The 72,089-nt window shown below is 47.1% G+C and overlaps 1 protein-coding gene across 1 annotated transcript; it reads right to left on the bottom strand.

Moving 5' to 3' along the window:
- Positions 1 to 37,381: 37,381 nt before the first annotated feature.
- LOC136632501 (nicotinamide N-methyltransferase-like) lies at positions 37,382 to 63,006 on the bottom strand. Its single transcript, XM_066607429.1, has 3 exons — positions 62,797 to 63,006; positions 57,891 to 58,095; positions 37,382 to 38,769 (listed from the first exon to the last, which is right to left on the bottom strand). Exons 1-3 carry the CDS (start codon positions 62,942 to 62,944, stop codon positions 38,340 to 38,342), a joined length of 783 nt encoding a protein of 260 aa, XP_066463526.1. The 5' UTR covers positions 62,945 to 63,006; the 3' UTR covers positions 37,382 to 38,339.
- Positions 63,007 to 72,089: the final 9,083 nt, after the last annotated feature.

Here is a 72,089-nt window from a genome sequence, read left to right as displayed (position 1 = left end):
CCGTATTTAATCTGACGTTACCTCAGCTGTGCTGGGCAATGCAATGGGATTTATTTATATACCGGCGGTGGCTTCCTGGGACCCACCCATGCTGTTGGCCCCACACGGAGTTGTAACTGCATGTGTCTACTTATAAAGAACCCCAGTCTGACTGGAGCATGCAGTGTGGGCCGAAGCCCACCTGCATTTAATCTGACGTTACCTCAGCTGTGCTGGGCACTGCAATGGGATTTATCTATGTACCGCCGGTGGGTTCCAGGGAGCCACCCATGCTGCCGGTCCACAGGGACTTCCCATAGGGGATTTGTACCTGCCTGTGTCTATGAATTAAAAACCCTGGTCAGGTTGGGGCATGCAGTGTGGGCCGAAGCCCACCTGCATTTAATCTGACGTTACCTCAGCTGTGCTGGGCACTGCAATGGGATTTATTTATGTACCGTCGGTGGGTTCCAGGGAGCCACCCATGCTGTCGGTCCACAGGGACTTCACATAGGGGATTTGTACCTGCCTGTGTCTATGAATTAAAAACCCCGGTCAGGTTGGGGCATGCAATGTGGGCTGAAGCCCACCTGCATTTAATCTGACGTTAGCTCTGCTGTCCAGGGCACTGCAATGGGATATATTTATGTACCGTCGGTGGGTTCCAGGGAGCCACCCATGCTGTGGGTGCACACGGAATTCCCATTGCGGAGTTGTACCTGCCTGTGACTATTTATAAAAAACCCCGGTCAGACTGGGGCATGCAGTGTGGACCGAAGCCCATCTGTATTTAATCTGACGTTAGCTCTACTATCCGTGGCACTGCATTGGGACAAACTACAGGAGTAATACAGCGCTAATGAGGCGTGCACAGCTACGCTAGCATAGGAGTCCGCTGTAGGCCCGCGACTGCTGAGGGTTTATGCAGAGGCCTATGTCCTGGGCGCAGTGAACGTCCGCTTCTGGCCTAGGATTGCTGAAGCTGTGGGCCAAGGCCTATGTCGTGGGCGCAGTGCAAGTCTGCCATGTTTGGCCACTCAGATCAATTTTTTGTTCATGTCTTGGGCTTCCTAGGACCCACCTATGCTGTTGGTGTAAACTTAGCTCACATCGCGGTGTTTGACCTGATTGGCACAAAGGCACTGTCTGACTTGCGTATGGGGTCAGAGCACAGATGGCTTTCCCCTTGCAGTGTAGATTGAGCTATGCGACACCTTGACAGAATGAATACTGTGTGGCACATGGATTCCCCATTGCTATGCCCACGTTTGCAGCTCCTGACGGAAGTGGCACAGGATTGGATGTCTCATTGCTTCTGTACAGCATTGTGGGTGATCGTCCCGCCCCTTTTAAAGAGGGTCGCTGCCTGGCCCTGCCAACCCTCTGCAGTGTGTGCCTCTGGTTCCTCCTCATGGCAGACGCACTTATAAATAGACATGAGAGTGGTGTGGCTATGAGGCCAGCGTGTGGCATGAGGGCAGCTGAAGGCTGCACAGGGACACTTTGGTGTGCGCTGTGGACACTGGGTCGTGCGGGGGGGTTGGGCAGCATGTAACCCAGGAGAAGTGGCAGCGGAGTGCCATGCAGGCAGTGATTGTGCTTTGTTGGAGGTAGTGTGGTGCTTAGCTAAGGTATGTCTTGCTAATGAGGGTTTTTCAGAAGTAAAAATTGTTGGGAGGGGGGGCACTCTTGCCGCTATTGTGGCTTAATAGTGGGACCTGGGAACTTGAGATGCAGCCCAACATGTAGCCCCTCGCCTGCCCTATCCATTTCTATATCGTTCCCATCACTTTCTTGAATTTCCCAGATTTTCACAAATGAAAACCTTAGCGAGCATCGGCGATATACAAAATGCTCGAGTCGCCCATTGACTTCAATGGGGTTCGTTACTTGAAACAAACCCTTGAGCATCACGGAAAGTTCGACTCGAGCAACGAGCACCCGAGCATTTTGGTGCTCGCTCATCTCTACTCACTTCCCAATGTAATAGAAACTTGAAATTTGGCACGAGCATTGATTATGTCATAAATAGGAAAAGTTAATAGGTCCCAACTCGATTATTCAATTCTAAGCACAAAAGAATTAGCGTCCAAATTTTACGTACGGAATCTAATTCTCTCACTTCCCAAGGTAATAGAAACTTGAAATTTGGCACGAGTATTGATTCTGTCATAAATAGGAAAAGCTAATGGATCCCAACTCGATTATTCAACTCTAAGCGCCAAAGAATTATCATCCAAATTTTACGTACAGAATCTAATTCTCTCACTTCCCGATGTAATTTGGCACGAGCATTAATTCTGTCATAAATAGGAAAAGGTAATGAGTCCCAACTTGATTATTCAATTCTAAGTGCAAAAGAATTAGCAACCAAATTTTACGTACGGAATCTAATTCTCTCACTACCTGATGTCATCTATATATATATATATATATATATATATATATATATATATATATATATATATATAAAAATGAATGTATGTCTGTCTGTCTGTCCGTTAAGGATTAGTACAGCATTCATCCAATCGCCATGAAACTTTGGGAAATTGTTGAGTACACTCCTGGGAAGATTACTGGCATAGTACAACTATCTTACGATAGGTGGCGCGTGCGAACATCGTCGACAGGTATGCCCCCCAGACAAAGATCATTTGATTTCCATCTTAAGCACGAAAGCAAAAGGCATTACGAGCAAGCATATTCAACTACAAAATGATGCATCCGTCAAACGTTTCGCAAGACAATTGCTGCATATTGAGAATGCTGAGGTAAAATGAATGCTGCACTGTGATTGGTTGCTATTTCTTATACTACTGAGGTTACATGAAAGCTGTGCTGTGATTGGTTGCTATATATTATACCGCTGAGGTAAAATGAATGCTGCACTATGATTGGTTGCTATTTTTTATATTGCTGAGGCAGAATAAAAGTTGTGCTGTGGTTGGTTGTTATTTCTCTTACTGCTGAGGTAACATGAAAGCTGCGCTGTCATTGGTTGTTATATATTATACTGCTGAGGTAACATGAAAGCTGTGCTGCGATTGGTTGTTATATATTATACCACTGAGGTAACATGAAAGCTGCGCTGTGATTGGTTGTTATTTATATATATGAAAACGAATGTATGTATGTCCGTCTGTCTTCGCAGCAATGCGCGACGGGTAAGCTAGTTTACTATAAATAACTAGAAGTTATTTATAGCAAACATTCCAGAGAACTCCTCTAAGAATAGTTGCTCCCAATTAGTAGATTTTTTGTTTAATAACTATATTTTAAAATGTATTGGACAAAAGATGCATACTAACTAAACTTATGAAGTTGGGTATGCAAAATGTAGAAATGGGTAGTTCTGTAGTTATTTAAAGTATAGTAGTTGCAAATTATTAAACAGCATGTATGCAAGTACTTGCATAAAAATGGAGTAATTACCCAGAGCCAGCATGGGTTTGTAACAAACAAATTCACCGGGGCAGAGGGTACTTTAATAGCAACGTCTTACTCACAGAAAAAGACCCTACAAATATATTTTATTAATATTTCATTAAAATGTCCTCAGCTAAAGGACCATATACACAGAGCAACAACAAAACATATACAAAGAAAAGAGCCTAAATCATCTATTGTGGAATAAGGAATTCCCTTTTTATTTGATTTGAAGGGTCTCCTTTTGATATATACACACTGTGAAGCTTAATAGAACGTATCAATCCTGCAAAATATGGTCTTGGTGATACAAAAGAGATCCATACTAGAGAGGGTATAGCCTTCTGCAGTAAGGCTTCAAAATAGTACAAGGATAACGTGTTGTAACATTATTTGATGTTCAGGACCAGATGGACTCATCTAAATCTAATAAGTCCAGTCTGCATATCACTGTCCTATTGTTATACAATAGAGATGAGCGAACGTACTCGTCCGAGCTTGATATTCGTGCGAATATTACGGTGTTCGGGATGCTCGTTACTCGTAACGAGTACCACGCGGTGTTCCGGTTACTTTCAGTTTCCTCTCTGAGACGTTAGCGCGCTTTTCTGGCCAATTGAAAGACAGGGAAGGCATTACAACTTCCCCCTGTGACGTTCAAGCCCTATACCACTCCCCTGCTGTGAGTGGCTGGGGCGATCAGATGTCACCCGAGTATAAAAGTCAGCCCCTCCCGCGGCTCGGCTCAGATGCCGTGTGAGTTAGTGAGGGAAAGTGCTGGTCTATTGGAGTTGCTGTAGGGAGAGTGTTTGTAGTGAGTGTAGGCTTCAAGAACCCCAACAGTCCTTCTCAGGGCCACATCTACGTGTGTGCAGGCTGCTGTTAGCAGTGGAATTTTTTTTTTTTTTTCCTCAAAATCGGCAGTGCAGAGCATTGCACCCGGTATTAGGGACAGAAGTGGTGCTTAGGCAGGGAGAGTGTTAGGAGTGAGTGTAGCCTTCAAGAACCTCAACGGTCCTTTCTAGAGCCAAATTTAACCGTGTGCAGTACTGTGCTGGCTGCTGTTAGCAGTGTTGCATATTTTTTTTTTTTTCAAAAAATCGTCTGTGCAGAGCATTGCACCCTCCATTGATACTACAGGGACAGAATTGTGTAGGCAGGGCCACAACACAGTTATTGTTCATTGAATATCCGCAGTGGGGCCCTCCCTTTGCAAATTAGTGAAAAAATTATATTTGGCCTGCCTGTGTCAGTCCTAAGGTCTCCGTGTACGTGTGTGCTGCGTGGAGAACGTACAAAAATCAAACGCAACCAGCTACGGTTTACTGCAGGCTTGCGCCATTGTCTTTCCTGACTGGCAAATACCTGCTCTGCCAGAGTTAATAACTCTGCTACACTAAAGTTGTGTGACACTTTTTCAGGGCCACACCACAGTTATTAAACGTATTGTTCATTGAATATCCGCAGTGGGGCCCTCCCTTTGCAAATTAGCGAAAAAATTATATTTGGCCTGCCTGTGTCAGTCCTAAGGTCTCCGTGTACGTGTGTGCTGCGTGGAGAACGTACAAAAATCAAACGCAACCAGCTACGGTTTACTGCAGGCTTGCGCCATTGTCTTTCCTGACTGGCAAATACCTGCTCTGCCAGAGTTAATAACTCTGCTACACTAAAGTTGTGTGACACTTTTTCAGGGCCACACCACAGTTATTAAACGTATTGTTCATTGAATATCCGCAGTGGGGCCCTCCCTTTGCAAATTAGCGAAAAAATTATATTTGGCCTGCCTGTGTCAGTCCTAAGGTCTCCGTGTATGTGTGTGCTGCGTGGAGAACGTACAAAAATCAAACGCAACCAGCTACGGTTTACTGCAGGCTTGCGCCATTGTCTTTCCTGACTGGCAAATACCTGCTTTGCCAGAGTTAATAACTCTGCTACACTACAGTTGTGTGACACTTTTTCAGGGCCACACCACAGTTATTAAACGTATTGTTCATTGAATATCCGCAGTGGGGCCCTCCGTTTGCAAATTAGCGAAAAAAATTATATTTGGCCTGCAGGCTTGCGCCAATTTATTTCCTGCCTGGGAAATCAAATCACTGGTAATACAGCATGCTGAGGGGTAGGGGTAGGCCTAGAGGACGTGGACGCGCCCGAGGACGCAGAGGGCCAAGTGAGGGTGTGGGCACAGGCCGAGCTCCTGATCCAAGTGTGTCGCAGCTGACTGCTGCGCGATTAGGAGAGAGGCACGTTTCTGGCGTCCCCACATTCATCGCCCAATTAATGGGTCCACGCGGGAGACCTTTATTAGAAAATGAGCAGTGTGAGCAGGTCCTGTCCTGGATGGCAGAAAGTGCTTCGAGCAAGCTATCATCCACCCAGAGTTCTGCGCCGTCCAGTGCTGCAAATCCGAATCCTCTGTCTGCTGCTCCTCCTTCCTCCCAGCCTCCTCACTCCACTACAATGACACATGCTCAGGAGCGGGAAGACTCCCAGGAACTTTTCTCGGGCCCCTGCTCAGATTGGACAGCAGTGGTTCCTCTACCACCAGAGGAGTTTATCGTCACTGATGCCCAACCATTGGAAAGTTCCCGGGGTCCGGGGGATGAGGCTGGGGACTTCCGGCAACTGTCTCAAGACCTTTCAGTGGGTGAGGAGGACGATGACGATGAGACACAGTTGTCTTGCAGTGAGGTAGTAGTAAGGGCAGTAAGTCCGAGGGAGCAGCGCACAGAGGATTCGGAGGAAGAGCAGCAGGACGATGAGGTGACTGACCCCACCTGGTGTGCAACGCCTACACAGGACAGGTCTTCAGAGGGGGAGGCACAGGCAGCAGCCGGGCAGGTTGCAAGAGGCAGTGCGGTGGCCAGGGGTAGAGGCAGGGCCAGACCGAATAATCCACCAAGTGTTTTTCCAAAGCGCCCCCTCGCGCCATGCCACCCTGCAGAGGCCGAGGTGCTCTAAGGTCTGGCAGTTTTTCACAGAGACGCCTGACGACCGACAAACAGTGGTGTGCAACCTTTGTCGCGCCAAGATCAGCCGGGGAGCCACCACCAACAGCCTCACCACCACCAGCATGCGCAGACATATGATGGCCAAGCACCCCACAAGGTGGGACGAAGGCCGTTCACCGCCTCCGGTTTGCACTGCTGCCTCTCCCCCTGTGCCTCAACCTGCCACTGAGATCCAACCTCCCTCTCAGGACACAGGCACGACCGTCTCATGGCCTGCACCCACACCCTCACCTCCGCTGTCCTCGGCCCAATCCAGCAATGTCTCGCACCGCACCGTCCAGCCGTCGCTAGCGCAAGTCTTTGAGCGGAAGCGCAAGTACGCCGCCACGCACCCGCACGCTCAATCGTTAACCGTCCACATAGCCAAATTTATCAGCCTTGAGATGCTGCCGTATAGGGTTGTGGAAACGGAGTCCTTCAAAGCTATGATGGCGGCGGCGGCCCCGCGCTACTCAGTTCCCAGTCGCCACTACTTTTCCCGATGTGCCGTCCCAGCCCTGCACGACCACGTCTCCCGCAACATTGTACGCGCCCTCACCAATGCGGTTAGTGGCAAGGTCCACTTAACTACGGACACGTGGACAAGCACAGGCGGGCAGGGCCACTACATCTCCCTGACGGCACATTGGGTGAATTTAGTGGAGGCTGGGACAGAGTCAGAGCCTGGGACCGCTCACGTCCTACCCACCCCCAGAATTGCGGGCCCCAGCTCGGTGGTGGTATGTTCGGCGGTGTATGCTTCTTCCACTAAAGCACCCTCCTCCTCCTCCTCCTCCTCAACCTCTGTCTTGCAATCTAGATGTGTCAGCAGCAGCAGGACGTCGCCAGCAGTCGGTGTCGCGCGGCGTGGCAGCACAGCGGTGGGCAAGCGTCAGCAGGCCGTGCTGAAACTACTCAGCTTAGGAGATAGGAGGCACACGGCCCACGAACTGCTGCAGGGTCTGACAGAGCAGACCGACCGTTGGCTTGCGCCGCTGAGCCTCCAACCGGGCATGGTCGTGTGTGACAACGGCCGTAACCTGGTGGCGGCTCTGCAGCTCGGCAGCCTCACGCACGTGCCATGCCTGGCCCACGTCTTTAATTTGGAGGTTCAGCGCTTTCTGAAAAGCTACCCACGCTTGTCAGACCTGCTCGTAAAGGTGCGCCGGCTCTGCGCACATTTCCGCAAGTCCCACACGGACGCTGCCACCCTGCGCACCCTGCAACATCGCTTTAATCTGCCAGTGCACCGACTGCTGTGCGTCGTGCCCACACGGTGGAACTCTACGCTCCACATGTTGGCTAGGCTCTATGAGCAGCGTAGAGCAATAGTGGAATACCAACTCCAACATGGGCGGCGCAGTGGGAGTCAGCCCCCTCAATTCTTTTCAGAAGAGTGGGCCTGGTTGGCAGACATCTGCCAGGTCCTTCGAAACTTTGAGCAGTCTACCCAGGTGGTGAGCGGCAATGCTGCAATCATTAGCGTCACCATTCCTCTGCTATGCATCTTGAGAACTTCCCTGCAAACCATAAAGGCAGCCGCTTTGCGCTCGGAAACCGAGCCGGGGGAAGACAGTATGTCGCTGGATAGTCAGAGCACCCTCCTGTCTATATCTCAGCGCGTTCAGGAGGAGGAGGAGGAGCATGAGGAGGATGAGGAGGAGGGGGAAGAGACAGCTTGGCCCACTGCTGACCGTACCCATGCTGCTTGCCTGTCATCATTTCAGCGTGTATGGCCTGAGGAGGAGGAGGAGGAGGAGGATCCTGAAAGTGATCTTCCTAGTGCGGACAGCCATGTGTTGCGTACAGGTACCCTGGCACACATGGCTGACTTCATGTTAGGATGCCTTTCTCATGACCCTCGCATTCAACGCATTCTGGCCACTACAGATTACTGGGTGTACACACTGCTCGACCCACGCTATAAGGAGAACCTTCCCAGTCTCATTCCCGAAGAGGAAAGGGGTTCGAGAGTGTTGCTATACCACAGGACCCTGGCGGACAAGCTGATGGTAAAATTCCCATACGACAGCGCTAGTGGCAGAAGGCGCAGTTCCGAGGGCCAGGTAGCAGGGGAGGTGCGTAGATCGAGCAGCATGTACAGCCCAGGCAGTGCAACAGTCTTTAAGGGCCTGGCCAGCTTTATGGCTCCCCAGCAAGACTGAGTCACCGCTCCCCAGTCACGGCTGAGTCGGCGGGAGCACTGTAAAAGGATGGTGAGGGAGTACGTAGCCGATCGCACGACCATCCTCGGTGACGCCTCTGCCCCCTACAACTACTGGGTGTCGAAGCTGGACACGTGGCCTGAACTCGCGCTGTATGCCCTGGAGGTGCTTGCTTGTCCTGCGGCTAGCGTCTTGTCGGAGAGGGTGTTTAGTGCGGCTGGGGGAATCATCACAGATAAGCGTACCCGCCTGTCAACCGACAGTACCGACAGGCTAACACTCATCAAGATGAACAAAGCCTGGATTTCCCCAGACTTCTCTTCTCCACCAGCGGACAGCAGCGATACGTAAGCAATACGTAGGCTGCACCCGCGGATGGAAGCTACGTTCTCTCTCACCATCCAAAACGGGGACATTTCTGCTTCATCAATCTGTGTCTAATATTCCTCCTCCTCCTCCTGCTCCTCCTCCTGAAACCTCACGTAATCACGCTGAACGGGCAATTTTTCTTAGGGCCACAAGGCTCACTCATCTAATTTTTCTAAACAATTTTTATATGTTTCAATGCTCTTAAAAGCGTTGAAACTTTAACTAGAACCAATTTTTCGTTAAACTGGGCTGCCTCCAGGCCTAGTTACCACTTAAGCCACATTAACCAAAGCGATTAATGGGTTTCACCTGCCATCTTGGTTGGGCATGGCCAATTTTTACTGAGGTACATTAGTACTGTTGGTACACCAATTTTTTGGAGCCCTCACCTACAGTGTAATCATAGCAATTTGTATGTTCTTCGCCTGCACTCATGGTACAGAAGTGTGTGTGGGGTTGGCCTACACTTTAGCTACATAAATGTAACTTGGGCCTTGGCTATACTGCAGCTACTGAACTGGAACTAAGACTGCGCTCCCGCTATACTGCTGCTTCGGAATTGTTACTGGGGCCTGTCTTGAGTGCTACTATTGCTGACATGGAACGAAGACTGCGCTCCCGCTGTAATGCTGCTAGTGATATGTTAGTGGGGCCTGTCTTGAGTGCTACTATTGCTGACATGGAACGAAGACTGCGCTCCCGCTATACTGCTGCTTCGGAATTGTTACTGGGGGCTGTCTTGAGTGCTACTATTGCTGACATGGAACGAAGACTGCGCTCCCGCTATAATGCTGCTAGTGATATGTTAGTGGGGCCTGTCTTGAGTGCTACTATTGCTGACATGGAACGAAGACTGCGCTCCCGCTATACTGCTGCTTCGGAATTGTTACTGGAGCCTGTCTTGAGTGCTACTATTGCTGACATGGAACGAAGACTGCGCTCCCGCTATAATGCTGCTAGTGATATGTTAGTGGGGCCTGTCTTGAGTGCTACTATTGCTGACATGGAACGAAGACTGCGCTCCCGCTATACTGCTGCTTCGGAATTGTTACTGGGGCCTGTCTTGAGTGCTACTATTGCTGACATGGAACGAAGACTGCGCTCCCGCTATAATGCTGCTAGTGATATGTTAGTGGGGCCTGTCCTAATGCTACGGCTGAAATGTTACGAATTATGGGTTCTGCCTATACCGCTGCTAATGGTATGTCTCTGGGGTGTGGAAACAGAGGCTTCCCAAAGACATGATGGCGGCGAGGCCATTTCCCACCAACGCGGTTACTGTTAAGGTGCATATAACCACGGACACGTGGAGAGGACACGTAGTGCCTCAAAAACATCCCCCTCCTCCTCCAACAGGGAAAACATTCTTGGCAAATGCCTTTGCATTGGTTCGTCTGGTGGCAGTCCAAGAATTTCACCTTTACCGACACTACAAGAGAGCCCCCCCACCATCCCCCCGCCACGGCCCACTTAATCCTGGCCACATTCCGAAAACCAACAAAATAAAACCGCGCTACTAGGTCCGCAGTCACCACCACATTACCACCAACGGGGTTACTGTTAAGGTGCATATAACCACGGACACGTGGAGAGGACACGTAGTGCCTCAAAAACATCCCCCTCCTCCTCCAACAGGGAAAACATTCTTGGCAAATGCCTTTGCATTGGTTCGTCTGGTGGCAGTCCAAGAATTTCACCTTTACCGACACTACAAGAGAGCCCCCCCACCATCCCCCCGCCACGGCCCACTTAATCCTGGCCACATTCCGAAAACCAACAAAATAAAACCGCGCTACTAGGTCCGCAGTCACCACCACATTACCACCAACGCGGTTACTGTTAAGGTGCATATTACCAGTCTGACTGGGGCATGCAGACACCTTGACAGAATGAATAGTGTGTGGCACAAAGGTTCCCCATTGCTATGCCCACGTGTGCAGCTCCTGATGGCGGTGGCACAGGATTGGATTTCTCATTGCTTCTGTACAGCATTGTGGGCTATCGCCCCGCCCCTTTTAAAGAGGGTCGCTGCCTAGCCGTGCCAACCCCTCTGCAGTGTGTGCCTGCGGTTCCTCCTCATGGCAGACGCACTTCTAAATAGACATGAGGGTGGTGTGGCATGAGGGCAGCTGAAGGCTGCGCAGGGACACTTTGGTGTGCGCTGTGGGGGGGAGGGGGGGGGCGGTTGGTCAGCATGTAACCCAGGAGAAGTGGCAGCGGAGTGTCATCCAGGCAGTGATTGTGCTTTGTTGTAGCTAGTGTGGTGCTTAGCAAAGGTATGCCATGCTAATGAGGGCTTTTCAGAAGTAAAAGTTTTTGGGAGGGGGGGGGGGGCCCACTCTTGCCGCTATTGTGGCTTAATAGTGGGACCTGTGAACTTGAGATGCAGCCCAACACGTAGCCCCTTGCCTGCCCTATCCGTTGCTGTGTCGTTCCCATCACCTTCTTGAATTGCCCAGATTTTCACACATGAAAACCTTAGCGAGCATCGGCGAAATACAAAAATGCTTGGGTCGCCCATTGACTTCAATGTGGTTCGTTACTCGAAACGAACCCTCGAGCATCGCGGTAATTTCGTCCCGAGTAACGAGCACCCGAGCATTTTGGTGCTCGCTCATCTCTATTATACAACAATTGATTTATATAATTCAAATTTGTATGGATTAATTCAAATTTATATGGTTCAGTGCATTTCCGTTGGACCTCGCAACTCCTCAGGATTCATGTGGTCAGTTTTTATATATGAAGTTAGAGGGGAAAACTAACTCCACCTCTAGATCTTTATTACATTGCCCAGTCTGATTCAGTGCTGAACTTTGATTATTAGATAGCCCAAACTCATTTAACACTGAGTTGTGGGCACATCAGACCAACAGCTGATCCTGTATAGTCTAATCATGAAGGAACTGGTGATGACTGCTACCAGGTTACTCAGTTTCTGACTTAATATAACTGCGCTAGATTATATAGTAAAAGGTTTTGGGATGGCCAGAGATATATAGGAAAGAGCAATTGGCTCATACATCCAGCAACATTTAACCAACCCAAACCAGACAAACAACAGGGATAAAGTGAGTGAATGCTCAGGTAGCAGTCATCACCAGAGCGACATTGCATTTGCAGGTGTGAATGTAGACAAAATATCAGATGTAAAGAGTTTAGTTCATTATTTAGTCAACGGAGAAATCCACTCTTGTAAAATGTAGCTTGGCAGGCTGAGACTTGAGTGTTTTTAAACTGTGTTCACACTGCCTACACAGGCTCCAGAAGTTCCAGCGTATTTTATAGAAAGAATATTGATGTATACAAAAGCTTCTTCTGGTCATAACAATGGAAACCACAGTGGCTGGGCTGGATCCAGGTTTATAGGGGCCCTCAAGCAATAAAGACTCAGTGAACTCTTTGCGGTGCATCATGAAACACATCAGTAAAACTGCAAGTGTCTTCCACTATTTTTTCATGCATAATTTGATATAAGGTTAAAATAGAATGTTGAATTTATTATTTGGGTTGTTTCAAGTTTGGTTACACCATTTATATGCATATAATTGAAATAATGCTTTGATTTGCTTGATATAATAAAGCATTACTGGCAACCCAGCGTGTGATATACAATATTTTGTCATGTGAAACTACAGCTTCCAATGTAACGTGAGTAATGTTAAGGAAATGATGAAAGTTATAGTTTCACAAGCTAAAATACTGTGGACCTTATATGTGATCACAAAACGGATGTGACACTGCCAGAGACAGAATACACAATGACACTGAGTGACTCACAAGTGATGTCTTCTGGCCTCATTCCTATTCTTCTCTATCTACTCCAGACCTAAATGACTTTTCCAACTGGACCTAGATAAACTGGATGCTTATGTAGAAAAATGGCAAATTAAGTTCACCATCAATAAATGTAAGGTTATGCACATTGGCAGGAGAAACATATGTCACTATTATACACTAAATGGAGTACTACTAGGGAGATGGGAAAAGACCTGGGGTTACTAGTTGACTGCAGACTCAATTGGAGCAACCAATGCCAGTCAGCTGCTGCAAAGGCAAATAAAGTTTTGGGGTGCATTAAAAGAGGCATAAGGGTGAGTGATGAGAACATTATTCTTCCACTATATAAGGCACTTGTCAGGCCTCATATGGAATACTGGGTGCAGTTCTGAACACCAGTACTCAGGAAAGACAATGCAATGCTTGAGGAAGTTCTAAGAAAGGCAACAAAATTAATAAACAGAATGAGAAGACTGGAATACCCAGAGAGGTTATCAGAACTGGGATTATTCACCCTAAAAAGAGACGGTTAAGGGGCAACCAAAAAATTATGTATAAGTTTATTAGGGATCTCTCACATTATCTGTTTATACCCAGGACTATGATGGTAACAAGAGGGCATCCTCTATGGTTAGAGGAAAGAAGGTTTAACCCTTTCCAATCCACTGTCTGACCTCCGAAGACATTACGATTTAAGGCTGTACAGCTCCGATGTTGGAAGACGTCCGTCAGGGTTCTCTTACTGTATATTGCGAGCCTCTCTGCTGTTGGAGCCTATCCAACGTGTCACCTCATGTAGTACTAGCTTTAGCCAGCATATAGCGCCATTGTATAATGGCAGAAAAAGAGTAAGCCCCCTAGAAAAGAACAGAATACAAATTGGATTGGAAAGGGTTATCCACCGACACAAAAGAGGGTTCTTTACTGTAAGAGCAGTGAGACTGTGGAACTCTTTACCTGAGGACGTGTTAATGGCATAATCAATAGAGGATTTTAAAAGTGGACTAGACATCATTTTTAGAGTACTACAATATTACAGGATATAGACATTAAATAACCAGAAGGGTTATTGATCTCAAATGGTGATCCAGGGATTAGTCTGACTGCCATTGTGGAGGCAGGAAGCATTTCCCCCCCCCCCCCCCGCCCCCCCAGAATGAGGGTGAATTGGTTTCTGCCCACTGGGGGGAAGGGTTTGTCTTCCTCTGAATCAACAAGGCTGATGGAAAAAGGCTGAACTGGATGGGCATTTGTCTTTTTTCAGCCCAGCATACAATGTTACTTCATAGCTAATTCTTGCTTCTGTAGAGTTTATGGTCCAGGCACCTTTAACTCCTCTGAAAATCGTGCCATACTGCCATACATTGTGTCATTGAAAAATAATGCTACTCACAGTACCCTCTGAAATTATCTTTCCTTTTCTATGCAGGTCCAGACTACAATGAAGACTACTCCCAGCCACAGGTTCTCACTCTCATTAAACAGTTTCCCCATGCTACAGCTACCCCTGATAAAACTCTCAGTACCCTTACACAGTAATAATGCCCCCACATAGTGTAATTGGTCCCATTTTTGGCCCAACAAACTCAAATTGGACACTTTTATGCACCCCTCCTAATTTTTTAACTACATCTTTTTAATATAAGAACAGTAAGCTCCGCCCTCTCATTGGGACTCTGCTTATTACTTTGTTGCTTTCTGCTCACAAAATCACGTGCAGGGCCCAGCAGTATGTGTAACTTCAATACTGCTCCCCTGTAAACCCTTCCTGTCCAGCACCTCCAAGAAGAAGGTGCGAGAGAGGAGTTGACAGGGGAACAGTATTGCAGTCTCACATGTTGCCAGGCCTTGTGCATGATGTAGTGAGCAGGAGACTACATAGTGATTAGGGTCCAGGATATGTAGTGTACAGGATTGTACACTCCATAATTTAACTGTGAACTCTGAGATGAACAATAAAACTGTCACTTTAAGTTTTTGTTGGTCAACCACACTTTGTCTAGGAAAGCTCAGTCTAGTTCAGAGGCATGAGTTAAGCAGTCAGGAGATAGACAGTCTGGGATTCACAGAAGGGTTATACGCACAGGTTGATTAGTAGTAGAGCTTGGTATAAAATATAAGGAATTAGTTAGAAGGTAAAGTCGTCTGAGAGATCACAAAGAAGTCGGTTGGAGAAGAGTTCAAGGGGGGAGGTCTACAGGACAGTTTTCTAGACAGAGAGTTCCAGACAAGGAAGGAAGCTACTGACCAGTGTGGTGGGAAGGAGGGGAGAAAGTGTGGGTACGCAAAGTTTTTTAACATCTACTAGGAAAAGAAAAGACAGGAAAGAAATAGTTAAGCTTCATCAAGATAGAGGAAGAAAGCAACCAACATCAGGAAAATAGAAAGGAAATGGGGGAACTGTAATGCGCTAGAAATGAAGCTTGATACTAAAGGAAACAAATGAAACTTTACAGTTAAGAAAATAGAAGATGTGAGAAATAAAGAAAAGCAGGGGGGCAAAGTATAGAGCAGTGTTTCTCAACTCCAGTCCTCATGAACCCCCAAACAGGTCATGTTTTCAGGATTTCCTTACTATTGCACAGGCGATGTAATTATCATGAATCCCCCTGTTTGTCCTTTGTGTTCAGAAACATACCCATTATGGCCCTAATATTATGTCTGTATGCCCAGCAGAGCCCAAACTGAAAGGAACAATCGGTGGCTTTCAGAACAGAAATTTAGCTTGAAGGCGTTTTAGGCCCCATTACACACTTGTAGAGCCCTTGAGCCGCCAAAACGACAGAGAACCCCCACAATTGACCCCATTTTGAAAACTAGACCTTTTAACGAATTCATCTAGAGGTGTATTTCGTATTTTGACTCCACAGTTTTTTGAATGAATATAAGCAAAGAAGAAAAAATTATGATTTTCATTTTTTTTGGCAATAGTGTAATTTAAAAAAAAAAGTTTTCTTTGTATAGCACACATCTGAATGAAAAATTTCACCCCAAAATTGATATCCCTGTTTGTCCTGTGTTTAGAGACATAACCACTGCGACCCTTATTTTATGTCTGTATGTACGACAGGGCCAAAACCGAAAAGAGCATTGAAGTTCATCTGTTTTTATCTTTTACATGATCGCCACGTAAATTGGAAAATGGCAATCACGTGTCCAGAGACCACTCACTGCTGCTCTCGGTCATTTCTACAAGCTTTTGGCTACCTTTAGTAGCCAGGAATAAAGAGATTTTAAATTTCCCAGGCCCTCCCTGGCTTCTACGCTTGCGTTCGCCATTTTGTGCATGCACCGAAGCTGGAGAAAGGTCTGCGGATAAGGATTCCATCAGGGAACTGTAAGGACTGGCGGTTCGCGGGTCCGTCATGCCCGCACTGCCAATCCTGTCACACGTGCGGCTGCTGTGTGGCGCAGGAGGGCCCCGGTCCTCGTCACCTCCCCTGGCCACCGAGCTCCTCCTTGCCGCCGGGTTGCTAAGGACACGGTGGGTGTTGCCCCGCGACGCGTCTTCGGTATCATAGCAACCAGGCATGTGTCTTCTTTCCTGCCTCCTGCAGGGCTGGGGGCGGGTTCCCCAGTGCTGCTGGGTGCACTCAGCTGCTGTCAGGCTCCCTGCCCCAATCAGCTGCCGGGGCGGGAGCTCTGACAGCATTTAAACCTGCTAGTGTCTGCAGACCAGTGCCAGTGTTAGTTTGGTTTTCCTGCTACACCAGCGTACTTCGTGTTTTTGACTCCTGATATTGACGCTCGGCTTTTTGACCTGACGTTGCCTTTGCCTGACCCTCTTGTACCACGTACCCTCTCGTTGCTGACCCGGGTTGTCTGACTCTCCTTGCTGTTGTTTGTTCCAGTGTCTGTCCGTTTGTTAGTCCCAGTGTCCCCCTTCCTTAGTGAGTTAGGGGCCGTTGCCCAGTTGTCGCTCTGGGGCTTAGCCCAGGGGGGCAAGTAGGTAGGGACAGGGGTTGCGGGTATTTTCAGGGACTTCCAGTTTCCCGGACCCCGAGTCCTGACAGGAACCTTGCCAAAGGACTTAAGTAAGTAATATCACCTCCCCTCGTGAATCGGATCTGTGACAGGAGGTGAAATTTTAACATTTTTATAATTTTACATGATCGCCATTATCCATTGGATAGCGGTGATCCTGTGACTAGGGACTGCGTACCAGGCTCTTGCTAGCCATGCTCGAGCAATCCACGGCTTTTGTGCATGCATCCACCAGTCTGGTGACGGGCGCGTGCGCATAAGCTAGGATAAGGTCCGCGGATAAATCCGGGAGCCCTAGATATGTAATTTCATCCTACCTCATGGATATGATCTGTGAGGGTAGATGAAACTTAAACTTTTTAAACTTTTTTTTACTTTACATGATGTGATCATGTGACCGGGAACCACATACAGCAGTCCCTGGTGATATCTCTCTGCTCTTGTCTACACATGCTGGCCGGGAGCAGAGGTATTTCAATTCTCCCAGGGCCCAAGCCCTTATATGCATGCACCCGATGTTTCCGTTGGGCGTGCATGCATAGAAGGCGATATAAGGCCAGGAGATTTCAAAATTTCCGCGATGATCCCGCGTTCTACGTATGCATCGGAGGACGGCGGTGAGTAGTTTCAGGAGCCCTCATGGATGCAATCCATGAGTGGAGCCGAAACAAACTTTTTTCAGCTTCTATTTACTTTAATGCGATCGGCACTATCCATTGGACAGCTACGTGGCTTTAATCCTCAGGGAAAACAGGTTTTACATCCCTGAGGATTAAAGCCAATTTATCTAGGGAATAAAAAGGTAAGGGGTTAATTTTTCTTGTTTGTTTGTTTGTTTGTTTTTGTGGAGATTTTGTAAATTTAAATGCAATTACATGCTAATAGATTTCTATGTAAATTAAGTACCAGGCTTTTCCTCAAAATTCACATAAAGTTCATGGATAGAGATGAGCGAGCGTACTCGGAAAAGCACTACTCGCTCGAGTAATTTGCTTTATCCGAGTATCGCTGTGTTCGTCCCTGAAGATTCGGGTGCCGCTGCGGCTGACAGGTGAGTCGCAGCGGGGAGCGGGAGAGAGAGGGAGAGAGAGATCTCCCCTCCGTTCCTCCCCGCTCTCCCCTGCAGCTCCCCGCTCCGTGCCGGCACCCGAATCTTCAGGGACGAGCACAGCGATACTCGGATAAAGCAAATTACTCGAGCGAGTAGTGCTTTTCTGAGTACGCTCGCTCATCTCTATTCATGGAGTTCATAAGGTGCTAACATAACTTCTACACCCTCTATAGATACACCACTGCTGTATGCACTATATTTCACTAGACCTTCGAAAACCTCTGCTGACACCATATCTATTTATATTTCCATGGGAAAAGTGACTCTCTACAAGATCTTTAGCATTCTACCATCTTTTTTTAGCTCTCACTGAGAGCAGCATAATGTAGGGTCAGTCACATTTATACCATCAACATGTCTGCTGTGTAGATCTGTAACTAGTTTTGGCGAAACTTACATTATAGTAGTAGAAACCACACAGAAGACTAGTCTTGTATATTCATGAGCTGCAGTCTAGTCATACCCAACTACTGTCAACTCTTTCTCTCTATGCTAAGGTGATGAGATGTCCCAATTTAGGTGGGACAGTCCCACTTTGGGACCTTGTGTCCTGCCTTCTGCCAACAACCCAGTGGGACAGGCATTGGTCCTGCTTTCTGGTGACATCTGGTCACCATTACAGTGATTGCCGGTCAAGGTGCTGCAGCTCCCTGCCCGGTAATCACTGTACAGCACCGTGGACTGGATACACACACTGATAGCAGTGTGTGTATCTAGAATCCTCCTACCCCCTCCCCTCAGCTCTCTTCTTTGGTTCCGCAAGAGAGTAGCGTAGAGGGGAGGAGATGCTTTTGCAGGTGCACAGACTTCTGGCCATCAATAGCAGTACTGAAACGATCGTCTGCCCTCTGAAGACCAGGAGGAGGGTGAGCATATGGGTCACTATGGGGGTGACTGGACTGGTATAGGGGAGCACTAGTACTATGGGTCACTGTGAGGGTCCCTATTATTGCTAGAGCACGAATAGGGGAGCACTAATACTACTGGGCTACAGTAGGGATCACTACTATTGCTGGGGCTTCTGTGAGGGTCACTATTATTGCTTGGGCTTCTGTGAGGGTCACTATTATTGCTTGGGCTTCTGTGGGGGTCACTATTATTGCTTGGGCTTCTGTTAGGGTCACTATTATTGCTTGGGCTTCTGTTTCGGTCACTACGATTGGTGGTGCTTCTGTGGGTCTCACTATTTTTGCTGGGGCTGGTATATAGGAGCGATAATACTACTAGTTTCCCTGTGGAGGACAATATTATTACTGGGGCCTCTGTGGGGGTTGCTACTATTGCTGGGGCTTCTGTGGGGGTTGCTATTAATGTTTTGGCATCTGTGGGGGGTAACTTGTATTGCTGGGGTTTCTGTGGGGGGCACTACGATTGCTGGGGCTTCTATGGATATCACTACCATTGCTAAGACTTCTGTGGGGGTTACTACCATTGCTGGGGCTTCTGTGGGGGTAGCTTATACTGCTCGGGCTTCTTTGGGGGTTACTACTAGTGCTGGGGCTTCTGTGGGTGTCACTATTATTGCTGAGGCTTCTGTGGGGGTTACTACTATGGCTTGGGATTCTGTGGTGGTTACTATCATTGCTTGGGCCTCTGTGGGGGTCACTTCTATTGCTGGGGCTTTTGTGGGGGTTCCCAAATATTGTTTGGGCTTCTGTGGGGGGTCACTTCTATTGATAGGGCTTCTGTGGGGGTCGCTTAGGGTGTTTCATTTCTCCAAAGTTGTGATTTTCATATGACTTTGCTTACATGCCAAGTCTCAGTGATGCAAAAGATATATATGCCAAATTTGAAGAAGATTGGATAATATTTAGTTGCTACACACATTGATGACTTAAATCTCAAACTAGTAAAATTTCAAATATTGAAGTGTTTTTTATACTAACGGGCCTCTCATGTATTTCTTTTATCTTCTGATGGTAATCTGAACTTTAAAATGAGAACGAAAAGAGGAATTTGGCTGCTAAAAAAGGTGCCTAGTGGTGAGTTTTTAAGAGCTCGACTCCCTCCAAAGGAACAAGTACTTATAGTTTTTATTTACTATGACAAGGAAATGAAAGAAACAGTTTTGTATGCTGCTAAATCTACCATTACTAAACTACAGGAAGTGTGGAGAAAATCAAATATCCCTGTTGAGATGGAGGAGTTTATCCATGTTGGTATACAGAAACTGTACAAAAAATACCAAAATCTGGGTAAAGAGAAATCGAGAAACACGGATAAAGCAAATGGGAAACGGCAGATTTGGAAAGGTGATCTCACCAAGTTATTTGACATTTCCCTGCATAACGTGATGGACATGACTAGCATATCACAAGAAGATAATGAATTTCTTAGGTCACAAAGAGAAGATTGTGTCGTGGATATCCTTTGGGGCGTCCACAGCGTAATCAATAGGAATGCTTGCACCCTTCCAAATTAGTTATGAATTCTTTGTGCGCAAAAGAAGATTTCACACTGACACAGGTTCAGCATGTATAAACATCCTCAATTCTGCTTTATTTGTTGGCACGTCGCCTCTATCATAAAGTTTAACATATCTGCCCTTTAGGGCAGGCCAAAGGTTACATAGATACAACGCATTATTTGTTTATTGGATAAGCGTCTTCCTTCATCCGGTCATCTGTTATTGCCCATCACGTGGTAGCAGTCCGGAGAGGGCAGGATGAAACGAGTGGGTTGTCTTGGACACCACATGTGGATTGTCCGATATGATTGGAGGTTACAACTTGAACTATTATTTGCATAAATTCTCTATATTATTTGCATAAGTTTCCCGTAAATTTGCTTGTGTTACTATCATTTGCATAATTTTCCGTAAACTGTTTATTTTTACTAGTGCGATAGCTAAAAGCGGTAATGCTATAGACTGCGGTTTACTTGTGTCTGACTTGCTTTATCTAAAGTCTGTTAGGAATCTGGAAGTGGAGTGTTCCACTTAATGTTAGTTATCATAAAAGCCGGTTAGAGTTTAGAGAATAGATAGTTTCATTATATATGAGGAAGTGGATATATTGGGTATATCAAAAATAATACAAGTATATATTTTTGTGTTTTAAGTAAACAAGATGGAAAAATACTGTCATTGGTATACAGAAGATACAGAATACATAATAAACGTAAAAAAACTGTCTATCACAGGTCCACTACACATGACATGTATGTCCACTGTCACAGAAGTATAGATTCTACGTATATCCTCTACAATTGTATGAGTTTGTCAATGAGTGGAGTAGACAATGTTTTCACCTCAAAAATAAGAACTAAGTTTGCAAAAGTAGACAAAAATGATTCATGTAAGAATAAACATTGCAAAGCTATCGCTGAAATCAATAAGACAGTTTTACTGGACAAAGAGGCAGAGTTTTTGCTTCCAGCAACAAAAAAATTATGTTCAAATAGTAGATTAAAACCTCTTGATCAGCCTAGCGTATAATGTTTTGCGGACTGCAGTGTGCATAACATAACTGCTGTCAGCCTCCAACTGCACGCCACTAATTGCATAATTATTCAGACTGCTCTGTGTCTGCTCTATTCATAATACACCATGCTGAGGGGTAGGAGTAGGCCTAGAGGACGTGGCCGTGGGCGAGGACGCGGAGGTCCAAGTGAGGGTGTGGGCACAGGCCGAGTTCCTGGTCCAGGTGAATCGCAGCTGGCTGCTGCGGGATTGGGAGAGAGGCAAGTTTCTGGGGTCCCCAGCTTCATATCCCAATTTTTGGGTCCACAAGGTAGACTTTTATTAGAAAATGAGCAGTGTGAGCAGGTCCTGTCGTGGATGGCAGAAAATGCATCCAGCAATGTATCGACCACCCAATCTTCTACGCAGTCTACTGCTGCAACTCTGAATCCTCTGGCTGCTGCTCCTCCTTCCTCCCAGCCTCCTCACTCCATGAAAATGACACATTCTGATGAGCGGACAGACTCCCAGGAACTGTTCTCGGGCCCCTGCCTTGATTCAGAAAAAAATGGTTCCTCTCCCACCTGAGGAGTTTGTTGTGACCGATGCCCAACCTTTGGAAAGTTCACGGGGTCTGGGTGATGAGGCTGGGGACTTCCAGCAACTGTCTCAAGAGCTTTCAGTGGGTGAGGAGGACGATGACGATGAGACACAGTTGTCTATCAGTGAGGTAGTAGTAAAGGCAGTAAGTCCGAGGGAGGAGCGCACAGAGGATTCGGAGGAAGAGCCGCTGGACGATGAGGTGACTGACCCCACCTGGTTCGCTAAGCCAACTGAGGAGAGGTCTTCAGAGGGGAAGGCAATTGCAGCAGCAGGACAGGTTGGAAGAGGCAGTGGGGTGGGCAGGGGTAGAGGCAGGGCCAGAGCGAAGACTCCCCCAACTGTTTCCCAAAGCACCCCCTCGCGCCAAGCCGCCCTGCAGAGGCCTAGGTATTCAAAGGTGTGGATGTTTTCAGTGAGAGCGTGGATGACCGACGAACAGTGGTGTGCAACCTGTGTCGCGCCAAGATCAGCCAGGGAGCCACCAGTACCAGCCTCACCACCACCAGCATGTGCAGGCATATGATGGCCAAGCAGCCCACAAGGTGGGACGAAGGCCGTTCACCGCCTCCGTTCAACCCTCCCCCCTCCTCCTCCTACGCAACCTCTACCTCTCAATTAAGAAATGTGAGCAGCACGTCGCCAGCAGTCGGTGTTGCGCGGCAGCACAGCGGTGGGCAAGCGTCAGCAGGCTGTGCTGAAACTACTCAGCCTAGGTGACAAGAGGCACATGGCCCCCGAGCTGTTGGAGGGTCTGACTGAGCAGACCGACCTCTGGCTTTCACCGCTGAGCCTCCAACCGGGCATGGTCGTGTGTGACAACGGCCGACACCTGGTGGCGGCTCTGTAGCTCGGCAGCCTCACACATGTGCCATGCCTGGCCATGTCTTCAATCTGGTGGTTCAGCCGTTTCTGAAAAACTACCCACACTTTCAGACCTGCTTGGCAAGGTGCGCCGCGTCTGCGCACATTTCCGCAAGGCCACCACGGACGCTGCCACCCTGTGGACCCTGCAACATCGGTTTAATATGCCAGAGCACCGGCTGCTATGTGACGTTCCCACATGGTGGAATTCTACGCTCCACATGTTGGCCTGGCTGTATGAGCAGCGTAGAGCTATAGTGGAATACCAACTCCAACATGGGCCGCATAGTGGGAGTCAGCCTCCCCAATTCTTTACCGAGGAGTTGGCCTGGATGGCAGACATCTGCCAGGTCCTCGGCAAGTTTGAGGAGTCTACCCAGATGGTGATCGGCAGTGCTGCAATCATTAGTGTCACCATTCCTCTGCTATTCCTGCTGAGAAGTTCGCTGCAAAGCTTAAAGGCTGACGCTTTGCGTTCAGAAAAGGAGACAGGGGAAGAGAGTATGTCGCTTGATAGTCGGAGCACCCTCATGTCTATATCTCAGCGCGTTTTGGAGGCGGAGGAGCAGGGGGAGGACGGGGAAAAGACAGCTGGGCCCACTGCTGAGAGTACACATGCTGCTTGCCTCCCATCTGTTCAGCGTGTATGGCCTGTGGACGAGGAGGAGGATCCTGAAAGTGATCTTCCTAGTGAGGAGAGCGATGTGTTGCGTACTGGTACCCTGGCACGCATGGCTGACTTCATGTTTGGTTGCCTTTCTTGTAACCCTCGCGTTAGATGCATTCTGGCCACTACGGATTACTGGGTGTACACCCTTCTCGACCCCCGGTATAAGGAGAACCTTTCCACTCTCATTCCCAAAGAGGAAAGGGATTCGAGAGTGATGCAATACCACAGGGCCCTGGTGGACAAACTGATGGTAAACTTCCCATCTGACAGCGCTAGCGGCAGAAGGCACAGTTCCGAGGGCCAAGTAGCAGGGGAGGCGTGGAGATCAGGCAGCATGTTCAGCGCAGGCAGGGGAACACTCTCCAAGGCTTTTGCCAGCTTTATGACTCCCCAGCAAGACTGCGTCACCACTCCCCAGTCAAGGCTGAGTCGGAGGGAGCACTGTAAAAAGATGGTGAGGGAGTACGCAGCCGATCGTACCACCATCCGCCGTGATGCCTCTGCTCCCTGCAACTATTGGGTGTCAAAGCTGGACATGTAGCATGAACTTGCGCTGTATGCCCTGGAGGTGCTGGCTTGGCCTGCTGCTAATGTCTTGTCAGAGAGGGTGTTTAGTGCAGCTGGGGGAATCATCACGGACAAGCATACCTGCCTGTCAACTGCCAGTGCCGACATGCTTACACTCATAAAGATGAACAAAGCCTGGATTTCCCAGGACTTCTCTTCTCCACCGGCGGACAGCAGCGGAACCTAATGATTCTTTTCGCTGCAACCGCAGATAAAAGCACTCTTCTCTATCACCGGTAAAACGGAGCATTAACTTTGTCAATCTGTCTCTGACATTAGTCCTCCTCCTGCTACTCCTCCTCCAGAAACAAGAAGTCATCGCGCTGAACGGACAATTTTTCTGCGGCCCAAAAGCCTCATCTACATCTACCAATTTTTTTTTACAATTTTTCTAAGTTTCAAAAGTATTGAGACTGTAACATGAACCAATTTTTTCAACAGGGCTACCTCCAGGCTCTGTTACAAATTAAGCAACAGTGAGCTGTATCTTTAAAAAAATGTTTATGGGTTTCACCTGCCCTCTTGCTTGATAAATTTTTCTGAGGTACACTTGGTACTCTTGGTATACTGCTGCTACATACATGTTACTGGGGTCTGCCTATACTGTTACTACAGAAATGTTACTCGGCTCTGTCTCTACTGTTACAACAGAAATGTTACAGGGGTCTGTCGATACTGTTACTACTGAAATGTTACAAATACTGGGCTCTGCCTGTACTGCTGCTACTGAAATGTTACAGGGGTCTGCATTACTGCTGCTACACAAATGTTACAGGGGTCTGCCAATACTGCTGCTACATAAATGTTACAGGGGTCTGCCTATACTTCTGCTAATGAAATGTTACTGGGGTCTGTCTACACTGTTACTACAGAAATGTTAATGGGGTCTCCCTAGACTTCTGCAACATTACTTTTACTGGGGTCAGCTTATACCTCTGCTACAGGAATATTACAGGGGTCTGCGCATACTATGGGTGCACTAAATCTTCCCATCGTGGTGTTCTACCTATCTGGCCCACCAAAAAAACACGAATGTCTAGGGCATGGACTGTGGGCCGTAGCCAACATGTATTTCCTCTCACATAACCTCAGCTATCCGGGGCACTGCAATGGGATTTCTTTATGTACCGTCTGTGGGTTCCTGCTAGCCATCCATGCTGTAGGTGCACACAGACTTGCCGTAGCGGAGTTGTACCTGTCTGTCCCCAAAACACTGACAGACTTGGGTAGGGTGCAGAGTGCAGATGATTTACCCCTTGCGTTGTCAATGAGGTATCCAGCACCCAAACAGAAAGAGTAGTGTGTGGACACATGGAGTCCCCATTGCTATGTCACTCGCAGCACCTTGGGCCACACAAGGTGCTGCGAGTGACATAGGCCGACCCAGGGCCCGCTCACATACTTCACACACCGAGTATTGCTGCATTGGGGAGATGTGTAGAAGTGCTGGGCTGGCAGCGGAGTCCCCTTTATGCCCACGTTTGCAGCTCCTGAGGGAGGTGGAAAAGGATTGGATTGAAGATGGAACGTCAATCTATTATGAAGAGAAGAAAAGAAGGGATTGCATTGTTCAAAATTGATTAACGTAACACATTTTTTTCCTATCATACTACCTATTAATCTTAGTGTCTAGTTTTAGTATTATTTTAAGTGTGCGATTTCTAGTTTTCCCAATAAAAGTAATTCACATTGAAAAATCATACTTTTGCCTACTTTTACAAAACTGATCACAGCGTGCAACCTCTAAATATTATCCAGTCTTCTTGAAATTTGGCATATATATCTTTTACTTTACTGAAATTCGGGGTGAAAGCAAAGTCTACAAAAATTTTACATTTCATTTTTTGCCTTACAAAATGAAATACCCAAGGGTCGCTACTATTGTTGCAGCTTCTGTGGGGGACACTACTATTGCTTGGGCATCTGTGGTGTTTAATACTGTTGCTTGGGATTCTGTGGGGGTTACTATTATTGCTTTGACTTCTGTGGGGGGGGGGGGCACTTCTATTACTGGGGCTTTGTGAGGGTTTCTACTATTGCTAAGGCATCTGTGGGGGTCACTACTATTGCTGGGGCTTCTGTGGGGTTTAATACTATTGCTTGGGCTTCAGTGGGTTCTACTATTATTGCTTAGGCTTCTGTGGGGGTCACTACTGGTGCTGGGGCTTTTGTGGGGGTTGCTGCTATTGCTGGAGCTTCTGTGGGGTGCCACTATTATTGCTTAGGTTTCTTTGGGGTGTCACTATTATTGCTAAGGCTTCTGTGGGTGCCACTACTATTACTGGGGCTCCTATGGGGTTCATTACTATTGCTTAAGCTTCTGTAGTGGTCACTAGTATTTCTGGGGGTCCTATGGAGGTCACTACTATTGCTAGGGCTTCTGTGATGGTTACTATTATTGCTGGGGCTTCTATGGGGGTCACTACTATTACTCAAGCTTCTGTGGTGGTCGCTATTATTGCTGGAGCTTCTGTGGTTGTCACTACTATTGCTGGGGCTTCTGTGCGTGCCGCTACTATTCTTGGGCTTCTCTGGTGGTTACTTCTATTTCTGGGGCTTCTATGGGGGTCATTACTATTGCTTTGGCTTCTGTGGTGGTCACTACTATTGTTGGGCTCCTATGGAGGTCACTACTATTGCTAAGGCTTCTGTGGTGGTCATTACTAGTGCTGGGGCTTCTGTGGAGGTTCCTACCATTGCTTGGGCTTCTGTGGGTGTCACTATTATTGCTGAAGCTTCTGTGGGGGTTACTGCTATTGCTTGGGCTTCTATGATGGTCACTATTATTGCTGGGGCTTCTGTAAGGGTCACTACTATTACTGGGGCTTTTGTGGGTGTCACTACTAATGCTGGGATTTTGTGTGGGTCACTACGATTCCTTGGGCTGCTGTGGGGGGGGGGGGTCACTATTATTGCTTGGGCTTCTGTTAGGGTCACTATTATTGCTTGGGCTTCTGTTTCGGTCACTACGATTGGTGGTGCTTCTGTGGGTCTCACTATTATTGCTGGGGCTGGTATATAGGAGCGATAATACTACTAGTGTCCCTGTGGAGGACAATATTATTACTGGGGCCTCTGTGGGGGTTGCTACTATTGCTGGGGCTTCTGTGGGGGTTGCTATTAATGCTTTGGCATCTGTGGGGGGTAACTTGTATTGCTGGGGTTTCTGTGGGGGGCACTACGATTGCTGGGGCTTCTATGGAGATCACTACCATTGCTAAGACTTCTGTAGGGGTCACTATTATTGCTGGGGCTTATATGGGGGTCACTACTATTGCTTAGGCTTCTGTGGTGTTTGCTACTATCGCTGGGGCTTTTGTGGGGGTCACTATTATTGCTGGGGCTTATATGGGGGTCACTACTATTGCTTGGGCTTCTGTGGTGTTTGCTACTATCGCTGGGGCTTTTGTGGGGGTCACTACTATTGCTAGGCTTCTGTGGTGGTCCTTACTAGTGCTTGGCTTCTGTGGGGGTTCCTACTATTGATTGGGCTTCTGCGGGTTTCATTATTATTGCTGAAGCTTCTGTGGGGGTTACTGCTTTGGGCTTCTATGATGGTCACTATTATTGCTTGGGATTCTGAGGGGGTCACTACTGTTCTTGGGGCTTTTGTGGGGGTCACTACTAATGCTTCGGTCCTGTGGGGATCACTATTATTGCTTGGGCTTCTGCGGGGATCACTATTATTGTTGGGATTCTATGGGGTTTAATACTGTTGCTTGGGCTTCTGAGGGAGTTTCTATTTTTGCTTGGACTTCTGTGGGGGGGTCACTTCTATTGCTTGGGCGTCTGAGCGGTCACTACTATTGCAGGGGCTTCTGTGGGGTCACTACTATTGCTGGTGCTTCTGTAGGGTTTAAAATATTGCTTGGGCTTATGTGTGTGTTACTATTATTGTTTAAGCTTCTGTGGGGTGTCACTATTATTGCTTGGATTTCTGTGGTGGTCGCTACTATTGCTGGGGCTTCTGTGGTGGTCAGTACAATTGCTAGGGCTTCTATGGGGTTTAATATGTTGCTTGGGCTTCTGTGTGTGTCACTAATATTGTTTTGGCTTCGGTGGGGTATCAGTATTATTGCTTGGGCTTCTGTGGGCAACAGTAATATTGCTTAAGCTTCTGTGGTGGTCACAACAATTGCTTGGGTTTCTGTGGTGGTCACAACTATTGCTTGGACTTCTGTGGTGGTCGCTGCTATTGCTAGGGCTTCTGTGGTGGTCATTACTAGTGCTGGGGCTTCTATGGGGGTCATTACTATTTTGGGGGCTTCTATGGGGTTTAATATATTGCTTGGGCTCAGGTGGCTGTTACTTATATTGTTCTGGTTATAATTAGTGCTGGGGCTTCTTTAGGAATTACTACTATTGCTTGGGTGCCTGTGGGTTTTATTATTATTGTTTAGGCTACTGTGGGGGTCACTACTGGTGCTTGGGCTTCTGTGGGGGGTCACTACTATTGCTGCGGCTTCTGTGGAGTGTCACTATTATTGCTTGGACTTCTGTGGGGTGCCACTATTATTGCTTGGGCTTCTGTGGGGTGTCACTATTATTGCTTGGGCTTCTGTGGGTGCCACTACTATTGCTTGGGCTTCTGTGGGTGTCACTAATATTGCTGGGGCTTCAATGGGGGTCATTACTATTGCTTAAGCTTCTGTGGTAGTCACTACTATTGCTGGGGCTTCTATGGGGGTCACTGCTATTGCTTGTTCTTCTGTGGTGGTCTCTACTATTGCTGGGGCTTCTATGGGGGTCACTGCTATTCCTTGGGCTTCTGTGGGGGTCACTACTATTGCTGGGGCTTCTATGAGGTCACTGCTATTGCTTGGGCTTCTGTGGGGGTCACCACTATTGCTTGGGCTTCTGTGGTGGTCATTACTAATGCTGGGGCTTGTTTGGGGTTACTACTATTGCTTGGGTGTCTGTGGGTTTTACTATTATTGCTTGGGCTTCTGTGGGGTCATTACTGATACTGGGGCTTCTGTAGGGGGTCACTACTAATACTGGGGCATCTGTGGGGTGTCACTATTATTTCTTGGGCTTCTATGGTGGTCCCTAATATTACTGGGGCTTCAATGGGGGTCACTACTATTGCCTGAGCTTCTATGTTGGTCATTACTATTGCTAGGGCTTCTTTGGTCACTACTATTGACCGAGCTTCAATGGAGGTCACTACTATTGCTAGGGCTTCTTTGGGGGGGGGGGGGTCACTACTATTGCTAGGGCTTATGTGGTGGTCAGTACTAATGCTGGGGTTTCTGTAGGGGTTACTACTATTGCTGGGGCTTCTATGGGGGTCACTACAATTGCTTGGGCTTCTGTAGTGGTCGCTACTAATGCTGGGGCTTCTGTGGGGCCACTTTTATTGCTAGAGCTTCTGTGGTGGTCATTACTAGTGCTGGGGCTTCTGTAGGTGTCACTACTATTGCTGGGCCTACTGTGAGGGTCACTGCTATTGCTTGGGCTTCTGTGGGGCTCACTACTATTGCTTGGGCTTCTGTTGGGGGGTCACTACTAGTTCAGGGGCTTCTATGGGGGTAAATACTATTGCTTGGGCTTCTGTAGTGGCCACTACTAATGCTGAGACTTCTGTGGGGCCACTTTTATTGCTAGAGCTTCTGTGGTGGCCATTACTAGTGCTGGGGCTTCTGTGGGTGTCACTACTATTGCTTGTTCTTCGGTGGTGGTCACTACTATTGCTGGGGCTTCTGTGCTTTTGTGGGGGTTACTACTATTGCTGGGGTGTCTGTGGGTTTTGCTATTATTGCTTGGGCTTCTGCGGGGGTCATTACTGATGCTGGGGCTTCTGTGGGGCGTCACTACTAATGCTGGAGCTTCTGTGGGGTGTCAGTATTATTGCTGGGGCTTCTGTGTGTGTGACTACTATTGCTTGGGCTTCTATGGTGGTCATTAATATTACTGGGGCTTTAATGGGGGTCACTACTATTGCCTGAGCTTCTATGGAGGTCACTACCATTGCTAAGGCTTCTTTGGGAAGTCACTACTATTGCTAGGGCTTATGTGGTGGTCATTACTAGTGCTGTGGCTTCTGTAGGGGTTACTACTATTGCTTGGGCTTCTGTGGGGGTCACTACTATTCTTGGGGATTGTGTGGGGGTTACTACTATTGCTGGGGCTTCTGTGGGGGTCAATAATATTGCTTGGGCTGCTATTGGGGCTACTACTATTGCTTGGGCTTCTGTGGGGTATTACTATTATTGCCTAATGCAGTTTGTTGAAACATCTTGATGGCTGAGTTGTAAATTACAGCACACAGCAGGAATGCTTTAACTGTGGACTATTTTAGCATTTTTAGACTTATATCAGTATGTGTTTTAGAAAGGTAAATTATAGAGATGAGCGAACGTACTCGTCCGAGCTTGATATTCGTGCGAATATTAGGGTGTTCGGGATGCTCGTTACTCGTAACGAGTACCACGCGGTGTTCCGGTTACTTTCAGTTTCCTCTCTGAGACGTTAGCGCGCTTTTCTGGCCAATTGAAAGACAGGGAAGGCATTACAACTTCCCCCTGTGACGTTCAAGCCCTATACCACCCCCCTGCTGTGAGTGGCTGGGGAGATCTGATGTCACCCGAGTATAAAAATCGGCCCCTCCCGCGGCTCGCCACACATGCCTTGTGACTTAGCTGAGGGAAAGTGCTGCTGCTGGTGCTGCTGTAGGGAGAGCGCTAGGAGTCAGTGTAGGCTTCAAGAACCCCAACGGCCCTTCTCAGGGCCACATCTACTAGTGTGCAGTACTGTGTTAGCACAGTATTTTTTTTTTTTTTAGTCCAAAATTGGATCTGCAGAGCATTGCGCCCTGCAATAGGGACAGAAGTGGGGGTTAGGCAGGGAGAGTGTTAGGAGTTAGTGTAGGCTTCAAGAACCCCAACGGTCCTTTCTAGGGCCACTTCTATCCGTGTGCAGTACTGTCCAGGCTGCTGTTAGCAGTGTTGCATATTTTTTTTTTTCTTCTCAAAACCGGCTGTGCAGACCATTGCACCCGGCATTAATACTACAGGGATAGAATTGTGTAGGCAGGGCCAGAAGACATTTATTATTCATTGAATACACACAGTGGGGTCTTCCCTTTGCTAAAAAGGAAAAAAATATATATTTGGCCTGCCTGTGTCAGTCCTAAGGTCTCCGTGTACGTGTGTGCTGCGTGTACAACGTACAAAAATCAGACGCAACCAGCTACGCTTTACTGCAGGCTTGCGCCATTGTCTTTCCTGACTGGCAAATACCTGCTCTGCTAGAGTTAATAACTCTGCTACACTATAGTTGTGTGACACTTTTTGAGGGCCACACCACAGATATTAAACTTCTTGTTCATTGAATATACGCAGTGGGGTCTTCCCTAAGCTAAAAAGGAAAAAAATTATATTTGGCCTGCCTGTGTCAGTCCTAAGGTCTCCGTGTACGTGTGTGCTGCGTGGACAACGTACAAAAATCAGACGCAACCAGCTACGGTTGAGTGCAGCCTTGCGCCAATTTCTTTCCTGCCTGGGAAATCAAATCACTGGTAATACAGCATGCTGAGGGGTAGGGGTAGGTCTAGAGGATGTGGACGCGGCCGAGGACGCGGAGGGCCAAGTGAGGGTGTGGGCACAGGCCGAGCCAGTGCGGTGGCCAGGGGTAGAGGCAGGGCCAGACCGAATAATCCACCAACTGTTTCCCAAAGCGCCCCCTCGCGCCATGCCACCCTGCAGAGGTCAAGGTGCTCTACGGTGTGGCAGTTTTTCACAGAGACGCCTGACGACCGACGAACAGTGGTGTGCAACCTTTGTCGCGCCAAGATCAGCTGGGAAGGCACCACCAACAGCATGCGCAGGCATATGATGGCCAAGCACCCCACAAGGTGGGACGATGCCCGTTCATCGCCTCCGGTTTGCACCACTGCCTCTCCCCCTGTGCCCCAACCTGCCACTGAGATCCAACCCCCCTCTGAGGACACAGGCACTACCGTCTCCTGGCCTGCACCCACACCCTCACCTCCGCTGTCCTCGGCCCCATCCAGCAATGTCTCTCAGCGCAGCGTCCAGACGTCGCTAGTGCCACAGTTTGAGCGCAAGCGCAACTACGATGCCACGCACCCGCACGCTCAAGCGTTAAACGTGCACATTGCAAAATTGATCAGCCTAGAGATGCTGCCGTATAGGCTTGTGGAAACGGAGGCTTTCAAAAGCATGATGGCGGCGGCTGCCCCGCGCTACTCGGTTCCCAGTCGCCACTACTTTTCCCGATGTGCCGTCCCAGCCCTGCACGACCACGTCTCCCGCAACGTTGTACGCGCCCTCACCAACGCGGTTACTGCCAAGGTCCACTTAACAACGGACACGTGGACAAGCACAGGCGGGCAGGGCCACTATATCTCCCTGACGGCACATTGGGTGAATTTAGTGGAGGCTGGGACAGAGTCAGAGCCTGGGACCGCTCACGTCCTACCCACCCCCAGAATTGCGGGCCACAGCTCGGTGGTGGTATCTGCGGCGGTGTATGCTTCCTCCACTAAAGCACCTTCCTCCTCCTCCTCCTCCAACGCAACCTCTGTCTTGCAATCAAGATGTGTCAGCAGCACGTCGCCAGCAGTCGGTGTCACGCGGCGTGGCAGCACAGCGGTGGGCAAGCGTCAGCAGGCCATGCTGAAACTACTCAGCTTAGGAGAGAAGAGGCACACGGCCCACGAACTGCTGCAGGGTCTGACAGAGCAGACCGACCACTGGCTTGCGCCGCTGAGCCTCCAATCGGGCATGGTCGTGTGTGACAACGGCCGTAAGCTGGTGGCGGCTCTGCAGCTCGGCAGCCTCACGCACGTGCCATGCCTGGCCCATGTGTTTAATTTGGTGGTTCAGCGCTTTCTGAAAAGCTACCCCCACTTGTCATACCTGCTCGGAAAGGTGCGCCAGCTCTGCGCACATTTCCGCAAATCCCACACGCACGCTGCCACCCTGCGGACACTGCAACATAGGTTTAATCTGCCAGTGCACCGACTGCTGTGCGACGTGCCCACACAGTGGAACTCTACGCTGCACATGTTGGCCAGACTCTATGAGCAGCGTAGAGCTATAATGGAATACCAACTCCAACTTGCGCGGCGCAGTGGGAGTCAGCCTCCTCAATTATTTACAGAAGAGTGGCCCTGGTTGGCAGCCATCTGCCAGGTCCTTGGAAAACTTGAGGAGTCTACCCAGGTGGTGAGCGGCGATGCTGCAATCATTAGCGTCCCCATTCCTCTGCTATGCATCTTGAGAAGTTCCCTGCAAAGCATAAAGGCAGACGCTTTGCGCTCGGAAACAGAGCCGGGGGAAGACAGTATGTCGCTGGATAGTCAGAGCACCCGCCTGTCTATATCTCAGCGCGTTGAGGAGGAGGAGGAGGAGCATGAGGAGGATGAGGAGGAGGGGGAAGAGACAGCTTGGCCCACTGGTGAGGGTACACATGCTGCTGGGCTGTCATCCTTTCAGCGTGTATGGCCTGAGGAGGAGGAAGAGGAGGAGGAGGAGGATCCTGAAAGTGATCTTCCTAGTGAAGACAGCCATGTGTTGCGTACAGGTACCCTGGCATACATGGCTGACTTCATGTTAGGATGCCTTTCTCGCGACCCTCGCGTTACACGCATTCTGGCCACTACGGATTACTGGGTGTACACACTGCTCGACCCACGCTATAAGGAGAACCTTCCCACTCTCATTCCCGAAGAGGAAAGGGGTTCGAGAGTGTTGCTATACCACAGGGCGCTGGTGGACAAACTGATGGTAAACTTCCCATCCGACAGCGCTAGTGGCAGAAGGCGCAGTTCCGAGGGCCAGGTAGCAGGGGAGGCGCGGAGATCAGGCAGCATGTACAGCACAGGCAGGGGAACACTCTCCAAGGCCTTTGACAGCTTTATGGTTCCCCAGCAAGACTGTGTCACCGCTCCCCAGTCAAGGCTGAGTCGGCGGGAGCACTGTAAAAGGATGGTGAGGGAGTACGTAGCCGATCGCACGACCGTCCTCCGTGACGCCTCTGCCCCCTACAACTACTGGGTGTCGAAGCTGGACACGTGGCCTGAACTCGCGCTGTATGCCCTGGAGGTGCTTGCTTGTCCTGCGGCTAGCGTCTTGTCAGAGAGTGTGTTTAGTGTGGCTGGGGGAATCATCACGGATAAGCATACCCACCTGTCAAACGACAGTGCCGACAGGCTTACACTCATCAAGATGAACAAAGCCTGGATTTCCCCAGACTTCTCTTCTCCACCAGCGGACAGCAGCGATACGTAAGCAATACGTAGGCTGCACCCGCGGATGGAAGCTACGTTCTCTCTCACCATCCAAAACGGGGACATTTCTGCTTCATCAATCTGTGTCTAATATTCCTCCTCCTCCTCCTGCTCCTCCTCCTGAAACCTCACGTAATCACGCTGAACGGGCAATTTTTCTTAGGGCCACAAGGCTCACTTATAATTTTTCTAAACAATTTTTATAAGTTTCAATGCTCTTAAAAGCGTTGAAACTTTAACTTGAACCAATTTTTCGTTAAACTGGGCTGCCTCCAGGCCTAGTTACCACTTAAGCCACATTAACCAAAGCGATTAATGGGTTTCACCCGCCATCTTGGTTGGGCATGGCCAATTTTTTGGATGTACATTAGTACTGTTGATACAGCAATTTTTGTGGGCCCTCGCCTACAGTGTAATCAAATGAATTTTCAGCCCACCTGCATTACAGCTGACGTTACATCCGCTGTGTTGGGCAATGCAATGGGATATTTTTGTGTATCGCCGGTGGGTTCCAGGGAGCCACCCATGCTGTAGGTGCACACAGAGTTTAACCTACATCTGTCCACTTGTAAAGAACCCCAGTCTGACTGGGGCATGCAGTGTGGGCCGAAGCCCACCTGTATTAAGCACGACATTACTACCTCAGCTGTGTTGGGCAATGCAATGGGATATTTCTATGTACCGCCGGTGGCTTCCTGGCACCCACCCATGCTGTGGGTCCACAGGGAATTATAAATGCATCTGTTTCCACTTGTAAAGAACCCCAGTCTGACTGGGGCATGCAGTGTGGGCCGAAGCCCACCTGCATTAAGCACGACATTACTACCTCAGCTGTGTTGGGCAATGCAATGGGATATTTTTATGTACCGCCGGTGGGTTCCAGGGAGCCACCCATGCTGTGGGTCCACAGGGACTTCACAATAGGGAGTTGTACCTGCCTGTGTCTATGAATTAAAAACCGCGGTCTGACTGGGGCATGCAGACACCTTGACAGAATGAATAGTGTGTGGCACATAGGTTCCCCATTGCTATGCCCACGTGTGCAGCTCCTGATGGCGGTGGCACAGCATTCTATTTCTCATTGCTTCTGTACAGCATTGCGGGCTATCGCCCCGCCCCTTTTAAAGAGGGTCGCTGCCTAGCCGTGCCAACCCTCTGCAGTGTGTGCCTGCGGTTCCTCGTCATGGCAGACGCACTTCTAAATAGACATGAGGGTGGTGTGGCATGAGGGCTGCTGAAGGCTGCGCAGGGACACTTTGGTGTGCGCTGTGGGGAGGAGGGGGGGGGCGGTTGGGCAGCATGTAACCCAGGAGAAGTGGCAGTGGAGTGTCATGCAGGCAGTGATTGTGCTTTGTTGGAGGTAGTGTGGTGCTTAGCAAAGGTATGCCATGCTAATGAGAGCTTTTCAGAAGTAAAAGTTTTTGGGAGGGGGAGGGGCCACTCTTGCCGCTATTGTGGCTTAATAGTGGGACCTGTGAACTTGAGATGCAGCCCAACATGTAGCCCCTCGCCTGCCCTATCCGTTGCTGTGTCGTTCCCATCACTTTCTTGAATTGCCCAGATTTTCACACAAGGAAACCTTAGCGAGCATCGGCGAAATACAAAAATGCTCGGGTCGCCCATTGACTTCAATGGGGTTCGTTACTCGAAACGAACCCTCGAGCATCGCGAAAAGTTCGTCCCAAATAACGAGCACCCGAGCATTTTGGTGTTCGCTCATCTCTAGTAAATTACAACTAGGTAATTCTGCTGTATGTGTCAACATTGAGTGATTCCATAATTTTTTTCTTGTTTGATCAGGAAAAACACATGCCATTAATTAAAAAAATATTTCAATTGTTTATGTTTCACAAAGCCAGAATACCAAGCTATTAAACATTGTTTTTTGCTTTATCTGTGAAATGTGTTTTTTCTTCTAAGTAAAAAAGCTGTGAGAATCTCCTCTTAGATTACATTCATATATGTGTCACAGTCATCTTTTGGAGCCTTCAACACAGAACTGGCAGAAAGTCTACGACAAAATAGTGCAGGCAAATGCATTGTTTTGTCTGGAAAAATGTGGCTGGCATGCCGGAAGCCGGACAGATCCTGTTATAGTCAATGCCGTTCCAGTTTTAATTTTTCAGCTGTGTGGAAATCACTTGCTGTCCACAGCATAAGGCTTTATTCACACAAGCCAATATTGGAGGATCTTTCATGCCCGCCCGATACATGCTGCCCATCTGATGCATTGGTTTACAATGCATCAGTACAGATAGCCATATTCCTGCAGCATAAAAGTGCCTGGACGGCCAAGAGAGCACATACAAGCGCATTTCAGGCGGGTGCTTTTACATTGGCCAGGAAAGATAGTTCAGGAACTATCTTCCTGGCTGAAATATGATGGTGGCTTCCATAGACTCCTATGGGAGCTAATGGGAGCTGCGAGAGAAGGGAGGTGGGAGGGAGTTGAGCAGCATGTCTGCTAAACTTCCCCTCCCTTCCCTCCTCCTCTCTGCCCCTTAATGGCTTTTTGCAATGGGAGGAGGCGACGAGACAGGGCGGGAGCTAGTTGCTAAGCTACCACCCCGTCAAGCCCCCTTCCTTTGCCGAGAGCTGGTGAGGGGGTGGAAACTGGGAGGCAGTTTATCAAGCTAAAATGTTTCCCCCGGCGCGACGGCAATCCGGGCTCGGCGCATTTGCGCCAGACCTGGTCCATCTAAATGAGCACAAAAACGGCAGACTCGTGCCCCCGTTTATGCAATTTTTGGTTGCACTGTGGCCATGACATAGCCAATTGAAAATCGCTACGCTTATATGAATAAGCCCTAAGTGCATATGTGGCCTTAGGGCTTCTTCAAAAAGATATATTTGCACATGTTTGTGCAATACATACAGGATAGAACCCATTGATATCAATCGCTTTGCTCCCATTAACGCGCAAAAAGATAGTATCTGCTGTAGCTTTCTGTGCAATGCTCTGAAGCATGTGCAATTACACACATGGTCGTCTAAATAACTCCTGAGTATACGGATTCAATTATTTTTACCAGGGCTTGTATACTGTCAAATAGTATGCAGTTCTGTCTAAAGTGTAAGTTCATCTTTTCTGTATTTTGCATCCTGCAGATTTTTGCAGTAATATGTAAATTGAACACAACTGAAGGATGTGATCATATGTGAAAAGTGGATTATTTGCACATAAACATTAAAGTAGATCACAGAAGACAATGAAAATCATATTAACATTGATTCCAGGTAAGATTTATTATAGTTAGAATATATTTGTAAAAATCACATATTTATCCGTTTTATGAAGCACAGGTTTTATGACTGTATTATATTGAAGGTAGATATTGCGAGGTGGATCGAAGGTAAAGCTTCCTCTAAGCCTCTGAACTAAGAAGGGCAGTTAGGGACCTGGTAACTGTTCCCTCTAAATTGGATTATACAGAGCTGCATCAAATAAATATTAATGAGCAGAGCCCTAATTAGCTATTAGGCAGCCAGATATAGAGGGCCACATAGCATCGAGGCAAATAGTATAGGTCTAGGGCTGTGAAGGATTTAATGTCTGTTTCCCTGGCAGTCTCAAGCATCAGAAGAAATTTGCAGCATTAGGGCTTAATCAGTCGGCCGTATATTGGCTGCGTATTCACGCCGGCCGATATACGACGTCCCTCTCTGCAGGGGGAGGAGGCTGGAAGAGTTGGGAGAAGTGCACTGAGCTCCTTCCCCCTCTCCGCCTCCTCTCCGCCCCTCGGCACTATTTGCAATGGAAGGGGCGAGGGCGGAGCCAACTCCCAGGGCTTAGCTCCGCGCAGCCTCCCCGCCTCAGGGCCTTTATCCACTAGCGTTTTGGTTTTTTTAACACTGTAATATCGCTGCAATTTTTTCAATGGAACTTTCTAATGTTAAAATTACACAAACAAGGGAAACATTAGTTGGGGTGGGTTTCATGCAGATTATGTTTGAAGCATAAGATATGTGGTGACCACCCGAGTCTAAGCACATTTAGGAAATCTATTTGTCTATTGATTTTGATTAGCATTGTAAAGATTGATAGGTAGCAATTTTACAGTTTTAAGGAGCCAGTGTGCAAATCTTATTTTTTTCCATTTATAAATGCTATTAATGATTTTGTAGAAATGAGTTGTTAATCATTTGACCCTGAAAATTGCAAATCCCAATTTGCCAGCTTTAAATCTTTTTCACCTTCTGGGCTACTATGCAGACCATATTTTTATAATCAACTAGATCATTTTCTTTTGATGTGGGCATGATCACCTCTTTCACAATGACAAAGCCAGTGTTAGTCAGCGCCTTTTTTACAAACTTTTCATTTACTGTTAGGGTAGAAAATTTGTGGTCGCCCACTCGATAACAGGTCATATCGAGTGCCATAATAAGGACCATGTGTCCTCCCATTTTTAGCGGAGATGTGAAGCTTTTCACGTTGTTATTGAAATCCTCTTCAGTTTTACAGATGACGTTCAATAGGAAAACTGTAAGGACACAATCCACTTCAGGGATGGCCTTTAATTGTGTAGAATTGCTGTCAAGTAGATCATACTTGAAGACTCCTTTAACTGCTTTTCTTGCTCCTTCTTCCTTTTCCTTCCATCCATCCCTAAAAAGAATTTCAAGTTAATAATTATGGAAAATGGCTCAAAAGCTTCATGCATTGACCAATCCTAGTTAATTGATATCCAATAAAATTTTAATTACACTATTGAAATTTCTGTTATCTCCCAAAAGATATGGGAGTTTGAAATCTGGACTTTATGTATATTATATTGTGAATCTGTCTTGCCACAGACTGTGTGCTATCTGAGGTGGCAGCACCTGGGTATCCCTAGTTTTCCTACTAAACCCCTGCAAGCAAGATACTGGTTTTGAAGTGGAATCTTAAAAGTCATGTTCACACAGATAGTCTAAGTTGTGTTGCTGCTGACACTGCTCTGAGCTGAGGCACGGTATCTGCAGCTGTGATCAGGAAACTGGCAGAAGTCAGGGCTTGCAGCACAGGTGTGTAAACAGGGTCCAAGCCGATTGTCAGAGCGAGCAGCAGAGCCCAAAAACATAGGTCAAATAGTACTATAGTCAGAAGACTCTATACAGGCATGGGCCAAATCCAGGCATACACAAAACTGGGCTTGTCACAATGGCTAGGGGACTAATTGCTTAGGCATCCTCCTTAGGAGAGCATACATAATATAGCAGATGCCAATTGAGGATTAGTGGAGGTTGTGCATTGGACCTTTAAAAAAGAGTGCTTGAGCACACACAAATGAGCTATTGGGTGCCTTCCCACTAGCAATATTTTTTCTAGTGATGCGAGAGTGAGTGCCTTGCAGTGCAGAGAAAACTCCCGAAGTGATGATTTTCAGGGAAGGGCTTGAAATATAAGCCATTCCCTAAAAAATCATCCCTAGCTGTAAAAAAAGTAAAAAAAAAGTTATACTCACCTAGAAGAGCCATCTGGCTCTTCCCTCTGGCACAGCAATCTACTTCTTTGTTCTGGAGGCTGAGGAATGAAAAATCCCTGCCCCAGAAAGTGCTGGTCTCATTGGCTAAGCACTCAGCCAATTACAGGCAGCGCTCAGCCATTAAATGACAGCTGAGCGCCGCCTGTGATTGGTCACAGCGCTCAGCCAATCACAGGCAGCGTTCAGCCATTCCTTGAATTCATGCCACAGCTGTAGCAGAGTATTTCTTCATCCCTGTGGTCCAGCTGTCACAGCTGTGGCAGAAGTCCATGAAGTACTCCCTATGTTATCAATGGGGCTGGTGATCCCAAGAAGTGAATTCCGGCCATTCAACCATTAATGACCTACCCTGAAATGAAGTGATCAGTGAGCAATGTGTGATTTTTCGCTTAGTACCCTGTTGGGTCCTGCTTTTATGTGGGACAACGATTGGTCAAAATTGCTAATTTAAGCAATTGTTCAGCTGATAGTTAGGCCATGTAAAAGTATTCTTAACCTTAGGGCTACAGAGTGAGCTATTTGTAGACATAAGGTCAGATGCAAACTTCCCGTGTGTGCGAGTTGTGCCTGAGATGCTTATGCTCAACTCGAATCGGACAGCATATGGAAATCTTTCTGTGTGCTGTCCAATTTACACAGACAAAGCACATAGATATGCATTAGCAGGTTCGATTTGTTGTCTGTGATATAGACAGGAATACGACATGCAATTATCTTTTTTCATGAGGAACGTCAGTCTGTTTTTAAAAAAAGCCAATCTGCATAGCCCCATAGTCTATCATGGAGCTGTGTGCTGCCCGTGAAAAAATATAGACTATGGTCTTTCTTTCATGAACTAGCCAAAAACTTTGAATTGACAGAAATTTAACCCCTTAGTGACGGCCCTATAGTGTTTTTACGTCCTGCTGTTGCAGGACGTGTATCTCCCTCCATAGAGTTCCGGTATCAGCTGTTTATTACAGCTGACACCCACGGGCAATAGCCGCAATCGGCCATATGGCCGATCGCAGCTATTAACCCTTTAAATGCCGCTGTCAATTCTGATTGCTGCTGCCAATTTGTGGTGAAATTGAGGGACCCGTGCAGGCGTCATGGCAGCCGAGGGCCTTCTGAAACGCAGAAGCAGACTGCCTATTAAGCCATCCCTATGGAGTAACTTGATAGACTGCCTGTCAATAAGCAGTATGATGTAAAACTATAGCATTATGTCATACTGCAGGAGTGATCAAAGCATCGCTGGCTGTGGTCCTCTAGGAGAACTAAAAGAAAGTGCAAAAATAAGAGCAAAAAAAGTTTTACTAATTATTTAAAAAAAAACTAAAATAAATTTAAAAACAAAACCTTTTGCCTCATTTGGAATAAAAAAAATCTAAACAGTATACCAAAAATACGTGTTTGGTATTGCTGCGTCCATAAAAGTCCGATCTAGCAAAGCAATGCATTATTTACCCTGCATGGTGAGCGTTGTCCAAAAAAAAAATAAAGAACGCCAGAAATGCACTTTTTGGTCACCCTATCTCTGAGAAAAAATGTAATAAAAAGCGATCAAAGAGTCAAATGTACACAATTATCATACCAACGGAAACAACAGGATGTACCGCACAAAATGAGCCCTCACTCAACTATGTCGACAGAAAAATAAAAAAGTTATTGTGCGCAGAAAATAGACACAGAAAATAATTTAAAAAAATTTAATATCTTAAAAAAAATACAAGTAGTACAGCAAAAAAAAAACCTATATCAGTTTGGTATCGTTGTAATCGTATTGACCCATAGAATAAAGTTATCAGGTCATTTTTGTTGCAGTTTGTGCGCTGTAGAAACAGGACGCACGGAAAGATGGTGGAATTTCAGTACATTATATGGTACAATAAATAGCACCATTGAAAAATACATCTTGTCCCGCAAAAACAAGCCCTCATACAGCGACGGATAAATAAAGGAGCTACGATTTTTTTAAAAAGGGAGGAGGAAAAAACGAAAATGGAAAAAAGCAAAAATGCTCCGTCACTAAGGGGTTAACAATAGAGCTGAGCGAACGTACTCGTCCGAGCTTGATACTCGTTCGAGTATTAGCGTGTTCGAGATGCTCGTTACTCGTGACGAGTACCACGCGATGTTCGAGTTACTTTCACTTTCATCTCTGAGACGTTAGTGCACTTTTCTGGCCAATAGAAAGACAGGGAAGGCATTACAACTTCCCCCTGCGATGTTCAAGCCCTATACCACCCCCCTGCAGTGAGTGGCTGGCGAGATCAGGTGTCACCCGAGTATAAAAATCGGCCCCTCCCGCGGCTCGGCACAGATTTATTCTGAAGAAGAGGGAAAGTGCTGTTGGTGCCGGAGCTGCTATAGGGAGAGTGTTAGGAGTATTTTAGGCTTCAAGAACCCCAACGGTCCTTCTTAGGGCCACATCTAACCGTGTGCAGTAGTGTGGAGGCTGCTTTTTGCAGTGTTGCACTTTTTTTTTTTTTGTATATCGGCCGTGCAGAGCATTGCACCCTGCAGTAATTATACATACTCCAGGGACAGTAGTGGTGGTGAGGCAGGGACAGAAGACATATATTTATTGAATATAGGCAGTGGGCCTTTCCAAAAACATTTGGGAAAAAAAATCTATTTGGGCTGCCTGTGACTGTCCTCAGTGTACTGGGTCTGTGCTGGGTGTAGTTGTACTCCTAATTCATACGCAGCCAGCTAAGTGTTACAGCAGGCTTGCGCAAAATTATTTCCTGGCTCTGCTGTGCGTTCGGTAAGCGAAGTGAGCCTCCAACTACAGGCCAATAAGCGGCACATTTAATTACAGCGTTCTGTTTCTGCACTACTGGTAATACACCATGCTGAGGGGTAGGGGTAGGCCTATAGGACGTGGACGCGGGTGAGAACGCGGAGGCCCAAGTCAGGGTGTGGGCACAGGCCGAGCCAGTGCGGTGGCCAGGGGTAGAGGCAGGGCCAGACCGAATAATCCACCAACTGTTTCCCAAAGCGTCCCCTCGCGCCATGCCACCCTGCAGAGGTCAAGGTGCTCTACAGTGTGGCAGTTTTTCACTGAGACGCCTGACGACCGACGAACAGTGGTGTGCAACCTTTGTCACGCCAAGATCAGCTGGGGAGCCACCACCACCAGCATGCGCAGGCATATGATGGCCAAGCACCCCACAAGGTGGGACGAAGGCCGTTCACCGCCTCCGGTTTGCACCACTGCCTCTCCCCCTGTGCCCCAACCTGCCACTGAGATCCAACCCCCCTCTGAGGACACAGGCACTACCGTCTCCTGGCCTGCACCCACACCCTCACCTCCGCTGTCCTCGGCCCTATTCAGCAATGACTCTCAGCGCAGCGTCCAGACGTCGCTAGCGCCACTGTTTGAGCGCAAGCGCAAGTACGCCGCCACACACCCGCACGCTCAAGCGTTAAACGTGCACATTGCCAAATTGATCAGCCTGGAGATGCTGACGTATAGGCTTGTGGAAACAGAGGCTTTCAAAAGCATGATGGCGGCGGCGGCCCCGCGCTACTCGGTTCCCAGTTGCCACTACTTTTCCCGATGTGCCGTCCCAGCCCTGCGCGACCACGTCTCCCGCAACATTGTACGCGCCCTCACCAACGCGGTTACTGCCAAGGTCCACTTAACAACGGACACGTGGACAAGCACAGGCGGGCAGGGCCACTATATCTCCCTGATGGCACATTGGGTGAATTTAGTGGAGGCTGGGACAGAGTCAGAGCCTGGGACCGCTCATGTCCTACCCACCCCCAGAATTGGGGGACCCATCTCAGTGCTGGTATCTGCGGCGGTGTATGCTTCCTCCACTAAACCACCCTCCTCCTCCTCCAACACAACCTCTGTCTCGCAATCAAGATGTGTCAGCAGCAGCAGCACGTCGCCAGCAGTCGGTGTCGCACGGCGTTGCAGCACAGCGGTGGGCAAGCGTCAGCAGGCCGTGCTGAAACTACTCAGCTTAGGAGAGAAGAGGCACATGGCCCACGAACTGCTGCAGGGTCTGACAGAGCAGACCGACCGCTGGCTTGCGCCGCTGAGCCTCCAACCGGGCAAGGTCGTGTGTGACAACAGCCGTAACCTGGTGGCGGCTCTGCAGTTAGGCAGCCTCACGCACGTGCCATGCCTGGCTCATGTCTTTAATTTGGTGGTTCAGTTCTTTCTGAAAAGCTACCCACACTTGTCATACCTGCTCGGAAAGGTGCGCCGGGTCAGCGCACATTTCCGCAACTCCAAGACGGACGCTGCCACCCTGCGGACCCTGCAACATCGGTTTAATCTGCCAGTGCACCGACTGCTGTGCGACGTGCCCACACGGTGGAACTCTACGCTCCACATGTTGGCCAGGCTCTATGAGCAGCGTAGAGCTAAAGTGGAATAACAACTCCAACATGGGCGGCGTAGTGGGAATCAGCCTCCTCAATTCTTTACAGAAGAGTGGGCCTGGTTGGCAGCCATCTGCCAGGTCCTTGGAAACTTTGAGGAGTCTACCCAGATGGTGAGCGGGGATGCTGCAATCATTAGCGTCACCATTCCTCTGCTATGCCTCTTGAGAAGTTCCCTGCAAAGCATAAAGGCAGACGCTTTGCGCTCGGAAACGGAGGCGTGGAAAAACAGTATGTCGCTGGATAGTCAGAGCACCCTCATGTCTATATCTCAGCGCGTTGAGGAGGAGGAGGAGGAGGGGGAGGAGCATGAGGAGGAGGGGGAAGAGACAGCTTGGCCCACTGCTGAGGGTACACATGCTGCTTGCCTGTCATCCTTTCAGCGTGTATGGCCGGAGGAGGAGGAGGAGGATCCTGAAGGTGATCTTCCTAGTGAGGACAGCCATGTGTTGCATACAGGTACCCTGGCACACATGGCTGACTTCATGTTAGGATGCCTTTCTCGTGACCCTCGCGTTACACGCATTCTGGCCACTACGGATTACTGGGTGTACACACTGCTCGACCCACGCTATAAGGAGAACCTTTCCACTCTCATTCCCGAAGAGGAAAGGGGTTCGAGAATGATGCTATACCACAGGGCGCTGGTGGACAAACTGATGGTAAACTTCCCATCCGACAGCGCTAGTGGCAGAAGGCGCAGTGCCGAGGGCCAGGTAGCAGGGGAGGCGCAGAGATCAGGCAGCATGTACAGCGCAGGCAGGGGAACATTCTCCAAGGCCTTTGCCAGCTTTATGGCTCCCCAGCAAGACTGTGTCACCGCTCCCCAGTCAAGACTGAGTTGGCGGGAGCACTGTAAAAGGATGGTGAGGGAGTACGTAGCCGATCGCACGACCGTCCTCGGTGACATCTCTGCCCCCTACAACTACTGGGTGTCGAACCTGGACATGTGGCCTGAACTCACGCTGTATGCCCTGGAGGTGCTTGCTTGCTTGTCCTGCGGCTAGCGTCTTGTCCGAGAGGGTGTTTAGTGCGGCTGGGGGAATCATCACGGATAAGCGTACCCGCCTGTCAACCGACAGTGCCGACAGGCTTACACTCATCAAGATGAACAAAGCCTGGATTTCCCCAGACTTCTCTTCTTCACCAGCGGACAGCAGCGATACCTAAGCAATACATAGGCTGCACCCGCGGATGGAAGCATCGTTCTCTATCACCATCAAAAACGGGAACATTTTTGCTTCATCAATCTGTGTATAATATTCCTCCTCCTCCTCCTCCTGCTCCTCCTCCTGAAACCTCACATAATCACGCCGAACGGGCAATTTTTCTTAGGCCCACAAGGCTTAGTCATATAATTTTTCTAAACAATTTTTATACGTTTCAATGCTCATTAAAACGTTGAAACTTGCACCTGAACCAATTTTTATTTTAACTGGGCTGCCTCCAGGCCTAGTTACCAATTAAGCCACATTAACCAATTCACCAATTTTTTGGGGCCCTCGTCTACAGTGTAATCCAATTAATTTTTTGCCCACCTGCACTACAGCTGACATTACATCAGCTGTGCTGGGCACTGCAATGGGATATATTTATGTACCGCCGGTGAGTTCCAGGGAGCCACCCATGCTGTCGGTCCACACGGAGTTGTAACTACATGTGTAAGCTTCTAAAGAACCCCAGTCTGACTGGGGCATTCAGTGTGGGCCGAAGCCCACCTGCATTTAACATGACATTACCTCAGCTGTGATGGGCAATGCTATGGGATATATTTATGTGCCGCCGGTGGCTTCCTGGCACCCACCCATGCTGTCGGTCCACAGGGACTTCACAATAGGGAGTTGTAACTGCCTGTGTCTATGAATTAAAAAGCCCGGTCAAGTTGGGGCATGCAGCGTGGGCCGAAGCCCACCTGCAATTAATCGGACGTTACCTCAGCTGTGATGGGCACTGCAATGGGATACATTAATGTACAGCCGGTGGGTTCCAGGGAGCCACCCATGCTGTGGGTGCACACGGAATTCCCATTGCGGAGTTGTACCTGCCTGTGACTATTTATAAAAAACCGCGGTCTGACTGGGGCGTGCAGACACCTTAACAGAATGAATAGTGTGTGGCACATAGGTTCCCCATTGCTATGCCATTGTGTGCAGCTCCTGATGGCGGTGGCACAGGATTATATTTCTCATTGCTTCTGTACAGCATTGTGGGCTATCGCCCCGCCCCTTTTAAAGAGGGTCGCTGCCTAGCCGTGCCAACCCTCTGCAGTGTGTGCCTGCGGTTCCTCCTCATGGCAGTCGCACTTATAAATAGACATGAGGGTGGCGTGGCATGAGTGCAGCTGAAGGCTGCGCAGGGACAGTTTGGTGTGCGCTGTGGACACTGCGTCGTGTGTGTGTGTGTGTGTGTGTGTGGGGGGGGGGGGTTGGGCAGCATGTAACCCAGGAGAAGTGGCTGCGGATTGTCATGCAGGCAGTGATTGTGCTTTGTTAGAGGTAGTGTGGTGCTTAGCTAAGGTATGCATTGCTAATGAGGGCTTTTCAGAAGTAAAAGTTGTTGGGGGGGGGCCCACTCTTGCCGCTATTGTGGCTTAATAGTGGGACCTAGGAACTTGAGATGCAGCCCAACATGTAGCCCCTTGCCTGCCCTATCTGTTGCTGTGTCGTTCCCATCACTTTCTTGAATTGCCCCGATTTTCACAAATGGAAACCTTAGCGAGCATCGGCGATATACAAAAATGCTCGGCTCGCCCATTGACTTCAATGGGGTTCGTTACTCGAAACGAACCCTCGAGCATCGCGATAATTTTGTCCCGAGTAATGAGCATCCGAGCATTTTGGTGCTCGCTCATCTCTAGTTAACAAGTAAACAACATGTGAAAGTACACAAATAGAGATGAGCGAACGTACTCGTCCGAGCTTGATACTTGTTCGAGTATTAGCGTGTTCGAGATGCTCGTTACTCGTAACGAGCACCACACGATGTTCGGGTTACTTTCACTTTCATCTCTGAGACGTTAGCGCGCTTTTCTGGCCAATTGAAAGACAGGGAAGGCATTACAACTTCCCCCTGCGACGTTCAAGCCCTATACCACCCCCCTGCAGTGAGTGGCTGGCGAGATCAGGTGTCACCCGAGTATAAAAATCGGCCCCTCCCGCGGCTCGCCTCAGATGCGTTGTGACATAGCTCAGGGACAGTGCTATCGTGTTGGAGCTGCTGTAGGGAGAGTGTTAGGAGTTAGTGCAGGCTTCAAGAACCCCAACGGTCCTTCTTAGGGCCACATCTAACCGTGTGCAGTACTGTGGAGGCTGCTTTTTGCAGTGTTGCACTTTTTTTTTTTTTGGTATATCGGCCGTGCAGAGCATTGCGCCCTGCAGTAATACTACAGGGACAGAATTGTGTAGGCAGGGCCAGAAGACATATATTATTGACAGAATATACGCAGTGGTCCTTTTCAAAAAAATATTGGGCAAAAAATCTATTTGGCCTGCCTGTCACTGTGCTCAGTGTTCTGGGTCCGTGTGTGCTGGGTGTAGTAGTTCTACAAATAAATACGCAGGCAGCTAAGTGTTACAGCAGGCGTGCGCCAAATTATTTCCTGGCTCAGAAATCACCACTCTGTTGCAGTTAATAACAGTGCGACACTCTGCAGTTCTGTCACACACTCCAGGGCCAGAAGACATATATTATTGATTGAATATACGCAGTTGGCCTTTTCCAAAAAATATTGCGCAAAAAATCTATTTGGCCTGCCTGTCACTGTGCTCAGTGTTCTGGGTCCGTGTGTGCTGGGGGTAGTAGTTCTACAAATAAATACGCAGGCAGCTAAGTGTTACAGCAGGCGTGCGCCAAATTATTTCCTAGCTCAGAAATCACCGCTCTGTTGCAGTTAATAACAGTGCGACACTTTTTAGTTCTGTCACACACTCCAGGGCCAGAAGACATATATTATATTGACTGAATATACGCAGTTGGCCTTTTCAAAAAAATATTGGGCAAAAAATCTATTTGGCCTGCCTGTCACTGTGCTCAGTGTTCTGGGTCCGTGTGTGCTGGGGGTAGTAGTTCTACAAATAAATACGCAGGCAGCTAAGTGTTACAGCAGGCGTGCGCCAAATTATTTCCTGGCTCAGAAATCACCGCTCTGTTGCAGTTAATAACAGTGCGACACTCTGCAGTTCTGTCACACACTCCAGGGCCAGAAGACTATGGCGTTCCGTAAACGAAGTCAGCCTCCAGCCACAGGCCAATAAGCGGCACATTTAATTACAGCGTTCTGTTTCTGCACTACTGCTAATACACTATGCTGAGGGGTAGTGGTAGGCCTATAGGACGTGGACGTGGGCGAGGACGCGGAGGCCCAAGTCAGGGTGTGGGCACAGGCCGAGCCAGTGCGGTGACCAGGGGTACAGGCAGGGCCAGACCGAATAATCCACCAACTGTTTCCCAAAGCGCCCCCTCGCGCCATGCCACCCTGCAGAGGTCAAGGTGCTCAACGGTGTGGCAGTTTTTCACCGAGACGCCTGACGACCGACGAACAGTGGTGTGCAACCTTTGTCGCGCCAAGATCAGCTGGGGAGGCACCACCACCAGCATGCGCAGGCATATGATGGCCAAGCACCCCACAAGGTGGGACGATGCCCGTTCACCGCCTACGATTTGCACCACTGCCTCTCCCCCTGTGCCCCAACCTGCCACTGAGATCCAACCCCCCTCTGAGGACACAGGCAGTACCGTCTCCTGGCCTGCACCCACACCCTCACCTCCGCTGTATAGGCTTGTGGAAACGGAAGCTTTCAAAAGCATGATGGCGGCGGCCCCGCGCTGCTCGGTTCCCAGTCGCCACTACTTTTCCAGATGTGCCGTCCCAGGCCTGCACGACCACGTCTCCCGCAACATTGTACGCGCACTCACCAACGCGGTTACTGCCAAGGTCCACTTAACAACAGACACGTGGACAAGCACAGGCGGGCAGGGCCACTATATCTCCCTGACGGCACATTGGGTGAATTTAGTGGAGGCTGGGACAGAGTCAGAGCCTGGGACCGCTCACGTCCTACCCACCCCCAGAATTGCGGGCCCCAGCTCGGTGGTGATATCTGCGGGGGTGTATGCTTCCTCCACTAAACCACTCTCCTCCTCCTCCTACGCAACCTCTGTCTCGCAATCAAGATGTGTCAGCAGCAGCACGTCGCCAGCAGTCGGTGTCACGCGGCGTGGCAGCACAGCGGTGGGCAAGCGTCAGCAGGCCGTGCTGAAACTACTCAGCTTAGGAGAGAAGAGCCACACGGCCCACGAACTGCTGCAGGGTCTGACAAAGCAGACCGACCGCTGGCTTGCGCCGCTGAGCCTCCAACCGGGCATGGTCGTGTGTGACAACGGCCGTAACCTGGTAGCGGCTCTGCAGCTCGGCAGGCTCATGCACGTGCCATGCCTGGCCCATGTCTTTAATTTGGTGGTTCAGCGGTTTCTGAAAAGCTACCCCCACTTGTCATACCTGCTCGGAAAGGTGCGCCGGGTCAGCGCACATTTCCGCAACTCCAAGACGGACGCTGCCACCCTGCGGACCCTGCAACATCGGTTTCATCTGCCAGTGCACCGACTGCTGTGCGACGTGCCTACACAGTGGAACTCTACGCTCCACATGTTGGCCAGACTCTATGAGCAGTGTAAAGCTATAGTGGAATACCAACTCCAACATGGGCGGCACAGTGGGAGTCGGCCTCCTCAATTATTTACAGAAGAGTGGGCCTGGTTGGCAGCCATCTGCCAGGTCCTTGGAAACTTTGAGGAGTCTACCCAGATGGTGAGCGGGGATGCTGCAATCATTAGCGTCACCATTCCTCTGCTATGCCTCTTGAGAAGTTCCCTGCAAAGCATAAAGGCAGACGCTTTGGAATCAGAAACGGAGGCGGGGGAAGACAGTATGTCGCTGGATAGTCAGAGCAACCTCATGTCTATATCTCAGCGTGTTGAGGAGGAGGGGGAGGAGCATGAGATGGAGGGGGAAGAGACAGCTTGGCCCACTGCTGAGGGGACAGATGCTGCTTGTCTGTCATCCTTTCAGCGTATATGGCCAGAGGAGGAGGAGGAGGAGGGGGAGGGGGAGGAGCATGAGGAGGAGGGGGAAGAGACAGCTTGGCCCACTGCTGAGGGTACAGATGCAGCTTGCCTGTCATCCTTTCAGCGTGTATGGCCGGAGGAGGAGGAGGAGGATCCTGAAAGTGATCTTCCGAGTGAGGACAGCCATGTGTTGCGTACAGGCACCCTGGCACACATGGCTGACTTCATGTTTGGATGCCTTTCTCGTGACCCTCGCGTTACACGCATTCTGGCCACTACGGATTACTGGGTGTACACACTGCTCGACCCACGGTATAAGGAGAACCTTTCCACTCTCATTCCCGAAGAGGAAAGGGGTTTCGAGAATGATGCTATACCACAAGGCGGTGGTGCACAAACTGATGGTAAACTTCCCATCCAACAGCGCTAGTGGCCGAAGGCGCATTTCTGCGGCCCAGGTAGCAGGGGAGGCGCAGAGATCAGGCAGCATGTACAGCGCAGGCAGGGGAACACTCTCTAAGGCCTTTGACAGCTTTATGGCTCCCCAGCAAGACTGTGTCACCGGTCCCCAGTCAAGGCTGAGTTGGCGGGAGCACTGTAAAAGGATGGTGAGGGAGTACGTAGCCGATTGCACGACCGTCCTCGGTGACGTCTCTGCCCCCTACAACTACTGGGTCTTGAACCTGGACACGTGGCCTGAACTTGCGCTATATGCCCTGGAGGTGCTTGCTTGTCCTGCGGCTAGCGTCTTGTCAGAGAGTGTGTTTAGTGTGGCTGGGGGAATCATCACGGATAAGCGTACCCACCTGTCAACCGACAGTGCCGACAGGCTTACATTCATCAAGATGAACAAAGCCTGGATTTCCCCATACTTCTCTTCTCCACCAGCGGACAGCAGCGATACCTAAACAATACGTAGGCTGCACCCGCGGATGGAAGCATCGTTCTCTATCACCATCCAAAACGGGGACCTTTTTGCTTCATCAATCTGTGTCTAATATTCCTCCTCCTCCTCCTCCTGCTCCTCCTCCTGAAACCTGACGTAATCATGCCGAACGTGCAATTTTTCTTAGGCCCACAAGGCTCAGTCATATAATTTTTCTAAACAATTTTTATACGTTTCAATGCTCATTAAAGCGTTGAAACTTTCACCTCAACCAATTTTCATTTTAACTGGGCTGCCTCCAGGCCTAGTTACCAATTAAGCCACATAAACCAAAGCGATTAATGGGTTTCACCTGCCCTCTCGGTTGGGCATGGGCAATTTTTCTCAGGTACATTAGTACTGTTGGTACACCAATTTTTGTGGGCCCTCGCCTACAGTGTAATCCAATTAATTTTTTGCCCACCTGCATTACAGCTGACGTAACATCAGCTGTGATGGGCAATGCAATGGGATATTTTTATGTACCGCCGGTGGCTTCCTGGCACCCACCCATGCTGTGGGTCCACACGGAGTTGTAACTGCATGTGTCCACTTCTAAAGAACCCCAGTCTGACTGGGGTATGCAGTGTGGGCCGAAGCCCACCTGCATTAAGCACGACATTACATCAGCTGTGATGGGCACTGCAATGGGATATATTTATGTACCGCCGGTGGGTTCCAGGGAGCCACCCATGCTGTGGGTCCACAGGGAGTTGTATATGCATCTGTTTCCACTTCTAAAGAACCCCAGTCTGACTGGGGTATGCAGTGTGGGCCGAAGCCCACCTGCATTAAGCACGACATTACATCAGCTGTGATGGGCACTGCAATGGGATATATTTATGTACGGTTGGTGGGTTCCAGGGAGCCACCCATGCTGTGGGTGCACACGGAATTCCCATTGCGGAGTTGTACCTGCCTGTGACTATATATAAAAAAACGCGGTCTGACTGGGGCATGCAGACACCTTGACAGAATGAATAGTGTGTGGCACATAGGTTCCCCATTGCTATGCCCACGTGTGCAGCTCCAGATGGAGGTGGCACAGGATTGGATTTCTCATTGCTTCTGTACAGCATTGTGGGCTATCGCCCAGCCCCTTTTAAAGAGGGTCGCTGCCTAGCCGTGCCAACCCTCTGCAGTGTGTGCCTGCTTTTCCTGTGGCAGACGCACTTATAAATAGACATGAGGGTGGCGTGGCATGAGGACAGCTGAAGGCTGGGCAGGGACAGTTTGGTGTGCGCTGTGGACACTGGGTTGTGGGGGGGGGGGGGATTTGGCAGCATGTAACCCAGGAGAAGTGGCAGCGGAGTGTCATGCAGGCAGTGATTGTGCTTTGTTGGAGGTAGTGTGGTGCTTAGCTAAGGTATGCATTGCTAATGAGGGCTTTTCAGATGTAAAAGTTGTTGGGGGGGGGCCCACTCTTGCTGCTATTGTGGCTTAATAGTGGGACCTGGGAACTTCATATGCAGCCCAACATGTTGCCCCTCGCCTGCCCTATCCGTTGCTGTGTCGTTTCCATCACTTTCTTGGGTTTTGCAGATTTTCACAAATGAAAACCTTAGCGAGCATCGGCGATATACAAAAATGCTCGAGTCGCCCATTGACTTCAATGGGGTTCGTTACTCGAAACGAACCCTCGAGCATCGCGAAAATTTCGTCTCGAGTAACGAGCACCCGAGCATTTTGGTGCTCGCTCATCTCTATACACAAATAGTCGTTCATTTGATAAAAACTTTCTGTAGTTAGTTTTTTGAGCATCTATTTGGATGATAGTTATCCTGTGTAAAATCACCCTAAGGCCTCCCTCACACAGGCGTTTTTGTACAGCATTTAGCGCTGCGTTTTCAGCGCTGTGTTAAACACTGGACAAGGCTCCCATTCATTTCAATTGGGCTGCTCACACAGGGCTGAAAACGCTGCATTTTGAAAGCGTTGCATGTTCTACTCTTGGGTGTTTTCAGCTGTGTGTCTCCCATTAAAATGAATGGGCAGCTGAAAATGGTGTAAATGCAGCATTTTTGCAAACGCCCTGTGTTTACAGTGCCGCTGAAAAGTCTGTCCATTCATTTTAATGGGAGACTCACAGATGAAAACGCCCAAAGATAGAACATGCAACGCTTTCAAAACGCAGTGTTTTTCAAAGCAGCGTTTTTAGCCTTGTGTGAGCAGCCCAATTGAAATGAATGGGAGCCTTGTACAGAGTTTAGCACAGCGCTAAAAACGCAGCGCTAAACACTGTACAAAAACGCCTGTGTAAGGGTGCCTACTAGAGATGAGCGAACATGCTCGGCCACGCCCCTTTTTCGCCTGAATACCGCGATTTCCGAGTACTTCCGTACTCGGGCGAAAAAATTCGGGGGGCGCCGTGGCGGCACGGGGGGTAGCAGTGGGGAGTGGGGGGGAGAGGGAGAGAGAGAGGGCTCCCCCCTGTTCCCCGCTGCTACCCCCCGCACTGCCACGCCTCTCACCGCCCCCCCCCAGCGCCCCCCGAATCTTTTCACCCGAGTACTGAAGTACTCGAAAATGGCGGTACTCGGGTGCGTAAGTACTCGAAACGAGTACGTTCGCTCATCTCTAGTGCCTACCCACTGGCGTTTTTTTTTTTTTTCCCTGCGAAATTCGCAGCATTTTTTTTCTCCTGGGGTCTATGGGACTTGTAATATTAAAATCGCGACCCCGCAAAATTGCGATTTTAACATTACAAGTCCCATAGACCCCTGCAGAAAAAAAATGCTGCGATTTTCGCAGGGAAAAAAAACAAACGCCAGTGGGTAGGCACCCTGAGAGAGGCCTTACACTGTCTATACAATCTGTGTGTGCAGATCTGAAGTGAATTTGGTCTCCAAACATCAAGGCAAGCTTTTGATTGGAAAAACAAAATTGGCAGATCAGTTGAATAAGCAGGGTGTTTCAGAACTTTAGTGTGAAAATATTCAAATTTTTAAGGAGCAGCACTGTCTTGAAAAAAAAATAAATTATTTTCTAAACTTTGTCTTGACATTTGGAGAACAGATATACTTCAGATCTGTAAAAAAATAATAATCAGGATAGAACTATGAAATTTAGGTCAGACAAATAAACAATAAACGTTGAAGTGAAAAAAAAAAAGTATTATTTGTCTAAGGGCTTATTTAGACGACCGTATATCGGCTCGGTTTTCAATTCCTGCTCCTCGTCACTGGGACAGGTGGGGTCCTTTAAATGAAATACAATTTCACTGTGAAAGTACCCCAGAAATATTAGATTAGATAATCTGTTCTATTATTAAAATATAACTTTCATTATAGGACTTTATTTAAAATACACTAAATCACACCACCAAATGGCCCAGCACACATCAGAAAACTAGACGAAAATAAACATACAAACACCCAAAGAACATACAGGACAGGGGATAGGTATATCACCTTATCGTGTTGATCCGCTATACTGATGTTAATTACTGTTCCCTTAATAGATTTACAGGTACGGTTATATTGCTATTTATACAGTGGTATAACGGTATAAATTTTATTTCAGAAGGCTAAGGATGATAGACAAATAATATTTAATTGACACGTTTCTACGGCCCTGATGTAATAAGTGAGCCGATTCATCAGGATCAAGTACTGTATATGGGGATATCCCCTCTTTTTGCGATCAGAGCCGATGTTGGCACTTGCATCAAATATGTGGAAGATGTGGTATTTGATGCTTATACACACATCTCCAAAGTGTTTATGCCCATAAGTGATATCCCCATATACTTGAGTTACACTCTTTAACCCTCTGAACTACTCCATCACAAGTACTAGAAACACTTCAGGCAATTCTGTGCCCAGGCAAATATACTACCATGTTAAATACAGTATAAACCAGTGGTATTATCGGTCGCAGGCGCCGACCACCTGTACCTCTAGAAGGACAATAGAAATAATCACGAACTAACTACATATAAGTGTTATAAGCCCTACGAACCATTCTTCATTTGGGGCATTTGAGTACAAAAGACAGAGGCTATTCGTCTTGATCCTGATGAATCGGCTCACTTATTACATCAGGGCCGTAGAAACGCGTCGATTAAATATTATTTGTCTATCATCCTTAGCCTTCTGAAATAAAATTTATACCGTTATTACCACTGTATAAATAGCAATATAACCGTACCTGTAAATCTATTAAGGGAACGGTAATTAACATCGGTATAGCGGATCACCACGATAAGGTGATATACCTATCCCCTGTCCTGTATGTTCTTTGGGTGTTTGTATGTTTATGTTCGTCTAGTTTTCTGATGTGTGCTGGGCCATTTGGTGGTGTGATTTCGTGTATTTTAAATAAAGTCCTATAATAAAAGTTATATTTTAATAATAGAACAGATTATCTAATCTAATATTTCTGGGGTACTTTCACAGTGAAATTTAATTTTCAATTCCTGCTCCTGGCTCTTCTATCCTCCTCCCCCTGCAGACAAGGACACCGTATATCGGCTCAGCGTGAAAACTGAGCCGATATACGGTCATCTGAATCCACCGTTAGGCCTCGGTCACACGGGCGATTTTTCACGCGATTCGCGCATGCGATCTGCGATTTCACAGAACCATTGCTTTGCAATGGTATCGGACACATGGGCGCTTTTTATGCGCTTGTCCGATAAATTATAGGACAAGAAATCGCAGATCGCGCCTATCTGCGATCTGCGATTCCTTGTGTTCTCTATATGCGCTCAATGGGGCCGGCGGCAGCAGCGCCAACCCCATTAAGAACATATACTACACAAATCATTCTCCTCTGCCACAGCTGTAACAGCTGTGGCAGAGAAGAATGATGCTTGCCCATTGAATTCAATGGAGCCGGCAATACAGCCGGCTCCATTGAAAGCAATGGGCTGCCGGCGAGCGCGGGATGAATTTTCGTGAAGGGCTTAAAAATATAAGCCCTTCCCTGAAAATCATCCAAAAATGTGTAAAAATAAAATATATATATATATATATATATATATATATATATATACTCACCTTGTCCCTGCAGACGGAGTTCAGTCGCAGCCGGCCGGCAGTTCTCCTGAATTGCTCTGAGTAGTATTCAGCAGGCAGGGATTTAAAATCCCCGCCTGCTGAATGGGCTGCCTCTGATTGGTCACAGCCGTCACAAATCAGAGGCAGCTCTCACTCACCCATTCATGAATGGGTGAGTGAGTGCTGCCTCTGATTGGCTCAGCGTAGGGACCAATCAGGGGCAGCTCTCAACTGTCATTCAATAACTGAGAGTTGTATTGCCGGCTCCATTGAATTCAATGGGCTGGACAGCGCTCCTGTGCTGGAGCCCGTTTCAAAGGAAAGGCGGCTAGCAGCAGATTTTTCCGGCGATTTTTCGGCCCCGGTCACGCGATTTGCGGATGTGACTCCGTCATGCGATCCGCAAATCGCGGCAAAAAACGCCTGTCTGACCAAGGCCTTAAAGAAGAAATTGGAAAAGTCAAAGAAGTATAAGCAACCCCTTGTAATTTTTCAGGCATTTATGATGGAAACTCAACAGAGCCTAAGTGTATAAGTACAGTATAATAAGACTCTACCCCTTTTATCTTTGCAAAGCCAAATGCATCATAGGAAATATAGGAGGCATTAGATAAGTTATTTCAGAATAACAATACAAAGCAACCAAGATAATAAAAAATAAATAAATGACATATTCACTAAACCCCGTGTATACAAGGCATATACAAGAGCATCTACATTATAGTCTAATAACGGCCTATACTGCACTGTATATGCAAAAAGATGCTGGAGTGCTCGTTTAAAAAAAGAAAAGGCTTGTCAGGTTCTGCTGCTGTGACCTGTTGCTCTACAGGTTTCCAGGAGCACACCTTCACAGGTGTGCAATAATTATACTTGCTGGGTGTGGTGTTCTCCAGCCAGCCAATATTCCTTGCGCTGCTGCATATATATATATATATATATATATATATATATATATATATATATATATATATATATTATATACATATATATATCAGTCTCTCTGGATGAGGGAGCTAGTATCCCTTCACTCTGGGGATTGGTTTCCTTGCCTGTTATGCATTGTGTATGCGTGTATAGATGTGAACATTGTCATGTTCAGTGTCTGTGCTGGTGGCCAGACATCAGGTGTGAACAGGCATGTTCAGTGTATATCTGTGTGAACAGTGATGTGTTCTGTGGCTCTGAGCAGGTCGCTAGACATTATGTATGAATAGTCCTGTTCTGTGATGCATGCTATCCCTAGTGTGTTGATGTGCGCCCTGTACTGCTTTGGTTAGTTTTCCACCCTAGGCAGTTAGGGACAAAGCTTCCAGCATGGGCAGTCCTTATCGGGACCATCACCCTCCATGCAGGCAGGTGTCTTGCGGAAGCTGTCTCGTTAGAGTAGGGACCTGCCAGACAACGAGAACCCTTGAAGTGGGCTCGCAGGCTTAATTGTCTTGTACAAGACATTAACTAATACCTCATACATTCTATAGTTATTTCATCTAGCTATGTGTGCAGGTATGCTTGGTTCGTGTTTTGAACGTTTGTCAGTCATGTTTTATGTCTGTACTTGAGTCCTGTTTACAGTTCTGCAGTTCACATAAGAAGGACGATGTGACAAGGCTATTGCACTGAGCTGCTAATGTATGCATAGATCTACCTGAAACATCTACAGTTATCAATTTTGGGCTGTACAACGTATGTTATGACGAATTGTAATCTTCCCATGTCCCCACATTGCTACAAGACCATATAGTGGACTCAACAATCTCCTGTAACAGGGAACTATTGGATAATTAGAATGCCAGAATAATCATAATTATTGTACTACTTAAATGGGAGTAAGAATATTTTCTGTTTATAAATTGCATTCCAACTTTATATACATGAGCTCACATACTCGTTGCCCTCCAGTTTACTATGGAATTTGGCAGCAAAGGACCAATCTGTGGCTTCATCACCATTATTCAACCATTGATTGAAGTGCTTGACACTGGCATCCGTCAACTCAACAACATGAATCTCTTTGAAGCATTTGGCTGCAAAGAGTGGATAGATGATCCCCCCAATGTTTAATGCAAGCATACTGTTTCCTTTCACCAGTCCTGTAGAAAAGAGAAGAAAACAAGAATTGAGCAACAGAGAATGGATCTGTGGTTGAAGGACATTGGAGAGAAGAGCAGAGAGATTTTAATTACTATACTACTATCTTGTGTGGTGTAGGAAGTTCCAGGTCAACCCTTTCATGACCAGGGGGATTTGGTTTTCGATGAGCAGAGCAATAACTCATATCCTGTAATGTTGAATTGTTAAGAGAATTTTTATTTTCACTTCTGGGTTTATCAAATAGTTTTTTTTTTGGACGGCGCATAGACCATTCTTACATATTGACTTGAGTGAACATCTCTTGTTTAGTATGTCTAATGTAATGATAAATGGGCAAAAACAGAAAAAAATATACCCTTTCTCATTATTTTTATGTTCTTTTAAGTAGTTGGTTTAATATGCAATGTTTCGACTAGAAATTAATTCTCAAAATATCCTGTGCAAAGGGATGTACAAATATGTGTACATTGTCTAACATGTAATGCTAATGTAGGAGTAGAAGCACAAAACCTAGATTTTAGTTTATGAGTCTCTCTCCAGGAGTTTTGCAGGCAAGGAAAGTTTATTTTACACAAATGGCACACAAATCTGTACATAGATGTATGCCATGAGAACATCTAGATGTATGGGGATTATGTGAGCCACTTATAATGCACTTCAATTTTGAAAGCTGATAATCTATAATATAGTTGGTTGCTGTCACATCCGCTATGAACGTATGAATCTTTATATTCATTGTGCATGTATTTTCAATATATTTATTGGATTTCATCTGGTTCCATCCAGAAGCATCTATGACAGGACCCCTAGATAGAATATGCTGACGGAAAACTGAACAGTGTCCTACTTCTCAGCAATGGTCATCATCTTGACCTGTAAACCTATAAACATATTAAGGTTGTAAATTCAGGTGTTAACATATCAATACAAAACCATCTTAAGTCTGTATTCACATGGGCAAGTGCAATTTTGAACAGTGAAAACTGACAGATTTTTGTGTGATTATTGCAATTTTAATATGCTTGCTATGAGTTTTCCTGATTATTCACATGCGGTTTAAATACATTTTACAGTTTTTCATGCATGTTTTTCACTTCTATGCACTTCTTAATTCTTTTTTTCATGTGGTCCCTATAGTAACATGTGTTAAAAATGGATTGGTCTTGTATGGCATGCAAATGTGATCTATTTTTCAAACACTCCCCTAGAATAAAAATTGCACAAAATAGGACTTGCAATGATTTATCAAATTTGACCTATCGGCCCAAACGAAATATTGAATTGGTAATTATTAGAGATGAGCGAGCATACTCGTCCGAGCTTGATACTCGTTCGAGTATTAGGGTGTTCGAGATGCTCGTTACTCGTAACGAGCACCACGTGATGTTCGAGTTACTTTCACTTTTTTCCCTGAGAAATTTGCGCGCTTTTCTGGCCAATAGAAAGACAGGGAAGGCATTGCAACTTCCCCCTGCAACGTTCAAGCCCTATACCACCCCCCCTGCAGTGAGTGGCTGGCGAGATTAGGTGTCACCCGAGTATTGAAATCTGCCCCTCCCGCGGCTCGCTATGGATGCATTCTGAGATTAGTTCAGGGAAAGTGGTATCGTGTTGGAGCTGCTATAGGGAGAGTGTTAGGAGTATTTTAGGTTTCAAGAACCCCAACGGTCCTTCTTAAGGCCATAAATCTTCTCTATATGCGCTCAATGGGGCCGGCGGCAGCAGCGCCGACCCCATTGAGAACATATAGAAGACAAATCCTTCTTCTCTGCCACAGCTGTAACAGCTGTGGCAGAGAAGAACGATGTTTGCCCATTGAATTCAATACAGCAGGTTCCACTGAAAGCAATGGGCTGCTGGCGATCGCAGGATGAATTGTCGGGAAGGGGTTAAATATATAACCCCTTCCCTGCAATTCATCCAGAAATGTGTTACAATAAAAATATATACCGGCGTATAAGGCGACCGGGCGTATAAGACGACCCCCCAACTGTCACCTTATACGCCGGCAATACAGTGGAGCAAAGAATAAAAATCATTACTTACTTCTTCTGACGTTCTGCGGCGCTCCTGCAGGCTGTTGCTCCCTCCTGGTTCCCGGCAGAGCATTGATTTCTCTACGAAGGGCTTTAAATCCCCGCCTCCAGAAACACACGTGCCTTCAGCCATTCACAGCCAATGACAATGATGTCATTGAATGGCTGTGATTGGCTGTGTTTCTGGAGGCGGGGATTTCAAGCCCTGCCTCCAGAAAGCAATACTCTGCCGTGGACCAGGAGGGAGCAACAGCCTGCAGGAGCGCCGCAGAACGTCAGAAGAAGTAAGTAATGATTTTTATTATTTGCTCCACTGTATTGCCGGCGTATAAGGTGACAGTTGGGGGGTCGTCTTATATGCCCTGTCACCTTATACGCCGGTATATATTTTTATTGTAACACACTTCTGGATGAATTGCAGGGAAGGGGTTATATATTTAACCCCTTCCCGACAATTCATCCTGCGATCGCCGACAGCCCATTGCTTTCAGTGAAACCTGCTGTATTGCTGGCTCCATTGAATTCAATGGGCAAACATCGTTCTTCTCTGCACAGCTGTTACAGCTATGGCAGAGGAGAACGATCTTTACGCTGACAGTGCGGGGGGCACTCTTGCCGCTATTGTGGCTTAATAGTGGGACCTGGGAACTTGAGATGCAGCCCACCATGTAGCCCCTCGCCTGCCCTATCCGTTGCTGTGTCGTTCCCATCAGTTTGTAGAATTGCCCAGATTTTCACAAACGAAAACCTTAGCGAGCATCGGCGATATACAAAAATGCTCGGGTCGCCCATTGACTTCAATGGGGTTCGTTACTCGAAACGAACCCTCGAGCATTGCGAAAATTTCGTCCCGAGTAATGAGCACCCGAGCATTTCGGTGCTCGCTCATCTCTAGTAATTATCCTGTTCAAGTTTTGTCCATTTATGAATCAGACAGTACTTGAGAGAGAAAACTGCCCATGTGAATGCAGCCTAAAGATTATGATTTCATATCCATCATCTCTACACAAATTTTTTTTTAAATTAAAATATGATAATTAATCATGCTAAAAATTCCTATATTGTCAATAATATACTAATATTAATTATGCAGCATCACGCAATATACTTAAATAAATAGTAGTGCCTTATTTGAGTACCTACCCGCTCATCTCCAAAGATTCGGCTGCCGGCTCGGGTGAGAGGTGAGTTGTGGTGGTGAGCAAGGCGGAGCGGGGGGGAAAGAGTGAAAGAGAGATCTCCTCTCCATTCCTCCCCGCTCTCCACCGCCACTCCCCGCCCCCCGCCTGCAGCCGAATCTTTAGAGACGGGAGGGCAGGTACTCGAATAAGGCACTACTCTATCGAGTAGTTTGCCTTATTGAGTATGCTCGCTCATCTCTAACCAGCAACATTGAAAAAGCAGCCAGCATTTACTCAAAAATCTGAAGAATCCGTCTGAAATGATTAAAACAGAGAGACCAATGTGACCGTCAAGACGTGTGGAAAGCCAGGATTAATTTGTGTGTCCCTAGTCACACACTGTACACTATCTGTCTAGCCGAGGGCACCCACCACTTATCACTGACTAAGCCCTTCACTGTTGCACCATGCAAAAAGCTCTATCATCCAGTCACAGGGGATTTGAAAGTGCCCTCTTGGCTCTCGAAAAGTAGACTTGACACCCATGGATATATTGAAATTCTGATATATTGTTCTAGTTAATATGAGTAATCTGGTGATATACTTTTACACTTAAATACTCTGTTTCCCTGAAAATAATTACATACCCCAAAAATAAGACCTAGCATGATTTTTCAGGATTTTTGAGGATGCAGAATGTTTTTTCAGGATTTTTGAGGATCCTTGACGTATAAGCCCAACTCCAAAACTGAGCCCTAGCTACAGTTAATAAAGAAGACAATATAAATAGTGTCCAAGCAGCTATACATGTAAAAAAGTAAAATCTGATGGAGAAAAAATTAATATAAGCCACTGTCTTATTTTCGGGGAAATGGGGTATCAGTGTTTTTATTGATGACTTGTGGGATTTTTGTTTTTGTGGAGATTTTGTAAGTCTAAGTGCCATAAGATACTAATAGGCTTTCTTTAAATATAAGTACCAGTCTTTTCCTCAAGTTTCACTTAAAGACGCACCTCTTCACAGTACCATAACAATCTCCTAACCTAGTCTCCACCCCTACAATACTCCCTGCTCCTACCTATGGCTTTCCACTTTTGCCTATTATGTACACTTTCTGCCCCGCACCTCCTGTACTACCCCCACCCGGTTTGTGTCCTAAAAACTATATATCACATGTTATGCTCACATTACAGTGTTGCCCCTTGCTCCACCTCCTGTCCCTATACCTTCTGTGTCATCCCACTCCCTCTGTTTCCAAATAATTGAACACCACATGTAACTCTTGTAATTTCTGTAAATTGCATATTGTTTGTGTTCCCTATGAACCTCGAAAGCACTGTGGAAAAAGTTGGTGCTATATAACAAATTATTATTATTAATATTAATAATAAGATCATGGAGTTCACAAGATGAGAATAGAACTTCTACACCATCTCTAGGTACCCCCTGCTATATGCACTGTATTTCACTGGACTCTAGAAAAATAATCTGCTCTCATTATGACTATGTCCCAGTGCTCACTCACATTTTGGTTATACAGACCTGAAGAAAAAACATCATGTAGTTGTTTCATGGGCTCACACATGGATTCTTCTATGATGCTGACATCTCCATGGGAAAAGTGGCTCTCCACAAGTTCTTTGAAATTCAGCTCTGCAGCGTGATAATCCTTATAGCTGGTGTAAGACATTGCCACTGGTTTATGTCCTGTGAAGAGATCGTGGAATTTCTTCCTTATAAACCATCAGGGGGAACGTATTGGATCTTATGACTCCAGTTATTCACGGTATATCAGGTGGTTTCTGACTGATGTGTGATCAGAGACATGCTGGGCAAATACTTTATGTTGGTGCTAATGGCTGTATTTGCATTTCATAGGCTTTGCAGACACCTTGTGATTTCAGTGTGTGTTCAGTGAAGTAAAACTTTTAATGTTTCAAAGAGTTACATTGTTAGGAGTCCAAGTGCTGGGCCCTCTCATAGACCTATATAGAGCCGTAATGCATGGGACCACCATTCAGGTCTATGGGAAAGCAACCAACATTACGCTTGGTTGATTATTCCACGTTTACAATTATAAATAACGTTATCATGACAGTTTAATTTAACATAACATGATATATAACGCAAAGTTTGAGAACTGAACTTTTACAGACAGCTGTGATCCAACAATTACACATCACATGAAAAAGTACCTTGATGTGCATGAATCTAGGTGAAATTAATGGGTTCTATTCACTGTGTAACACACTGCACAAATACATTCATGTGAATGAGCCCTTGCTATACAATAACAATCGGCCCTTTGAAGACAGCCATAAGGTTTTTGCAGAATTTTTTACACGTCTCTCTAAAACTTCTGCACATTGCTGTAGGTCATATTTAACTGTTTGCAATTCAATTTCCCTGCCACAGGCACAATCCTTAGCTCTTACTTATTTTGGGTGGGAAAGCGCTTTGTGGATTCCTTGTAATTACCCAACAGAAACACATAAAAGTGAACAGTCATGCTGATTTAATTAAATTAAATGTGAGTTAATACAAATAATATATATATATATATATATATATATATATATATATATATATATATATATAATATCTGATATACTTCGCTTCGCATGACCTGTTGTTTCATGCCCAGAAAATTTTATGGAGTCATGGTTACTTCAGAGGAACCGAGGAATACACATAGAGAACCATTGGATTATCCAAAGACTGCATGTATCGATGTCCCTCTACAGAATGTGCCAACCCTCCGATACTACTCACTTTTGACCTTTAAAGGTAACACCCCTTTTTATTCAAATTTACCCCCAGAATGGAGGTTGCAGCCACTTCTTTGCTGTAAAGATATGTTCCATCCCTGCAGTCCATGGCAGCTTCCTTAGTTACTTTACAGCCTTTCAGTATATTCTCCTCAGCATATACACATAGAGGTGAGGTAGATTCTCCTCAGTATATACACACAGTGGTCAGTTTTATTCTCCTCAGTATATACAAACATAGGTAAGTTTGATTCTCCTCAGTATATACACATAGAGGAGGGAGCATTAAATTCTCCTCACTATCTACACATAGAGATGAGGTAGATTATCCTCACTATACAAATCATTTCCCTAGGCTTTATAGTTTCTGAGAAAAGAACTGTCTTGTATCATGGATTTTCCCAGTTTTTCACACTTAGAATTCAATATTGAAGTTGCAACCCATATACTGTTCCTATTAAGGACCTAAAGAATGGTTGTGTCAAATTTCACGTTTGTATGACACCAGGAAGTTGGAAAATTAGTGGCGAGTCAGTCAGTCAGTCAGTCAGTCAGTCAGTCAGTGTATTAGCTGGTATACCCGGCCTCGCCCAATTTAATTTGATACAGATGTTTACGTGTTGTTTGCACAGAAAATTTTATGAAGTCAAGGTTCCTTTAAAGTAACTGAGGAATAATATATGCATACACATAGAGGAGCATTAGCTTGTCCTCAGGCTGCATGGACGGATGTCTCTCTGCAGAATATGCCACCCCTCCCACTCCCTCATTTAGGACCTAAAGAATGTTCGAGCCAAATTTCACAACTATACAACACCGAGAAAATACATTACACAGGGGCACCAATACTTTTGCACTTAACATTGAATTTTCAAGTTGTGACCCCTTTACTTTTACTATTTAAGACCTGAAGAATTATCATTCCAAATTTCATGTTTTTACAACATCGGTAAGTTAGAGAATTAGTGGCGAGTCAGTGAGTCAGGCAGTGAGGGCTTTCACCTTTATACATATAGATTAGAGATGAGCGAACGTACTCGGATAGGCACTACTCGTCCGAGAAATGTGCCTTATCCGAGTACCGCTGTACTCGTGCAGAAAGATTCGGGGCGCTCCGCTGCTGACAGGTGAGTCGCAGCGGGGAGCGGGGCAGAGCGGCCGGGAGAGAAGGAGAGAAAGATCTCCCCTCCGTTCCTCCCCGCTCTCCCCTGCAGCTCCCCGCTCCGCAGCGCGTCCCGAATCTTTCTGCACGAGTACAGCGGTACTCGGATAAGGCACATTACCCGGACGAGTAGTGCCTATCCGAGTACGTTCGCTCATCTCTAATATAGATGTATGATGTACCATTCTTTTGCATAGTGTTAAAAACATATGTCAGATCTTGCTGGCATAGGAGGTATGCAGGGAAATCTCAATGTTGGAAAAGCTATTTTACTGGATAGGAAAGACTTAAAGACACCCATAACTGCTCTTCTCACTTGCTCTTTTTTACTTACTTTAAAAGGAATGTGTCAAGATTTATGGAAAATTGTTCAATAGCTTTAGGTTAATTTCACATGGGCGAGTGCAATTATAGAACTATGAAGCTCGGCCTGATATTACGTTCTGGAACACGCAATTTCATATTCGCATGAGATCTGCGTATCTCGTAAAACACAAACGATTGTGCGATCTTCTCTACCATGTGAAAGCGACATTGTGCATAGAACAGACTGGTAGATAGGTGGAACTCTTCAGAGAAGATCGTGGGATGGTAGGATATATTATTAAACTTCTCTTTTATTGAATATATTAAAAATCTACGTAGGATACACGTTTTGGGGCGAATCCTTACTTCAGTCATGCTGAAAGGGTCTAATACATGTAGGTTATGCAAGGTCATAGAAGTGATAACAACATATAATAAAATTTGAATAGACATTGCTTAAAATAGGTATTTTAAGTCTATTGTAAGTGATTTCTATTCAAATTTTAGTATTCGGCCCACTATTTAATGCAATATCGGGCAAAATAATTTAGTTCATTAGTTAGGGCTACTTCACATGTGCAATACGCAGAGAACAGAACCTATTTTTCCAATGGCTTCTCTCACAGCATGTGTTTAGCAAGCATGAAAAAAAGGCAGCGTACTTTATTTTGGTGAGGCAAGTACGGCACCTCATTTGGCTTAAAGGGGTTGTCTCGCGCCGAAACGTTTTTTTTTTTTTCCATAGGCCCCCTGTTCGGCGCAGGACAACCCCAAGGGATGTGTTAAAAAAAAAATAAAAAATTATTACTTACCCGAATCCCCGCTCTGCGACGTCTTCCTTCTTCCTTCACCACGATGCACCGTGGGTCTTCTCCCATGGTGCACCGTGGGCTCTGTGCGGTCCATTGCCGATTCCAGCCTCCTGATTGGCTGGAATCGGCACACGTGACGGGGCGGAGCTACGAGGACCATCTCTCCGGCACGAGCGTCCCCATTCACCAGAAAGAAGACCGCACAGCGCAAGCGCGTCTAAAAAAGCAAGAAGACATCAGAATTAGACGGATCCATGGCGACGGGGACGCTAGCAACGGAGCAGGTAAGTGAATAACTTCTATATGGCTCATATTTAATGCACGATGTACATTACAAAGTGCATTAATATGGCCATACAGAAGTGTATAACCCCACTTGCTGCCGCGAGACAACCCCTTTAATAGGGCGGGGGTGACTCCCCTGATCCATGTCAACTAGCAGTGCCTAATATATTGTGCAGCAGCAAGTGTTTTTGCACTTATGCTTGTCTGAAGGAGCCCTTCTTTAGGGTTTAAACACAGGGGGGGGGGGGGGGTTCCATATGGGGGGAGGGGGGTTCCCTTATATGGCAGCAATAATTATGGCCGTCTAAGGGGATAAAACAAAACCACAGTATGTTCCTCCATGTGTAAAGTGCTGCTGAAGACAGAATTTTTACTCTTTGTAAGGGACCAGAAGTACAGTGATATATGTCAGTTAGAGATGAGCGAACGTGCTCGGCCACGTCCCCTTTTTCGCCCGAATACCGCGATTTTCGAGTACTTCCGTACTCAGGCGAAAAAATTCGGGGGGCGCCGTGGGTGAGTGGGGGGTTGTAGCGGGGAGTGGGGGGGAGAGGGAGAGAGAGAGGGCTCCCCCCCCCCTGTTCCCCGCTGCTACCCCCCACGCCGCCACGCCTCCCCCCGCCCCCCGGCGCCCACGAATCTTTTCACCCGAGTACTAAAGTACTCGAAAATCGCGGTGCTCGATCGAGTAATTACTCGAAACGAGTACATTCGCTCATCTCTAATATCAGTCCTTGCAATAATTAGCTGTAGTTATAAAACTCCTCTGACTTAGGTCAGGGCTATATGCGTAAAACCCTGTGTGAGTCATGCAAGGTTTTACTGCTGTGAAGCCAGCGGTGAGTCAGCCTATCTCAGCGTATGGTAGCCATATTGTACTGTGCAGTCTTCCTGTGTTTTTTTTTTTGGGGGGGGGGGTCTAAATTTCCTGTGATGTCACTTTGCAACAGCGTGTATACACCATCCATACACAATGTAATTCAATATGGGCCGGGTTGTTTACATGCTTTAGATAACAATGGGCTCTCTTGCATGCAATATGCAGCAAAAATAGAAAATTCTGTGTTCTTTTTTACACTCGCATATTACGCAACTCTGACATGCAAATGTGAGCAAAACAGTGTAAGTTAATGTATTTGATTGCCTGCAAATTGCCGCTTATCATACGGACCTTGACAAATGAACGTATGTGCAAATACGCTCAATGCAACGGACCGCATTTTTTGTACTCATTCAAAGTCTATGCTATTGCGCACACAAAAAAATAAACAGATAAAATCAGCAAGCAACTACAAATAGGTGACAGGTGTGGTGCTGCGCTATTCTGTGGTACTTTTTTTTCTTTCTGAGTTTGTGGAATTTTTTTTGAGCTTGGGGACATGACTTCTTTGGAAGACGATGTTTTTTTTGCTTTGGTTACTGCCTTGATATTTGGGCAGTTATGTGAGATGCGGGAGGATGTGCCTAGAATCATTAGCAGTAGTAGGAAGAGGAGAAGGTTCTGGGTGCATCCTTTGGTGTTGCAGCGCCATCCAGACAATTTCAATAACTTGTCAGTGCAGCAGTTTAATAAACTTCTGGAGGAGGTGCTTTCTGGAATTATACATAGCAATACCAACATGCGTCAATGTATCTCAGCAGAGGAAAGACTCCTTGTCACCCAGCAGTTAGTACATGGCCTGTTCTATTATGTATTTATTACAATTTTCTTCTACATTGTTTATGTGCATTGTCTTGTTTGTTTCTACTAATTTTCTTTTTTTATGTTTTTTTTTTTTTTTTTTTTGCAAAACACAGCTTTTCACCTTCAGAGAGAAACAATACTTTCTTTAACCATAATTTGTAGTTTATGTTCCAAAGAATAATGTTATATCATGATGTGTAAGAAAACCTTTACAAAGTGTACTTTGTTTTTAAAATATTCCCCCTTTTCCTTCTTTCTACGGATTCCTGGCCATTGGGATTTTTTATGCTTCGCACCCTCAGTGATGTAATCGGATACACACGCAATGTAATCGTGGAGGGCCGACGGGTTGTCATGACATCAGGATACCAGATACGTCTCGGCTTGCCATTGCCTATGATCGCTATTACAAGCGTAAGGCATTGCAGTATAGAAGTCCTGCAATGCCTTATCATTGCGATCATAGCTGCTATGGTTCAGGTTCCCTACAGGGACATAAACCCCTTAGCTGCTCTCTTTGATTCGTCTTCCTTTTCCTTCCATCCCTAAAAAGAATTACAAGTTAATAGTTATGGAAAATAGCTCAAAAGCCTCATACATTGACTATGAAATTTTGGTCAGACACATAAAACAATAAACTTTGATGTTATAAAAGTATTATTTCTCGAAAAGAAGGAGAATTAATAAAAGCCAAAGAAGTATAAGCAGCCCCCGGTAATTTTTCAGGTACTTATGATGGAACCCTCAACAGAGCCTAAGGCCTGCCTCACAAAAGAGTTTGCAAAACAACTGCACTTACTGCGGACTCAACAGCGTTGTCAAACGTTTGTAATAGTATTTGAGTAGCATTTTCAGCTGCATTTTATGTTGAGCTGAAAGCGCAGACAGAAATTGTTTAACGCTGTCAAAAACGTGGTACCACGTTGTGCTGCGTTTTCAGTAGTGTTTCAAATGCTGCCCATTCATTTCATTGGTGAAGCACGGCGTTTTAAAACGCTGAAACGCTCAAAAATAGAAAATGCATCACTTTAAAATCGGGGTGTTAAAAAAACGCTGGGTTTTAACTTTTGTGTACGGAGCCCCATTTAAATGAATGGGAGCATCGTACAACGTTTAACGCAGCGCCTGGCAAAAAAAAAACCCCTGTGTGAGGGAGGCCAAAGTGCATAAGTGAAGTATATTGAGACTCTACCCGATTTGTCTCTGTACAGCCAGGTGCATCATAGGAAATGTAGAAGGCATTAGGGATCTATCAGAGAATAAGAAGGGAGCAAGATAGCAGGCAACCCATAAATTACACATCCACTATACCCTGTGTATACCAGGCAAGAAGAAAAGCATTTATAGTATTATTTACCAACAGCCTACACTGCACTATATACACAAAAAGATGCTGGAGTACTCTTCTGAGAGAAGAAAGGCTGTACAATGTTTATTTTTCAAATTGGGTATTCAATTAAAAATGTCATGGCAAATGGAAATCTTTCCATGTTCCCATATTACTACAGGAGCACCAAGTAGACATAGCAATCATCTGTTAGGCCTTAGTCAGACGGGCGTTTTTTCGCGCGATTTGCGGATCGCATGACGGATGCGCATCCGCAAATCGCGTGACCGGTGCCCGAAAATCGCCCGAAAATCTGCTCCTAGCCGCGTTTCAATAGAAACGGGCCGGAGCTGTCCAGCGCATTGCATTCAATGGAGCGGCAATACCGCCTGCTCCATTGAAAGCAATGCGCTGCGGGCGAGCGTGGGATGAATTGCCGGGAAGGGCTTAAATATATAAGCCCTTCCCTACAATTCATCCAGAAAAGTGTTAAAATAAAGAATATATATATACTTACCTGCTCCCGGCAGCCGGAGTTCCGCGCGGCCGGCCTGCAGTGGGTGTGAAGGGGGTGTGAGTCAGACCTGCCCCCTGATTGGCTCAGCGCTGAGCCAATCAGGGGACAGGTCTGACTCACACCCCCTTCACACCCACTGCAGTACGGCCGCACGGAACTCCGGCTGCCGGGAGCAGGTGAGTATGTATATATTTTTTATTTTAACACTTTTCTGGATGAATTGCAGAGAAGGGCTTATATATTTAAGCCCTTCCCGACAATTCATCCTGCGCTCGCCGGCAGCCCATTGCTTTCAATGGAGGCGGTTGTATTGCCGGCTCCATTGAATTCAATGGGCAAACATCGTTCTTCTCTGCCACAGCTGTTACAGCTGTGGCAGAGAAGAATGATTTGTCTTCTATATGTTCTCAATGGGGTTGGCGCTGCTGCCGCCGGCCCCATTGAGCGCATATAGAGAAGAGAACAGGAATCGCAGATAGCAGATAGGTGCGATCTGCGATTTCTGTTCTATAATTTATCGGACGAGCGCATAAAAAGCGCTCATGTGTTCGATACCATTGCAAAGCAATGGTTTTATAAAATCGCCGGACGCATGCGCATGCGCAAATCGCGGCAAAAACGCCTGTCTGACTAAGGCCTTACAAGGAACTATCGGATAATTAGAACGGCCACTGTTTTCATAATTACTGTACTACTTTAATGGGAATAAGAATGTTTAATGTTTATAAAATGCACTGCACCCAAGTTCCAACTTTACATAAATATGCTAACATACTGATTGCCCTGCAGCTCTGCAGGTTTTTAATAAAGGGAAGGACCTGTGATGATGTCACCATCAAGCAATGAGGGGTGGAGCTCAGAGCCTCGGTGACTGATCTCATGACTGTGGCATCTTCACATATAACAAACACAGTCACTCACAGACAGGAGGTCATTAGCAGCCAGGATCGTAAAGCAGCACAAAGGAATCTTTACTCTTCAAGAAGTTTCCATATTAAAATTCCAAGCTTTATTAACTCCAATACATAAGCGACGTTTCGACCATGTTTCGATGGACTTTCTCAAGCTTGAGATGGATTATCGAGGTCCTAATCCTGGGTAAGCATACACATGGTATAGCTTCCACAAACAGAGCTTGGAGTATTCAGTGCGGCTGACAACTTCTATAATGCATTCAGGTGGTCATTAGCAATCCATAGCAACTGAGGTAGAGGGGTTTTGTAAGGAATGTAGTCCGCCCATAATCCGCACAGGGATGAAGGACCTGTAATGATGTCACCGTCATGTGATCAAGGGTGAAGCATGTAACTTACTCACTTACGGATGGACAGATGGTCATTAGTATTTTGATTAAAGCTAAATAGAATGCATTCCACTGTTCACCACTGCAGAGTCCATTCACGTGATACTCTCACGTGAATGGATGAGAAAATGCAAATTGCAAATGGAATTAGACCACAGTAATGCTACATTGATGCAATTTTTTCCACCAATGCGTTTTGCCGAAGGGCGGCTTCAAATGACCGTATATCGGCTGGATTTTCACGCCTGGCCTATATACGGTGTCCCTCTCTGCAGGGGGAGGAGGCTGGAAGAGTCGGGAGCAGTGCACTGAGCTCCCGCCCCCTCTACACCCCTTACCACTATTTGCAATGGGAGGGGGCGGGACAGGGCGAAATTAAGCTCCTGAACTTAGCTCCAGCCCGTCCCACCCCTGCCGAGGGGCAGAGAGGGGGCGGGAGCTTAGTGCACTGCTCCCAACTCTTCCAGCCTCCTCCCCCTGCAGAGAGGGACACTGTATATCGGCCAAGCATGAAAACCCGGCTGATATATGGTTATGTGAATAAGTCCTAGATCGGTATTCACATGGGTGAGTGCAATTTTGGCCAGTGAAAAACTAACTGTTTTTCATACGATGTTTATGCAATTTAAATGTGTTTGCTATACATTTTGGGGATTATTGAAATGTGGTTT

This window comes from Eleutherodactylus coqui, chromosome 6 (genome assembly GCF_035609145.1).
Source record: "Eleutherodactylus coqui strain aEleCoq1 chromosome 6, aEleCoq1.hap1, whole genome shotgun sequence".
NCBI classification, from domain to species: Eukaryota; Metazoa; Chordata; class Amphibia; order Anura; family Eleutherodactylidae; genus Eleutherodactylus; species Eleutherodactylus coqui.
Note: the sequence above shows the minus strand (reverse complement) of the source record. Positions and strands in the feature narration are given on the sequence as shown.

Bases quoted from the DNA above. Each gene is read 5' to 3' on its own strand.
- LOC136632501 (XM_066607429.1), bottom strand. From the start codon at position 62,944: ATGTCTTACACCAGCTATAAGGATTATCACGCTGCAGAGCTGAATTTC. The intron at 58,096-62,796 runs GTCTGTATAACC...TCTTTTCTACAG, and splicing joins ACATGATGTTTTTTCTTCAG to GACTGGTGAAAGGAAACAGT. The intron at 38,770-57,890 runs GTATGTGAGCTC...AATTCTTTTTAG, and splicing joins AGTAAACTGGAGGGCAACGA to GGATGGATGGAAGGAAAAGG.